Source organism: Bombyx mandarina, chromosome 18 (genome assembly GCF_030267445.1).
Source record: "Bombyx mandarina strain Sakado chromosome 18, ASM3026744v2".
In the NCBI taxonomy this organism is placed as follows: domain Eukaryota; kingdom Metazoa; phylum Arthropoda; class Insecta; order Lepidoptera; family Bombycidae; genus Bombyx; species Bombyx mandarina.
Genome location: NC_143224.1, coordinates 8360545 through 8421492, shown reverse-complemented (window position 1 = coordinate 8421492; position 60948 = coordinate 8360545). Strand labels below are relative to the sequence as shown.

At 37.6% G+C, this 60948-nt stretch overlaps 5 protein-coding genes and 1 long non-coding RNA gene across 6 annotated transcripts in view; 5 read left to right on the top strand and 1 right to left on the bottom strand.

Annotated features, from left to right (window-relative positions):
* Positions 1–20035: 20035 nt before the first annotated feature.
* Positions 20036–24351, top strand: LOC114246500 (collagenase). The gene is made up of 5 exons (XM_028179039.2): positions 20036–20437; positions 20960–21227; positions 21613–21711; positions 23037–23230; positions 24182–24351. The coding sequence occupies exons 1-5, from the start codon at positions 20216–20218 to the stop codon at positions 24281–24283; spliced, it is 885 nt and encodes a 294-aa protein (XP_028034840.2). The 5' UTR covers positions 20036–20215; the 3' UTR covers positions 24284–24351.
* A 4013-nt stretch (positions 24352–28364) lies between these two features.
* Positions 28365–34819, top strand: UGT44A1 (UDP-glycosyltransferase UGT44A1). Its single transcript, XM_028179032.2, has 4 exons — positions 28365–30005; positions 31922–32144; positions 33089–33305; positions 34230–34819. The coding sequence occupies exons 1-4, from the start codon at positions 29187–29189 to the stop codon at positions 34546–34548; spliced, it is 1578 nt and encodes a 525-aa protein (XP_028034833.2). The 5' UTR covers positions 28365–29186; the 3' UTR covers positions 34549–34819.
* A 458-nt stretch (positions 34820–35277) lies between these two features.
* On the top strand, positions 35278–39443 carry LOC149501007 (uncharacterized). Its single transcript, XM_089734876.1, has 2 exons — positions 35278–36001; positions 39233–39443. Exons 1-2 carry the CDS (start codon positions 35324–35326, stop codon positions 39245–39247), a joined length of 693 nt encoding a protein of 230 aa, XP_089591002.1. The 5' UTR covers positions 35278–35323; the 3' UTR covers positions 39248–39443.
* LOC149501008 (uncharacterized) lies at positions 35497–39235 on the bottom strand. Its single transcript, XR_016324627.1, has 2 exons — positions 37478–39235; positions 35497–37425 (listed from the first exon to the last, which is right to left on the bottom strand). It is a non-coding gene; the product is annotated as an uncharacterized LOC149501008 (long non-coding RNA).
* Positions 39444–44993: 5550 nt separating the features above from the next.
* Positions 44994–48392, top strand: UGT42A1 (UDP-glycosyltransferase UGT42A1). Its single transcript, XM_089734607.1, has 4 exons — positions 44994–46175; positions 46468–46690; positions 47384–47600; positions 48110–48392. The coding sequence occupies exons 1-4, from the start codon at positions 45360–45362 to the stop codon at positions 48390–48392; spliced, it is 1539 nt and encodes a 512-aa protein (XP_089590733.1). The 5' UTR covers positions 44994–45359.
* A 5064-nt stretch (positions 48393–53456) lies between these two features.
* UGT42A2 (UDP-glycosyltransferase UGT42A2) overlaps positions 53457–60948 on the top strand; it is an 11250-nt gene continuing 3758 nt past the window's right edge. Inside the window, 3 exon segments of the mRNA XM_028179024.2 lie at positions 53457–57239; positions 57241–57859; positions 60332–60554. Coding sequence (XP_028034825.2) covers positions 57040–57239; positions 57241–57859; positions 60332–60554 — 1042 coding nt within the window. The 5' untranslated portion in view covers positions 53457–57039.

Genomic DNA, 60948 nt, shown 5'->3' with positions numbered 1-60948 from the left:
AAATCTCATTTTAAGCAAATTGAACGGAAAACAGTGTTATTTTCTTAGACATAGGTCACTGAACGCGTCAGAACCACACGTAAAATAATCTCGCTCTCATATTTTTATTCACAATTTACCCTTGATGCTCTATACGCTTATTGAGAGTAACCGAAATACTGCCAACATTTTTTTAGGGATTTGCGGCTGGACGGTCACTTATTCAATTAATCATCCGGTCCAAAGCGTTGTTATTGGAATAAGAAAAAAGGTCTTTTTAAGACAAAATAATACTGTCCACACTAAATCGGGACAGAAGTATTATACAATATTGCTTCGTACAAGCTTAAGTAAACATATCAATGAACGTCAATTGTAAAAAAAGTTTTTAAAATTTAATGTAAGATAAATAAAAGTGAACCTAGTAATATTATGAAACATCAAAACTTGCGTGAACTGTAATACGAATAAAGTTACACAATCGTTAATTCGAAACTACATTGTAAAGTTATCCAAATACTCCAATTTAATTGACTAGCAACGTATTACATTGATTTACGGCCCTTTAAAATAAGTTTCTCCCCGAGAGGGGTTGGTCCGCTTCCGACTAATTTAAATCCTAACTTTTAGTTAAACTTCACCATATCTTTGGCAACAGAGCTTTAGATTACGAAACGATTGAAGTAGGTCTAAAAATGAGTTGTTTTTTTTTTAAATTACTTTGATGGGGGACGAGCTCACGGCCCATCTGGTGTTTAGTGGTTACTGGGGCCCATAGACACGGCCACCCCCCTTGAGATATGAGTTCTAAGTCTCAGTTTTGAATACAACGGCTACCCCATCCTTCAATCCGAAACGCCGAACTGCTACACGGCAGAAATAGGCAGGGTGATGGTACCTACCCGCGCGGACTCACAAGAGGTCTTACCACCAGTCAAACTTGAGAAAGCGTAGTAAATATAAACTTAATAAGTAAACATTAAAGCATTTTTCAATGGAGATAATTATATAAAATAGTATGTATCTACAGGGCTAAGCTATTTAACTCCGAATAATGTACTAACCGGTTGATATGTAATACAATAAATATGAAAATAAAAATGAAAAATATGTAAACATATTGTACGTATTTTTAATCTTATATAGCTGATACAACGCGTGCACGTGAGCTTCGATGAAAGGACAGGATATTACGCTTCATGGAGAAATTATAGAACTTCATGGATGCTCAGTACTTCTATCTATTTTATAGTCATCGGACTGGATTTTATCTGTAAAATCCTATGACCTTTGGCAATATTTTTCCATTTTAATTCGACTCCAATACATTCTATGTTCTTTTGAAGATAACAAAGTAAGAAGGAACATAACTCAAGGGGTTGTGTAACACTTCTCGGTCCAACATTTAATAACACCAAGTTTATATAGCGTTGAATGATCAAAACGTTTAATGTTTCCATGGTATTTACTCTATTAATGAAATTCTAGCCTCATTAACATTTAATTGAATGAAAATATTATTTGAAATTTAACTAAAAGTCTACGGCACGGCGGCTACTCAGCGTCAAGCCGGATTTATAAGGAGCCTTCGGGCCTCGGTCTCAGTGTTAACGGTAGCGGCTTGGCTCTGCCCCTGGCATTGCTGACATCCATGAGCGTCGGTAGCCACTCACCATCAGGGGAGGGGGTATATTCATCTGCCTATATGGCAATAAGAAAAAAGAAAAAACCTACTCTTGGGCATACTGTTGCTCCCCTGTAGGTGGCGGCTTCCCCCCAGTGAAGCTAAAGGGACGACCTGAGGGGGTGGAGGCCGCGCGGCGCGCTACCAGCACTCGAGAACACGCTGCCAAGGAGAAATAAAGATAGCAAAGGGTTGGCGGTGTATCGCGGCCCGACTCGGCAGGCTGGTTCTGGTCCAGCGGAGTGTTTCGGGACACCAGCGGCACCGTCTAGGCACACGTTTCATACATGGCTGACGCTTCAGACCTTCGATTCGTCTCGAAGGCTCCGTCGGCCGAGCATCCTCGAGGCGAACTGTGCTGTCTGGTTGTAATTTTGACCGCAGTAACCCCCTACCTCATCCGGTTTCTGACCTCGGAGGGGATCGGACACTTGGGCGAAGAGTGCAAGGGAGTCGTTTAGTGGGTAGGATCCTGAAAAAAACCCTTTGGTCCGCGGTTCGCAGTCGCGTACCAGTTCCACATCCCGCGCGCCATCCAGGCGCAGGGACATCGGAGGAGGTTCGGCCCCGAAAAAAATATTACACAAAATGTGTTTTGATATCATCATCATCATCACCAGCCACGTTACATTTGGTGTTGCGTTTTCATAGTAACAAATATCAACTCGACATTTGTTTATATACTTAGGACTATAATTGCTAGTCAGATCGCTGCTGCCCTGATTAACTAAAGGTAAGATAATGAAAATCCATGCTTTGCAGATTTCAAGACAGAACAACAGTTAATGTAATTCAATCGAACTCATATCTCACGGTGACGTGCAATTATAGTGTTCACGATTTCCGGTTATAAGTTATATCAGGCCTTCTCCTCATCTCATGGCAATATCATTTACTGCTAATCCATGAAAAACATACAAGAAATTACTGTTATTTGCTTACTTTAACAAGAAGAATCATTATTGGGGAAACGAATATATAAATTTCCCGTGTGATCACTTCAACGTAAGTTGCAGCAACACTTATCTGATGAGAGCGCACTTCGCTCCGAACCTGACCCAAATAAAACATGGCGCTATCTCGACGTCAGCGGCTTGGATTTGTTGGCGGTATAAAGAATTTAGTGTTCACCCCTGTCCGCCGCGACCTTACTGCGTGAACCACCGCTAAGAAACTTCGAGTGGTGCAAACGTATACTGATTGAACAGTATGTCGTTTTTTGTGATTGCAAAAATATGAATTGTATATTTTTGAAAAACCACAATCCGCCGTAACACGGTCACAGACTAAAACTAACTTATTATAAATATGTAAATAGCATTTATTTGTATATTTCTAACAAAAATCATAGGTTTCAAAATCATAGTGAATAAAGTATTTTGTTGTTATTTTTGGTATATTTTCCTTTTAAAGAAAAAATGGAAGCATTTGTAATATCTATTGCTTAAATTTCTATAGACAATAAGCTGAATTTATATGAAAAAAAAAACCGTATAAATTTCGAAAACTTTATGTTATTTTAAGTTTCGCGTTGTCAGAAAGTTTTGTCATAAGCAGGGAGTTTTTGTTTTTTACTAATCTATAATATCAGCTTAGTATACTATGTACACTTTATTTTAGTGTCTTTGTCGTATCCAAGTGAAATACGTAATAATAAAATTGAGAATAAATATTCCTCTATGGAATTTCATCTACAGTATATTTTCATAGCTCTTACTTTGCGCCGAGCCTAATCCAAACACGCCACAGTGTATGCCGCTATGTTTACAACGTCCGAGTGCGAACATTTAGCAGTCTCGCTCTAGGTACAACGTGCGACAACAACTTTTTGCCCGCTTTTGTTGGAACACCTGAAAAACGTGGAAAAAAAATTTGGAGGTAAACAAAACAGATTGATTCAGAAACCTCAATTGATTTTCTGTCAACATCAGCCCACAGTCGTCCACTGCTGGACAAAATGGACAAGAGCCTCTCTCAATCCAAACTACTGAGCCCGGTCTTCGGCTATCCTCATCCACTTCTTGCCGACCACCGTTCGGAGGTCATCGCACCACCTAACCAGGGGGCGTCCCACGTTGAGAACCCGTCTCTTCCAGCGATCGTCACTTCTACGACATGTCCGGCCCACTGGCCAGCCCGCTGCCACTTCAGCTTGCTAACTCTTTAAGCTATGTCGATGACTTTAGTTCTCTGTCGCATTTCGATTGTTTTTACCATTAACTAATCTATTCTAATAGCTTTATTATTGTTCTGTTAGTTTTATAGAGAAAAGAACGCAAAGGTGTTCGGTCCTATTTATGTTCCATCATTTTAAATTTGAGGTCGTCGTGGCCTAACGGATAAGACGTCCGGTGCATTCGTGTTGAAGCGATGCACCGGGTACCAATTTTTCTAATGAAATACGTACTCAACAAATGTTCACGATTGACTTCCACAGTGAAGGAATAACATCGTGTAATAAAAATGAAACCCGCAAAATTATAATTTGCGTAATTACTGGTGGTAGGACCTCTTGTGAGTCCGCACGGGTAAGTACCACCGCCCCGCCTATTTCTGCCGTGAAGCAGTAATGCGTTACGGTTTGAAGGGTGGGGCAGCCGTTGTGACTATACTGAGACCTTAGAACTATATCTCAAGGTGTGTGGCGCATTTACGTTGTAGATGTCTATGGGCTCCAGTAACCACTTAACATCAGGTGGGCTGTGAGCTCGTCCACACAGCTAAGCAATAAAAAAAAAATAAAAAAAAATTAAATTATCATAATTATTGTAAGTCGACTTGCACCTTCTTCTTCTTGAATAGGGGAAACAAGATGAAAACAGTAAACGGCAAAGTATTGTTGGAAGAATCACCTAAATAACGCTAGTGAATTGTGCTGGATTGAATTGTGTTTTTAAAATCTTTCCATTTGCTACTACAGCGCCACCTCAGCGGACACTTTTTAATATACTGAGATGGTTTTCCTTAATTCGACCCTCCATATGCAGTTCGAAGTTCTAATTTTATTTTATATTCTTTATTAATAAAGAGTGACTACCCTCCCGAAGTAATTAAATATACTAGACTTATCGAAGAAAGAAGGTTTGTAACCATTCCATTATGGACAGATTATACTGACGAAATTTTTTTTGAATCATCTGTATTGTTCTATTTACTGTGTCCAGGGTCCAGTAATTCACTGTCGTCATGACATGCAAGCTCCACTGCTGGCTGAGTAATCACATTTCGTGTCATCCTTTTGTTGCGACGTCGGGTACACAGGACACAAAAACTTTGTGATTTAGACACGATCATATGCGAAATATTACGTTCGGGTTGCGATACACGAAAAATAAAATGTCACATCGTTATCGAAACCGTACAAAACATTAATGTGCAAAACGGAGCCAAGTTCTTAACGTTCGCGTCGTTGATAAACAATTTAGATATAAGTTATGGCCGCTTTGGTGATTTAAATCATTCACAACGTTAATGTCATTTGTAATTGTGTTAAAATTTTGAAACTTAAATCTATGGGTATGTTTCCGATGTATGGTTACATAATTTTGTACTCAAGAGCGAATTAACCCATAGACACAGCCCACTGAGTTTCTCGCCGGATCTTCTCAGTGGGTCGCGTTTCCGATCCGGTGATAGATTCTGCGAAGCACTGCTCTTGCGAGGGCCAGTGTTAGCAACACTCCGGTTTGAACCCCGTGAGCTCACCTACACGTTAGGGTGAAGCTGAAATAGCCTCTCAAAGATATGAGGATAAGTAGAAAAAAAAAGTACTCAAGAGCAGATGCAGAATAAAAAGAAAACAATATTGGACCGGAATGAATTTAGAGGCAGGTGTGTTCACTGTAATAATCAAAAGTTTTGATATGGTGCAATAGCGGTGGAAAGAAGCGAATTAAATTTTTTAAATTTCTAAATGCGCACAGAAATGTGAACTCGATGGCGATGAGTTCCAAATTTGAAATTATATTTTTTTGTGATCAATTTTTGTAATTTCGAGAAGGAAGAAGAAACCTTCGAGAAGGATTTATTCGATCTCAAGAACATGGCGTCGGCATGTAAATTCTAAATTCAAAACTGTGTTGATAATTTGATAATAAATAAACGCGTATTAAACATGAATAGCATTAACACCACTAAGGTCTCTTTCAATATCTGGGCGACCACGTCTAATTTATTTCCAAATTTCATAAGGTAGGTGAAATCACTTAAAAAAATGCTCTTTTTATATAAAGAATATAAAGTAGATAGCTATAATTCTGACCGAAATCTGAACCGACTTTGACTGATCATCTTAGAGATCAGCTGTACAAAAAAAAACTTATCTAAATATAAAAATTTAATCAAGAGTCCCCAGCAGCGTCCGTATTACACTAAAAAATATTTACAATTTATAAGAATTACTCGCTTAAAGATATAATTTATATTTAAAAAGTTTCTAACTTAGTCATTTCTGTATGACAATTTTGTTTTTAACTTTTTTTGACAATAATAAATTGTCAAAAATCCTATTTTATGGTATGATAAATTAAAAATAAGAACTAATAAATTTCTCACTAAATTTCTCGCCGGATCTTCACAGTGGGTCGCAATTGCCATCCGGTGGTAGATTCTGTTAAGCATCGCTCTAGCTATGGCTTGTGCTAGCAAAGTCTCAAGTTGAACCTCATGAGCTCAACCAGCCAGAACGAAGCTGGAATAGCCACTTAGACTACCAGTGAATAGACAGGGTAAAAAATTCATATTATGCATCTAATATTGAAGCAAATAAACTATTGACTATTGTTCTCCTAAATACTCAAATAGTTGTTAACCGATGGCAGGTTTGGTTATGCAGTTAATCAGGCTTTAGACTCATTGACTTTGCTTTCCATTACTAAATTTCGATATATTGAATAGGTATGATGATACATTATCTTTATCTCTATATATAAAAATGAATTGCTGTTCGTTAGTCTCGCTAAAACTCGAGAACGGCTGAACCGATTTGGCTAATTTTGGTCTTGAATTATTTGTGGAAGTCCAGAGAAGGTTTAAAAGGTAGATAAATATGAAAATGCTCGGAATTAAATAAAAATAACTATTTTGTTTTTCCTTTGATGTGTCCCCCGTCGGACGGATTCCTTTTGTTTGTTTTAAGTTTATTTTAAACAAAAGTTTAGTATTTATCGATTAAGGCACTACGAAGTCTGCCGGGTCTACTAGTTACAAATAAAAAAACTCCATATGTATACGCCAAACAAATCAATTTAGAAAGTACGCATCGAGGAAATAGTTCTGATATCACAAACTTGGATTATCGCCAGTGGCCTGACATAGATTTGTTACAAGAGTGGAAAATTCAGTGTTCACTCGCGTTAAGTCTCGCTAGTGGAATAGCAACATGAATGGAGTTGTGTTACACTTTAAAATTTTAGGCAAAATATTTTACTGTCCACCCGTACCTTTATCAACTTTAATTGCCCGTGTAGGCAGACGAGCATACGGCCCACCTCATGGTAAGTGATTACCGTCGCCCATGGACGTCAGCAATGCCAGGGGCTGAGCTAAACCGCTACTTACCGTTAAGTACACTCCACAAGCCTCGTTTGACGAAGGACATGTCAAAGCTCATTCCAAAGCCAGCATAAGAACAATTATCACTTCTTGCTAGTAAGTAAGGGTGGCTTACTTAAGAGTAGCTTGCTAGTAGGCAATAGTAATATAAATTATCACATGTCTATGACATGACCGATATATTTATTTTATATAAATTATATAGAGTTTAAATTCAGGTTTATTGTTTTCTTTTTATGATTTCCGAACTTTCCAGTACTGTGATGTTCGTGGTCGCAGATGGATTAAAATTGTTATTCGTCGATGTTTGAATAATGTGCCATCTAAATCACAACATTTCTGTTATATCGAAGGCCAAGTACAATATTAGGTCACCATGCCAGATTATATACTTTTAGAAAGGTTCTCGTAGCCAATTTTAATAAGATTATGATGAATAAAAAAAACATATTATAAAAAGTAGTTTCAACTCCGCGACCTTTTCCCATGCCAATATTCAGTGAAGGGATTACGCTGGGCGGAATCCGCAAAGAAAGCAGTGTTTATGGAAATAATGTTATGTTTATTTATTATAAATAAATAAAAAACGTTAGGCAAACAAAAGCAGTTTGAATTATTTCAGTATGTTTTATCATAGGATTCTACAGTTTTATTTTGAACTATACTTTAAACAAATTGAACGCTACCTTACCATTAAACGTAGCCCACGGACCTAACCCACGGAGTTTCTCGCCGGATCCTCTCAGTGAGTCCCGATTCCGATACGGTAGCAGCGTATCAGTCATGCTAACAGTCTCTTAGGCTGAGCCCCATGAACTCGCCTACTAGTTAAGTGAAACCATAGATAGCCACATGAGGCATAGTTGTTGCAAAGTACGACTGCGCGCCGCCCTTAGTTGTGTGAGTGACCAATCTGTATACGCGTCAATGTTGTATATGTAACAAATTTTCCGGTCAGCGTTCTCGTCGAACCCGTCGCTTGCGACGAAGGTCTCGACGAGCGAATTAACCCATAGACACAGCCCAATGAGTTTCTCGCCAGATCTTCTCAGTGGGTCGCGTTTCCGATCCAGTGGTAGATTCTGCGAAGCACTGGTCTTGCTAGGGTCAGTGTTAGCAACTCTCCGGTTTGAGCCCCGTGAGCTCACCTACAAACGTTAGGATGAAGCTGAAATAGCCTCTCAAGGCTATCAGGATAAGAAGGAAAAAAAACCGCTCCATCGGGCACACACACTAACGAAAATGTGCATTTACGATTACAACTACAAATAAAGGCCACACGCGCTCGTACTTAGCAACAACTATAATTAGGTATAAAAGTATGTTAAACGTTGTTAAAGTATGTAACATTCGTATTAATGCATTGGGAATATCGAAGATTTCCTAGAAATTAGAAACTTAAATAATTTAGTAGTTATAAATACCTTAAAAATAATTAAATTGATTTACACACAAACGTTCTAGATGCAACGACTCCAAACTAGATTTTTTTTCCGATGCTATTGGTCCTGGAACATTAATTAAAAGCAATTAAAGTCAGAACTTTTGTTTTGCGTTTTGCATTGAGGACGTTAAATATGTCAAAAATACCCTTTAGATTACAACAAAAATTGTAGAATCGTGAAAAATACACTTTAAAAAATAACGATATCAATAACATATAGCATCGTCTTTGTTTGTAATTGAATTCAAAATACAACACGAACAAGATCGAAATTATATGTATATAGCTACTTTATATGAATCCAATATTAGTTTATCACGACACCCCAATTTGAATGTGTCATAATTAAAAAATAAATCTTTAAAAAAATCTCAACGGTACTTTAACGGTCGACGTGAACGCGAAAGGACATAATTTTTGCTTTAAAAAGGGGTAAAAAGCCTTTATAATACACGGAAAGGGTCATTACACGGCTGTTGAGTTCACAGCACACGTGCAAAAACAACCTCTTAATGTGTGTACAGGCCTTAAACCTAGACATTTATGTATCCACTAAGCAAGAGTTATATAAGTAACCACTGTGACTCTTGAATTTGCCTTACAAACGGTTCGCGGTATTTTTGAACACGTTTTTCAAGTACACCTTGTTGTCGGTTTGTTAATATACCTTGAATTAACTTCGCGATGAGCCGGAGATTCCAGAAGTTTATGTCATAAAACAGACAATGAAATGCAATGTTAACTAACGAATTTTACACATGTGTGTAAAATGTGTATATCTATTTTTTATATGTATAAAAAATAGATAATTTTTTATTAACACTTTTTTAAAGTAGACGATTTGTAATTATCCGGTCTTTAAGTCATAATAACTATTCATTCTAATATACGTGCTGATAGAACGAGTAACAAGGGTGAGACAGTATAAATGAGACTACAACCTCATGTCGTTATGATGTTTATTGGGTCCAATAATCGCTTAAAATCAAGTAGCAAATTAAAAGTGTGTTAGCACTAACCTCACTGACAACAAATAAATATATTTAAGTTAGAGAATGACAGGTGACTTTGAACTGATTGAGTTTGACAGACGAGCTAACGAGTCGTCGACTCTAACTAATAAAACGCTACCCGAATACACATGAGGTCTAAAGACGAAGCAACTACGTTGTCTGAAAAGCTTGGTAAACGTCTTCTAATGCAAACGAGACTTCGACTCATAGTAAAGCAGCTTTTCACAATCTAGTCCAGAAAAGCTAACAATAGAGAAGAATGGAAGCTGGAAGAAGCTAGTGGTAGGCAGACGAGCATACGGCCCACTTGATAGTAAGTGGTCACCGTCGCTCATGGACGTCAGCAATGCCAGGGGCAGAGCCAAGCCACTGCCTACCAAATTCATTTTCATTTTCATTAGTGTATGTATGTAGGGGTCCCAAACGATGGTCGGACCAAATAGCGGAGGAACTGGGGATACCTGTCAGCGACGCACTCCACCGGGCTGCAGAGCGGGATCGATGGAGAGAGTTGGTTGACGAAATCGGACGGAGTCACGATCCTCAGCAGTGAGGGACCGATCGAAGAGAGAGAGAGAGAGAGAGAGAGATGTACCCGATGGAGCGGTCAGTAGCTCCATACACCTAGCCTACATTGACGCGTATACAGATTGGTCACTCACACAACTAAAGGTGGCGCGCATACGTGCTTTGCAGCAACGATAGCTTCATTTAATCAAACTAAAGCCGCCCGAATTTGTAATAGTTGTTCTTTTTGTCTAACACTTTTTTAAAATGCCACAGTCGAAACAACTCCAAAATAAACATTCCGAACTAGCTGTACCACGTATGACTTACTGCAAATTGTATTTCTCAGTTACTTTACAGTGTAGTTTTTAAAAACGGAAACAGGAAATAAAGCTTTGTTTCGCAACGAAATTTACTTGGAACTTTGTGCGGGAGTTAAATTAATAGCCTAATAAATTTTGCGTGCTAATCTTTACCGTTTTATTCACTGAGGGGTTCAGTGGTTTTAGCAGATGTTGAATATCAGTCGTGTCGAATTGTTCCGGTTTGAATGGTATGATACTTAGGCAGTAATTATGCAATGCATCTTACTATAACCGCAAATTTTAAGATGATGCAGTGGTAACTTTCTTTTCTCGCTATATTTGACTAATGGCAGTAATGACTAAGAATTTGGTGGTCTGGCGTTATCATGACGAGAATGTTAATGAATCTCATCAGTTGTTGAATCGACGGCTATGTACCCTGCGGTAAAGCTCATAATGAACCAATACCAGCATATTGCAAGTTAATCCGGGCCTCACTATTCTCTGAGGAGCTTGACTGCCTTATTGCAGTTATCTTTTCTGCCCGTTCTTGTCGTAGGTAATAATAATAGGTAATAATACATTTTGTATCACAAGTGATCAATCTTTTCAAATAAAATTCCGTAATAAGACGCTTTAAGTTCGCTGAACAAGACGTTCAAAGATTCCTTTACATACGTATGTAGGACTTATCATAAAAGTATGTTAGACGATTGACAATTTCCACACGAGTGAGTGGCCATTGTCTTTGATCGACACACAAATTACTATACTTTTTTATTACCATTCTAACAAGCTATAAATTTACTTGAATAATTATATTGATGCTAAGCTTTGTTTGTAAGCTTTGCTCTTGATGATTTTAATGAAAATTAGTATTTGTAGTATTTTAAAAATAAAAGTGGCTCAGTGATAAATTGAATGCCACATCATTCGCTTTGTTTTCATCTTCAACACTCGAATAAGTTATATTGAAATCAAAATTTAATTAATTATTAAGTTCGGGTCTTTACCGGACCGCAGGGGTTCCGCATAGACTCATTTTGATTGCGGACGAGATAGGGCTAAGAACCGTGGGACCGGCCACACGACCTTAATCTAAGATTAAGTATCCCCAAAACACCAGTGAATGATTTTCATTAAATGTTATTACTCAAATTAACATTTGACCACGTAAATGAAAGAGAAAATGTAATTAAAGATTCTTTAACGGATTAATCTGATCTCGTCATGCTCTAAGAATTCATTTTACCAAAATTGATGTTTAAAAGGCTATAGTTTTTTCCGGATTACAGAGCCTTTCTGTGTACGAAAGGTCAAATTCGCAATTATATTAGATAGATGGTTGCCCTTCCCTTTAAATTGGAAGTCATGGGTTATTTAGAGGAAATTAACACCACGTTGCAGCAGTGGTACTAAAGTACTAACTGTACGGAGCTAATGATAGCGTTTGTCACATTTAAGATAAGGATATAAATTATGAGCGAAAAAAGTAATATCCAAAAAAGCCATGTGTGCATTTGACACACGGTAGGAAGGAAGAAAATTACTAATTATCTCGCAGACTTAACTTCTATCAATGGATTAGTTGATCTCTTTTTAATAAACTTCAAAAAATAAAGAGATTCTCACTTCAAAATAACTTTTATATTAAATGTGTATTTTTCATTCTCCGCCATATTCAAATCAATAACGATTTTTTTTTTGATTGCTCAGGTTCGGCTAGAATGTAATTCTGCTTCTATAATATTTGTGGGATATTCGTTTAAAAATCGAAATAAAAATAATCAAATCTATGACGCAAGGCGCAATATGTTTAGAAGAATTACTCTCAACTACTTTAGACTTCACATCTTATCTTCTGTTATATATTTGTAAAAAAAAACTTTTTTTTTTGTAAATTTTATAAAAAAAAAAATCCGTTAAAAAAAAATTTTTTTTTCTAGAGATGGACTGAACTCTCCGTCATTGAGAAAAAATACGACTTCAGTTTTATTCAATTCAAGAATATTGTGTAATAAAATAATTTGTGTAGAATAAAGGCTTTAAATGTTGTTTTCTTAATATTGTACAGAAAAGGCAATTAAGTATTTTATTAATGTTTAACCACTTTTAGAATATTCCATATCTACATCTCATTTAAAATACATTCACACTATCTCAAAGAAATTCCTCTTACAAAAAAATTCTACAAGAAGCAGTTCTTCTTACTGATTCTTATTGTTGTTGTTGTTTCTTATTATTATTAGCACACACAATAAAATCTCAATAAAAGTATAAATAAGGAGTATCCCCAGATTGAATATTTGCCAACACCTTTTGATAGGAGTAATTTTTTTTTGTGGAAGAATATTTATAATATGTTTACTACATGAAAATGAGGAGCCTATTTACATTTTTGAGTTTGGTTTTACTCCTTTTTTTCACAAAGACCCAGCCCAGAAATATACAATTCTCTTTATCATCAAACACACAACAAAAACACAATCTTAGTTACAATGCATAGGAAATCATTGTCATCATTGTTTTGTGAACACGTGAATAGAAATGGGAAGTATGAAGTATGAACTTAGAAGTGGGTCACGAAGGCGTCAGTGTGCTTTTTGAAGGGGAGGGTTCCGCCGCTGACTTGAGAACTGAGAAATGTGCGAGCTTGTAAACCTTGCTTTTTGTAGGTAAGTACTAAAATGAGCCATTTCAAAATACATTAGATGCCTATTTCATGCGATTTTAATACACGTTTATTAGCTTCAGGCGTATGTAAATAACGGACTCTTTGAACATGATTTTGACCCCCTTCAAAACGTCGGATTTACTCGAAATTTGGTATACTTATTAAGGACAGATTACCACGCTTTTTTAAAATAAAATCATTTTTTCTTACACTATATTTAATTCAAATTTATTAAAATTATATCCTACTAGCTGACCCGGCAGACTTCGTAGTGCCTCAATCGATAAATAAAAGACCTAAACTTTTGTATAAAATAAACTTAAAACAAACAAAAGGAATCCGTCCGGCGGGGGACACGTCAAAGAAAAAACAAACTGGTTATTTTTATTTAATTCCGAGCATTTTCATATTTATCGACCTTTTAAACCTTCTCTGGACTTCCACGAATAATTCAAGACCAAAATTAGCCAAATCGGTCCAGCCGTTCTCGAGTTTTAGCGAGACTAACGAACAGCAATTCATTTTTATATATAGACATTTTTATTTATATTTTCTATAAAAGCGTATTTTGTTAGTTTTTTTAAACTATTATTTATTTATAACAATTACTTGTAAAATAATTTTGCATCTGTAACGAAACGATAATCAATCAAATTAATTGAACATAAACTTACGGTGTTTTAAATGCCATGAAAAAAAAACACATTTACAAAAAATCTCTGACAATTTAAGATGAAAAAAATGATTCTGAGCTAGAATACATTACGAAAGCAATATCCCCGAGGAACATTTCCGGCAACAACACTATTTACCGTACACTATACCATATATGGCACTAAAAGCATCTGCACTTAGTGACCGAGATGCTTCATAACACACTCAAGTCAGTACGCATATTACTTATACACTATAATCATTAAACCAGTAATATGATTACGACATTAGTCAAACGATACTACGTTATACCATTGTTCTTTTACTGTTAAAACTGTGAAAACTTGCTCATTAACTTTGTGAGTTTTAGTTCCCCGCGATACGCCCCTCCCCCGCGAATTGCCCTCCGACAGCGTCCGACAATCTTGCTCTAGCGATAGACTTCTTTCAATCGATTAACTTTGAGCGCGTTAACGCTTTAGGTGACGCCATCCGCGCCGCCTCCACTGCACAGCACTTCATCGCCGTTGTGCAAGAATACGCCGACGTATACGCGTCGTTAAATACGTACGTCCTTCCCTCACTCCGCCGGTAATCAATGGCGTACAAAAGTAGGCTGAAACCCCTATCCGTAACGATAGGATTTTTTAACGCATACGGTCTCGCAAATCAACGTGATCAGGTTTGTGATTTTTTGCGTGACCATCAAATTGACATATTTTTAGTACAGGAGACTCTACTTAAGCCCGCGCGCCGCGACCCTAAAATCGCGAACTATAACATGGTTAGGAACGACAGGCTCTCTGCTCGTGGTGGTGGTACCGTCATCTACTACAGAAGAGCCTTGCACTGCATCCCGCTCGATCCCCCCGCGCTCGTTAACATCGAAGCATCAGTATGCCGAATCTCACTGACGGGACACGCGCCGATCGTTATCGCGTCCGTTTATCTTCCACCGGATAAGATCGTTCTAAGCAGTGATATCGAGGCGCTGCTCAGCATAGGAAGCTCTGTCATTCTGGCGGGCGACCTAAATTGTAAACACATCAGGTGGAACTCTCACACCACAACCCCTAATGGCAGGCGGCTCGACGCGTTAGTCGATGATCTCGCCTTCGACATCATCGCTCCGCTAACCCCGACTCACTACCCGTTAAATATCGCGCAGCGCCCGGATATACTCGACATAGCGTTATTAAAAAACGTAGCTCTGCACTTACACTCGATCGAAGTAGTTTCAGAGTTAGATTCAGACCACCGTCCCGTCGTTATGAAGCTCGGTCGCGCTCCCGATTCCGTTCCCGTCACGAGGACTGTGGTGGATTGGCACACGCTGGGCATCAGCCTGGCTGAATCTGATCCACCATCGCTCCCGTTTAGCCCGGACTCTACCCCGTCTCTTCAGGATACCGCTGAAGCCATAGACATCCTAACGTCACACATTACCTCGACATTAGATAGGTCATCGAAGCAAGTTGTAGCGGAGGACTTCCTTCACCGCTTCAAATTGCCCGACGATATTAGGGAACTCCTTAGAGCTAAGAACGCTTCGATCCGCGCCTACGATAGGTATCCTACCGTGGAAAATCGTACTCGAATGCGTGCCCTACAACGCGACGTAAAGTCTCGCATCGCCGAAGTCCGAGATGCCAGATGGTCTGATTTCTTAGAAGGACTCGCGCCCTCTCAAAGGTCTTACTACCGCTTAGCTCGTACTCTCAAATCGGATACGGTTGTAACTATGCCCCCCCTCGTAGGCCCCTCAGGTCGACTCGCGGCGTTTGATGATGACGAAAAAGCAGAGCTGCTGGCCGATACATTGCAAACCCAGTGCACGCCCAGCATTCAATCCGCGGACCCTGTTCATGTAGAATTAGTAGACAGTGAGGTAGAACGCAGAGCCTCCTTGCCACCCTCGGATGCGTTACCACCCGTCACCCCAATGGAAGTTAAAGACCTGATCAAAGACCTACGTCCTCGCAAGGCTCCCGGTTCCGACGGTATATCTAACCGCGTTATTAAACTTCTACCCATCCAACTCATCGTGATGTTGGCATCTATTTTCAATGCCGCTATGGCGAACTGTATCTTTCCCGCGGTGTGGAAAGAAGCGGACGTTATCGGCATACACAAACCCGGTAAACCAAAAAATCATCCGACGAGTTACCGTCCGATTAGCCTCCTCATGTCTCTGGGCAAACTGTATGAGCGTCTGCTCTACAAACGCCTCAGAGACTTCGTCTCATCAAAGGGCATTCTCATCGATGAACAATTCGGATTCCGTGAAAATCACTCATGCGTACAACAGGTGCACCGCCTCACGGAGCACATTCTTGTAGGACTTAACCGACCAAAACCGATCTACACGGGAGCCCTCTTCTTAGATGTCGCAAAAGCGTTCGACAAAGTCTGGCACAACGGTTTGATTTTCAAACTTTTCAACATGGGCGTACCGGACAGTCTCGTGCTCATCATACGGGACTTCCTGTCTAACCGCTCTTTTCGATATCGAGTAGAGGGAACCCGCTCCTCCCCGCGACCACTCACGGCTGGAGTCCCGCAAGGCTCCGTTCTCTCTCCGCTCCTATTTAGTTTATTTATTAACGATATTCCCCGGTCGCCACCGACCCAGCTAGCCTTATTCGCTGACGACACATCCGTTTACTACTCAAGTAGAAACAAGTCCCTAATCGCGAGTAAGCTCCAGAGTGCAGCGTTAGCCCTCGGACAGTGGTTCCGAAAATGGCGCATAGACATCAACCCAGCGAAAAGCACAGCAGTGTTATTTCAAAGGGGAAACTCACCGCTTATTTCCTCCCGCATTAGGAGGAGAAATATTACACCCCCGATCACCCTCTTCGGCCAACCTATACCCTGGGCTAGGAAGGTCAAGTACCTGGGAGTCACCCTGGATGCATCCATGACATTCCGCCCGCATATAAAAACAGTCCGCGATCGTGCCGCATTTATTCTCGGCAGACTCTATCCCATGATCTGTAAGCGGAGTAAAATGTCCCTTCGGAACAAGGTGACACTTTACAAAACTTGCATAAGGCCCGTCATGACTTACGCGAGTGTGGTGTTCGCTCACGCGGCCCGCACACACATAGACACCCTCCAATCCCTACAATCCCGCTTTTGCAGGTTAGCCGTCGGGGCTCCGTGGTTCGTGAGGAACGTCGACCTACACGACGACCTGGGCCTCGAATCGATCCGCAAACACATGAAGTCAGTGTCGGAACGTTACTTCGATAAGGCTATGCGTCATGATAATCGCCTTATCGTTGCCGCCGCTGACTACTCCCCGAATCCTGATCACGCAGGAGCAAGTCACCGTCGTCGCCCTAGACACGTCCTTACGGATCCATCAGATCCTATAACTCTTGCATTAGATACCTTCAGCTCTAACACTAGGAGCAGGCTGAGGAACCCCGGTAACCGTACTCGTCGAACTCGACAAAGAGGTCGACGTGCAGCCTAACCCATGCATCAGCCCGCTGAGTTTCTCGCCGGATCTTCTCAGTGGGTCGCGATTCCGATCCGGTAGTAGATTCATTCGCGAAGCAACTGCTCTTGAGTTGTTAGGTCTCCTTCGGAGGCGCTTGGGCAGTTGTTAGCAAATCCCACCTCTCCTGGCTGAGCCTTTGCTCGCCCACCTGTCCTGGTGAAGCTGGAAAGGCCTCCGGGCCACCAGTAATCTCTCAATCATAAAAAAATAAAAAAAAAAAAAAAAAGAGTTTTAGTTATGCGCCGTACAGGATTACTTTGAATAGATCACTAAAGAAATAAGACTGCCCATTGTTACACATTTGATAGTTATATTACTATTATACTAATATATTATTATTACACGAAATTCATAGTGGAAGTGCTATGAACATGTGCTATGTATCTTATTTGTCAAAAATGTCGACACATGCGTGATTTGAATTCCTGACTGGCGATGCTCGACGTTTGCGAGTCCACCAACTGACAGAAGGAGGCGGCCGAATGGCAAACGTAGAGCTCTTGTTCCCTCTAGGTGTCATGCCATCGCCACCGAGCCAGGTGCCGAAAAGAAGGCCTTCGTCCAGCTTCGGTCCCAGTTAGGGAGCAGTCTCCACCCGGTGATGATCACAAGGCGACTTGAGGAGATCGGAGTTACGCTTCGGCGGGAGTGGGATCCGCGTCACCGCATGTACTGAGGAAATGCACCCCGGCCGTAGGAGTGCCACGTTCCGACCTGTCAGGCAGGTTCTAACCTAGCGGGATACCCCGAAACATCAGCGCAAAGCCCGGACGGCCTGACGGGCTACCGTACCATTGATGCTGGTGTCGTTGGTCGTTGACGACGCCTTGATTGGGCATCCTAACGATGGGATTAGGTTAACCGAGGGAATCACCGTACTCTGCAAGGATTCTGACCTCAGACGGAGATCGCACGTCATGTGAGAGAATACAATGGGAATCATTTGGTAAGAAGGACCCTAAAAACGCCTTAGGTAAGCGGTCTGCCCCCAATATCTGCAGATCATCCAGTCTCAAAAACACGCGCGCGTCCCCTACACCTCGACACCTCGTACGAAGATTGGCCCACTGCCAGCAAAAAAGGCGTTATTTGAATACCGTACATAATTAAATAAGATTGTACCGGGCGTCTTATTTTTTAGACCATGACAACATGGAATCTAGTATGTAGAAGCGTAGTGAGTGGATGCCTTCAGATTATATTGAGGCGTAACGAAATATTAACTAACGAAAACATCATCATATTTATTATGTTAGTTTAGTAAACATATTTTCTTTTCAATTATCTTTAGGCTAGTTTAGAAGTCTCGTGTCAACTTTAAATACGTTATTTCAACGCCCTATACATTTTGTACTTATACGTATTATGTATTTTATTTATTTTTATTTTATTGCTTAGATGGGTGGACGAGCTCACAGCCCACTTGGTGTTAAGTGGTTACTGGAGCCCATGGACATCTACAACGTAAATGCGCCACCCACCTTGAGATATAAGTTCTAAGATCTCAGTATAGTTACAACGGTTGCCCCACCCTTCAAACCGAAACGCATTACTGCTTCACGGCAGAAATAGGCAGGGCGGTGGTACCTACCCGCGCGGACTCACAAAAGGTCCTACCACCAGTAAAAAACCAGTATACAGAGTAACATTTACCAAGAGTATGAAATTTTTTCTCTTCAGAAATTTCTCTACTGATGACAATAAAAAATATATCTAGCATAACTATAAAAACATATCCGGGTTTGCACAAATATTCGATAACGTTGGCACTGAAATTTGACGTTTCCTAGATACGTTCGTTCTTACATAAACGTCAATTTCTATCTATTTGGTCAAATCTAAATCATTTAAACACGTGTCTACTATAATATTTCATATCCGGGCTCGGTACTCGGCTGTAGTCGATATGTTCGATAAAGATATTTGATATTCGGAGTATAGGTGAGATTGTTCTAGTCTCGTATACTTCCGACACTTACACCAGTTATAATTGTACAATAGGCGGTCATATCGCTAATAACGATGTCTTCAAAACAACCGGTTTTTTTAGAAAAAAATCTAGAAAAGAGTAATTGTGAAGAAAAATAACATCACGTACATATATAATTATATCACGTACATACCAATATACTTACATAATTAGATTCGCATAATTAAAGTGATATATAGGATGTCCCAGAAAGAATGGATAATCCTGAAACACCTAATAATAGTAGAGCTATTCAGGACTCGAAATAAAAAATAAAAAAAAAAATCTTAGGTTGTACCCAAATTAAAAACACAGAAAAAATACCAAATTCCATGATTAAAATTTAGGTTCAGATTAACTTTTGTAAAAAATTACACTAGTTACTCATATGATTTCCTGCATATTCCTATAGTCCATGTAGAATATTGTAACACCAAAAAACATATGGATTTCATTTATTTGTAGCTGTTTTATATTCCAGAAACGCACCGCAGTATTGAAAATATCAACTTTTTTTTATTAAATACGTAATATGGTAATTTGGTACCTGGGATTTTTTTTTTATTTTGTGTCCCCAATAACTCTACTATGAAGTGTTTCAGGATTATCCATTCTTTCTGGGACACCATGTATATTGTTAAAAAAAAATAGTTTTACGATAGGTACTTAATGTATTTACTTGATCTATAATTTTTTTGTTTGGAACATATATTTGGAACATACATCTATGTTCTCAATTTTAATAACGTTAGTTACAACTAATTGAAGATTTTGATAAGTCTTACATTGGACACGTGCCTTCGATTCAGGATTATTTAGAGGTTAGCGATAACAGGATTGTTAATCTTATAGATACGCTTATCAGTTTCATTAATTACCTTATTTAAAAGCTGTTGCCAGTGGCCAACGTTTTATTTGAGAAGTCATGATGTTTATGTTGAAAGGGTTAGGTTTTTTCGTTGTAGCGCTGACTTTAACAAAAGCCTCAGAAAGAACAGCACTCTCAGAACTTGGTATTTATAACTATCATGACCGAATAGGAATCCCAGAGGCTAAAAAGATTTGGTATGGTGAAAGAGAATTAATTCGTTCCGGACAACGCATTGCAGGAGGTTCGACTACCACTATCTTCTCAGTACCCTACCAAGTAAGTGTCATTCTAAGCCTCAAAATTTCTCAGAATATCGAATATATATATTTTTTTTTTATTGCTTAGATGAGTGGACGAGCTCACAGCCCACCTGGTGTTAACTGGTAACTGGAGCCCATAGACATCCACAACGTAAATGCGCCACGCACCTTGAGATATAAGTTCTAAGATCTCAGTATAGTTACAACGGCTGCCCCACCCTTCAAACCGAAACGCATTACTGCTTCACGGCTGAAATAGGCAGGGAGGTGGTACCTACCCGTGCGGACTCACAAGAGGTCCTACCACCAGTAATTACGCAATTTATAATTTTGCGGGTTTGATTTTTATTACACGATGTTATTCCTTCACCGTGGAAGTTAATCGTGAACATTTGTTAAGTACGTATTTCATCAGAAAAATTGGTACCCGCCTGCGGGATTCGAACACCGGTGCATCGCTACATACGAATGCACCGGACTTCTTATCCTTTAGGCCACGACGACTTCAAACTTTAACTTGAAACTTTAAACATCTTAGGCAGGATTAATTCTTACTATAAGTGCCATTCGCAACTCGGTATGTGGTGGTACCGTCATTTCGGATACGCGAATCTTGACAGCTGCCCATTGCCAAAACGATGGCAACAACATTGTGGCTTCCATCACCGCAGTTCTTGGCTCCAATATGCTATTCACTGGCGGCACTAGACTCACCGCAACTGGAGTTGCTCTACACCCAGGATACAACCCGTGGATTGTAGCAAATGATATCGCTATCATACTTGTACCAAGAATTTCTTTTTCAAGTAAGTACACCTATGCTATTTTCGTTTTAGAGTCGCGTTGAGTATCTGGAGACGTCACTAACCAAAGACGGATTTGTTGTCTTAAATGTAATTATTAAATAGATTTGCATTGTATGGTATATCGATCTATCGCTAAAATAAAATTCAACAATGTTGCATGGAACACGTAGAAACAAGAATACGATATTGCTGGCATATTAGCAAGAAAACAGATACATAAATATTTTTGAACACGGGTTTGCAACCTCCGCGGGGAATGGCCATACACATGTTGTAGTTTCAATAGACCCATTACCTACAAATGTGACTAATAGCTCATTTGGCCGTCCACGCTAGTTCAATAATATGAATAAAATAACATTAGGATGTTTTGCTTATTTTCCAGCAATGATTCAAGCCGTCAATTTACCTTCAGGCAGTGAAATTAATGAAAGTTTTGAGGGACGCACAGCGGTTCTTTCTGGATTTGGAGTCACTAGTAATGGTTTGTATTTAAAACTAGCTTTTGAATGAAATTTCAGAAGCATTTCGGTAACAGCATAGCAAGGAAGAATCGGTTTGTTTTTAGACAAAACATGTACTCATATTTGTGTTTAGTTCTGTCTTACGCTTATACCGAAAACTATGATCACATTAGCTCGTATCTATCTCATTAAATCACTTACGAAAATGAGTCAGTCAAGGTATGTGGCAATCTAAAATGCTTCTACAAAATTCAACTACTTCCAATTCAATATATCCTCTGTTTCGAATACATATTTTACAGTTTAACCATACAAAATAATATCCAAATCAAATAGACAATCAGGTTTCATATGCTGTTAGTTATTTCTGTATGCAAAAACGCAATATTTGAATAACAGTGAGTAATACATTAGTTGAGCGTGTCCAACACATGATTAGGCCGTGAAAATAGATTATACAAAGGGTAATTTTTTTAGCTATTTTCTTTTTGGCAATTTTAATAGTTTTTATATTTACGACACGCGGTAACCGAAGAAAAAATAATATAACATATTAAAAACAGATCGCATAGTAAAATGTATTTTATATTATATATTGGATCAATGAATTTACAAATTAATGATTTTTGGCTCGTTATGAAGTTATTCTATAGATAAACGATAATTGAGTGCATAAAACAAAGGGAAATACATATCCGTGTATATTCTCTACGGGTTTACAGATATTAAATTCGCACTTCGTTAAATTCACACGAATTTTACTTGTTGATTTTCTGAACTACATCAAAACACGATTTTGAACGGCCGATAAGATCGTGTATTTTTAACTTGATCTCATGAATATGCACAATGTTCGTATTTCAAATAAATCGCTCTCAAAATTACTTTATTTTGGGTCAGCTATTAAAACAAATTATTCATAAATTTCTTCTAAAACGGATTTAATTAGGTTAATGGTTAATCAACCTTAAAATTCCTCTTCCGCTAGACGTTTAAATAAAAATTAAAAATATAAATTTTAGTACGTTTAAGTAAAAATATTTAAAACTCGTTTTTTTTTCTCGCGGCTGTTCAAACACTCACGAGTCGATTTCATAGTAATATCTAATTTCTGCCGCGAAGCAGACATCTACCGTGATTTGAAATGTAGGATAACCTTTATTTCAATTTTAATGAGAATTTGCCCTGATGCGGCATTCATGCTGTAATGCGAACCTGAATAACCATAAAATACTAATAATAAAATAAAAACTAAACAATAATGCAACTCATATACTAAGCTATGAGATAAAAAATTCATATTTTGATCAATACAGATGACAAATTTTCTGGTGTCTGATTCTAGGAGCTTCTGTAGGCCTTTTTCAAGCAATAAGTTCGGTCAACCTGCCCGTAATCAACAACGCAGAATGCATCAGATCTTACGGAAATGTTATTCAAGCCCATCACCTCTGTACCAGTGGCGCTAATAACAGGGGCGCCTGTCCAGGCGACACCGGTGGACCTCTGGTCGTGAATATCAACACTAGACGAGTTTTGGTGAGAAATATTTGTGACCCGCTAAACATTGTCAAGTACCACATTGTTCACTGTTCATTTAGTATTTATTCATCCATAGCGATCAATTCAAATGCATGACTTAATTATTTTGTCAATATTCACTTTAACTAAATGTAATGTGTATCTCAAATTTCTACACTATGAAAATTTCTACACTACAAGACTGCCAGAATACACAACACTGTCATAATAGTATTTATTATTGATACCATACGCATGCGCGGCTCCACACGCTTTTAATTGGTACTGTCAAAAGAATAAAAAACTGCATAAAAAAGGGTTGCTTGTATCACTGCTCCAAATATACAATTTTCACATTTAAAGTATTGGCATGAATCTAATGGTGGTTGGACTATGCATAAGGACATCAGTTGCTGCGATCCACGTGGATCTGTTACGGCCACACCAAAGCCTATACATATATCTTTATTCAAGGCCAAGTCCAGCGTAAACTCCCGTAAAACAGCGATCCCTGTCCAATTATATTCTTAACCGTTTCAGACCAGAGCATGTGCTCCAAGAATATTACTATCTTTTATTTAAGTTACTATATTTTATTGCATAAGGCGCAGTTTTTACACAGTAACGTACAAGAACTTGATCCACCTCATCACGGTAGTTGCAGACAGGATGATTTAGAAGGACCAACTATGGCATATGTTTTTCAGCTTACAGCGCTTCTTCTAGGTTCTTGTTAGAATCTTTAAGCTATTGCAACCCGAGAGTAGAGTACCCAGTTATTGACCGAACTCTGTCAGAAAAATAAGTTAATTAAGCAGATAGCAAAACAGCAATTCTGACAAAAAAATCTATATAACCCCCAAAAACTTTAACTAAAAGACGTTTCAAATTATTGTATCTAATGATTTAATACGTGAGGCATTTTATCTCCGGGTAATTTTAACTTAAGCGTCCAATCTTTTTTTCCAGATCGGCGTAAGTTCTTTCTTCGCAACATCAGGATGCACTAATGGTTTACCTTCTGGTTTTTCTAGAGTTTCGTCTTTCGTATCTTGGATCCATTCAATTTAGTAAAATTTGTTTGGAAAACGATGTATCTGAATTTTGCACATTTATCATTAAATTTTATTCAAGCGAAAGCGTCTTTTATTATTTATAAGGTCTTATTTTGTAATTCTGTGGTAATTGTCAAAATACATTACAAAATCTTTAAAAAAAAGCGGTGTTGAATTTTGAATAATAATTTAACTATTGTTAATTTAACATTAATTGAACACAACTATTGTTAATAGGATTAAGAATATTATAAAAGTGGAACGGATTAAAAATGAATTACGAGTATTATGTTAAAGACGCTATCAAAATATAGGTAACAAGAACATCTCAATATCTTTTTAATGCGTTGAAATTTTAACTAGCGTCGTCATAAACCGCAATATGCATTATATTATTTCAAAGCAATTTATATTTTAAAAAAATCATAGGCTGGAAAAGAAATAGGTTTTGATAAAATAATACATTCTTTACATTCTAATAATTCAATTCCAGTAATTGCGATAATCCAACATAATTTCGACTAAGAATTCGCGACAAAATCGCTCTTCAAAGGGTAAATCTATATTTAAGAGACCGAGAACTTCCCTTTTGTAATTACATTTTTATACGATGGTGGTGTAGGCCGCCCAATGCCTCATACAAATTGATTTATAATAAAAACATTAATAGACCGTTTGGGTCTTTCCTTCAAAATCTCTTTCGCAGTTAGTTTTTTTTTTTATTGCTTAGTTGGATGGACGAGCTAACAGCCCACCTGGTGTTAGGTGGTTACTGGAGCCCATAGACATCTACAACATAAATGCGCCACCCACCTTGAGATATAAGTTCTAAGGTCTCAGTATAGTTACAACGGCTGCCCCATCCTTCAAGCCGAATCGCATTACTGCTTCACGGCAGAAATAGGCGGGGTGGTAGTACCTACCCGTGCGGACTCACAATTCCTACCACCAGTTGAAAGAGATATCTTAATAATATATGTATGTTTAACTTTAATGTTTAAAGCAAACATTTTTGTACGTAGCAAGGAATATCCTTACGTGAACTGTCCTTTAAATAAATACTTTGTGGTAGGCAGCGGCTTGGCTCAGCTTTCGGGGATTGCTGACGTCCATGAACGTCAATAACCACTCACCATCAGGTCGTCTGGTTACAAGGGCTATTAAAAAAAATATTCAAAGTGTCAAACGAACTATACAAAATTTATAAATTTGTTTAATCTCTGGTAATAGGGCATTATGGATCCGCACAGGCTACGAACCAATTACGCTACAACGCAGTTTGCGACCTCACGTCTCAAGGTGGGCGGCATGGATCGTGACCTTATCTCCCAGTGATATACTTTGCAAAACACTCTCCATTTATCATTACTTAAGACGTAAATGTGGGCTAAATTTATATCTATACAACTATTTCGGGCACCTTAAAGCGTATCCGTCACGTTTACCCAGCGTCGGCCAATATCGCCAGTGTAAGTTTAACTTTGAAGAGTTTAGGCAAGGGTATATTCTGTCTCATCTTTTTTACATGTAAACAACTTAGTAAAACACTATAATTCGTGTTAATCCGACAGTCTGGTTTTAAATTTATAGGGTTGTTACATTTTAAATAATAAATGATTCTATTTTTTCTTGTTTTTTTTTTAAATTCAAGTATGTTATAAATTATAATTTATATTCGAGGCAATTTTATCAGCAAAACGTCGAGAATATGCAATAAATTAGGTCTCACTTATTTCCTAATAATATAATAGTTTTTCTTCTAAATTCGTTTTCATTTAAAAAACAAAGTAGATACCAGTAGAAAGTATGCATCTATATAAAACTATACAGCAGCACTTTCGTCACGTTCGTATTTAAGGCTATGCTTTTGATTTATAAAAGGATATCGTAACTTAAATAACAACCCAGTAAATAGTAGAACGTATCTACACGCATCGGCTCCGACTGAACAGGCAATTGTTGCTTAGAGCAAACCACTAACTTGAGATTCGCAGCCACAATGATTTGATCAAAGGAAGTACCGATCTTCGATCTCTGTTACTAATTAAAGATCCCATCCCTTCATCAGTCCGTAGTAGGAATGCTCTTTTACCTACCATGAATATATATAAAAAAGAAGATGTGTGGTGTCGTGGGACACCGGATAGGAAGTTCCTTATTATAAAAATATTAATTTTAAGTTCTATTCGAGGTATAAAGAAATTAATTATTCGGGTATACATTTTTTATTATGATGATGATTATTATTATTATTCACAATAATTTATAAAAAATATATAATAATAATATACAAAGAAACAGCTATTTCTATGAATAATAATAATAATAACCGTCATCACGTAGACTATACGGTTCTTGCCGGTTAGGGTACCCCTCCGCATCGTCCCATAAGGAACTTCGTTCCAAAACATAAATGCAAACCATCTGGTTTATTTTATTTTATTTTTTATTTGGCAAAGATGAGTAAAGAAAGTCACGACTCACCTGGTTTTTAGAAAATACCGGAGCATATATACATCACAACGTGAATGCAGCCATTGCAACATGAGGTTAAAGTCTCAATTACATTGTATAATGGATACCCCACTCTTCAAACCGGAGCGCTTAAGTGCTGTATGCTAGTAATAGACAGGATGGTGGTACCGACACGTGCAGACTAAATATACGGCCTATCACCAGTAAGATGTAATAAAAAAACCCTTAGTCTGTGTATTTATTTATCACGTTGACAACCCTATTTATAGAAGCCTTGCAACGGTGTGTTGTCGTGGCGGCGTCGGCAATACATTGCAAGGCGTATTGCAAAACCAATGTTTTATTACGTACACAGTATACAAAGAATATAATAATGTACCACATCAACATCTTCATTAAATAAATAAATAAAAAATTCGTTCATTAATCGTGTCTGAAATACTCGATTGAAGTCATTATTTTTGTTAAAGATACTACTTACTATTATACGGGTTTTGAAAGTTATCGTCTCGTATATATTTACGGTGATTATAACACAGGGGGAAATAACCACTCACCATCAGGTGGGCCGTGTGCTCGTCTGCCTACAAGGGCAATAAATAAAAAGAGATTATTAAATTGTGTTATTGAAGATTGAGCTAACTACCGCCACAGCTCTCTTCTGGACCTATGAGACGTTAAGACCATATTAAGACTGACAGCAGCGAAAGCCTTATTATCGGGTCTATTCTTAATGCAGAAAAACAAATAAAACAGATCGGACTGACCTAAGGGCGGATCCAGGGGGGGTCATGGGGGTCATGACCCCCTCCCTGAGCTGGTTCCAGTATCTAGGTGGACCACATATTGAATATGATGATTTTAGGACCACGGTTATGGAATTAAATAATCTGCCTCATTCCGGGCGTGATAGTGCTTCTCTGGATATCTTCAAGAGAAGATGACAATATGTACGTGTATATGTACAAGTTATTATGTGTTAAGTTTTTCAAGTGTACAATAAAGAATAAATATTTTTAAGTACAGTACTTACGTACATTAATAACATACATACTTTTTACTCGTATCTATTGTTATCAAAAATAAATTATAAGTTCTTGACTTGACCATGACTATGTGACCCCTCCTGGCACCAAAGCTGGATCCGCCCTTGGACTGACCACATGGTTCTGGGATAAAACAAAAATGTTTTCTAACCGCCGCGCCGCTAAAAAGTTACATTTATTATTTGTTTACGTAAATTGTAAGTACATGTTGTGCATTCAAATATTGTAATTATACGTAACATTCTTAGGTATTTTTTGTTTTTTTTTATACGTAGCTGGTTCACTAACTATCCGTTCAAAATGTCCTAGAGGATTGCAACAAGCACGAGTCTTACTCTTATTGAAATCATTACCTACTTTAAAATTTCTAGCTTAAGTTTGTTAACTTGTCGGGTTGAATTTAAAACTCTATCTGTCTATTAAGTATATTATGCCCCGACAATATTTACCAGAAAGAAATCATACAGAAACGCAGTCTAGGCGAAGACAGTACTGTGCCATCTCTGATAAATTATTAGAAGCATATACGCAGGGGCGTGTCTAATTTTGCGCTTTTAGTTCATAAAATAGCTCACAGATGCCGCTACTAAAGCCAATCGAAAACACAGTAAACACATTTTAGGTTAAGTAGGGCTACAAGTTCCATCACTGTTCCGGAAATCCATAATCTCAAATATATTAAGTGTATAATCTATGTCCATAATTCAGGATAAATAAATACGATTATTATCCATTTTAAAACAGTACAATGATGTTCTGACTGCTATGCATTAACCATATTTTTTGTGATATATTTGGTGTGATGTCACTGTGAATTGTATGACGTCATAATATTATTATAAAATAACATTATCAACGTAACAGTGTGATGTGTGAATGAGTGTGCAACCTGTAATAGATCGTCGTGGACAACATCATCTAAAGAACTATGATGTTTGTGTATATTTAAACATGCAAGAAATTTAATATTCGCATTTAAAACGAAAAACGCGCTCGGTCACAATCTTGGTGAATTAGGTTAATTAAAATAAGAATTTATTGTTGTATCTTTGAAATAATTGTGTTAGGTACACATATTTTATAAAAGTGTTAACATTGTTATCGCTTGAATTTTGTACGTACTTCACTATATAAATAAAACAGTTGGCTATCAGTTTTAAACAAAGAACAGCCACTGTCTGTGCCTATGCTTATTTATGTAATATGAAGTTCAATATCACTGCTATGTAGTGAGATCAAAAATATTTTTAACACTTACGAAATCGTGGCATCGTCAGTGGAATCATTACCTCACGATTTCTACCTATTATTAGGTAACTACGTCAGCGGACTCCCATTTGCATTTTACGCCCTAGTAGCCAACTAACTGTGCAGTAACTCGTACGTGTCTGCATCAATATGACAAAACGCACAATTGTTTGTATTTTCGTGACAATAATACTAACAACTGACTGTTATAAAATACTGGGAATATTTCCATCGCTGGATCGCACCAACTATCTGACTTACCGTGATTTATTTAAAGAACTAGCAAATCGAAACAACGATTTGACCCTGATCAGTCACTTTCCGATGTCAGATGCTCCGGCTTCGTACAAAGACATTTTATTAAGTGACAGACATGTGTATAAAGGTTTATCTTTTGAGTCAGTGATAGGCAGTGAAGTGTCGCGAGTGCCCTTTGAAACACTAGTGGCGACAAAAGCCGGCAACGATGATTGCAAAACTCTCATGAATAATAATCAAGTACTGCATTTGATTAGGACGCGGCCTCAATATGACGTCGTACTGGTCGAATCATTTAACAGTGACTGCGGAATAGCATTGGCGGCAAATTTGAGTGCGCCGTACATAGCATTGAACCCGAAGCCTTTACAGCCTTGGCACTACAATCGATTAGGTATCAATTTCAATGCAGCTTATGTAACCCAAAGCGGCTTATCGTACGGAAAAAATCCTTGGTTCCTAGACCGAGTAAGAGGTTACATATTGTATCATATTACAAACTGGGTGTACTATGTTGGTTCACAAATCACAGATCACGTGTACTTATATAAATATTTAGGAGACAACCTTCCGTCTCTCGAAATGCTTGCGTCAAATGCTAGTTTAGTGTTTGTAAACACACATCAATCCGTTTTTGGGGGTATCTCCAGGCCTGATAACGTGATAGATATTGGCGGCATACACGTGAGACCTCCAAAAATCATTCCAACAGTGAGTATGAAAACAACATTACACTTAATAAAATATTTCACAATAAAACTTTGCTTCCATAGTAATTTAAGTGTTTATGATACAGGCAACAATTCCATGAGAATAATTTTAGGATTAGGCGTTAAATCACGAAGTTGCCAATATAAATTAAAAAATTCAAAATCCTTCATTATTGTTATTATTTAATCAAAACGTATACCTAGGTAACGTCATTTTCGATACTTGCACCTTTGCAGTCTCAAGGGATCAGGATTCTACACAGTCTTGGAAGGCATCTTGTAGCGATTCCTGAGCACCTTTTTTCAAACAATAAACAGTCTAATTGGCGAAAAATAACGAAATATGATATTTATTCTAATCTAAAATATAAAGTTTGTCGAACAGCAAACAATGGCGCATATTTATTGACAAGTCTGTGATTAACACTATTATTATTGTACGGAATTATTCTAAATGATGTTTAAATTAAAAATCCGAAGCAAACTACTTCATCTAAAAGACTTTCTATTCACACTTCACGATTTGGCTCTTAATTCCTCCCTGTCTGTACCTACTCATTAATGACGGGCATCTCATAACATCGGTCAATTGTATTTTGTCAAGTGTATTATCTACAAACGTAGTATTATTATTGCTAGCTATCTTTGCAATCTAAAACTAATCAAAATTTTAAGGTCTCAGTGTGCACCTCTAACACTGAATTTAAAATCAACTGAGAGACGATTTTTGAACTAAGGAATGTTCTAAGGTTTGTAAAAACTTTCCAAATTAAACACTACGCCCAAAGGGCCACATCACATTTCAAATACTATTACGTCATCACTTGGCCGCAAACTTGTCTGCCATAGAAAGCGGTAAAAAAATGTTATATTTTGATGTTGCCGAATGCAAAGGGAAACTTTCACAGTTCGACCGTGTACTTGGTATGACTGATTTACGACTTGTTGATGATAAACTTTCTGATATTTATGAATTATTGGTTATCACCTGTCGCGAAACATGAGTTTCGACCGCTACCGCATTAAGTATCTGTGTTTTTATATTACTAACTGAGAGATATGACTACAGTAAATTTTACAAGAACAATAAAAACATAAAACAATATTTAAAAGCCAACTCAGAATATTAAATAAATTCTGCATGGAGATTATCAAAATCATTAATGCCCTACTTATTCACCAATTGATAGAAGATTTGAAAGTATGATGCGAAACATTATCAACACACATTGACGACACTAATCAAATTCAAGAGAGCGAATAAAATTTAACAATACTAGTATATTCCGTGGCCTTGGATACGATCCACTTCGTTTTTTTTTCTTCGTGTAATTGACACTACATATGTACCTACGTATATACTTTGTTCTCAAATACTTGACACGTGAGTACAAAAAGTGCAGTTTATTTAGTCAAAAAGTATTATTGTGAGGCCATTTATAGAACTCGATCATGTTAAATGAGAAGTCCTAACATTTCGACAAATAAAATTGAAAAGGGGGTGCCTTTGTTGTGTTATTTATTTTGAAGTAGTGGTTTGCATTACGGAATCCTTAGTGGTAATTTATCCCTTTACGACTGTCGTCCATAGATTGCCTTCCTCAAACGTTTAGGGCCTATATTTCCGAAAGAGTACAAGAAATGTCGGCTTAAAATATGTTTATTTATTCTATGTATTATATATTTATACTTCTTTTGCGTTTAGACAACCACATATGAATTAATACCCCAATATCTGAAGGGCTAAACTATACTTGAGACCTTAGAACTTATATCTCAAGGTGGGTGGCGCATTTACGCTGTGGATATCTATGGGCTCCAGAAACCACTTAACACCAGGTGGACTGTGAGCTCGTCCACCCATCTAAGCAATAAAAAAATTTGTTTTTACAGACATAAAAAATATGTTTTTTTTAGGAAATCGAGAGATTTATAAACGAGGCTCAGCATGGTGTCGTCTACGTGAACTTGGGTTCAACGGTAAAAGATTCCACCCTGCCTGCCGAAAAGCTGGCTGAACTCCTCCTCACCTTCAGAAAACTACCCCACAGGGTACTTTGGAAATGGGACGGAGCAGCCATACAAAACCTGCCAAGAAATGTTATGACAATGAAGTGGCTACCCCAATATGACATTTTAAGTAAGAATTAAATATTCATCTGTTAATTAGACCCATTTAATCTAATTCGATTGATCACCAAGCACAGCGTCGCCTCTTGATTTTCAGGTCCTCAACCAAAAGCAAATAAAACTTAAAGTCTGAACATATTTCTGATCAGTAATTAATAAAATAAAAACTAACACCATATTCATAACGAAGTAAAAATTGGTAATAGGGCATACCGTTATCAGTGAAGTAGTTGTGCGTTCCATTTCAGAAGGTAGGACCATTATATCCATACAATAGAAACTGCAGCTTAGTGTCTCAATTATGGATTTCATGTCTTAATAGTCTGGTCTGGTCGTGGTCTAACAGGCCTATGCCCGCCTGGGCAATAGCATCATCTGCTTATCTACAGTTCCAAAAATTATGAAAACTTTTTGATAGCATTCGTAGAAAAACGAGCTCAAGGCTCACCTAGTATTGATTGATTACTGCAGTTCATAAAGATCACTACATCAATGTCGCCACCCACATTGAGTCTTGGCGTCGGAATACCTAATGTAAAAGCTATCCCACCATCCAAACCGGATCGCATGACTACTTCGCGACAGAAACTGGCAAGACGATGACAATGGTCCGTGTGAACTTACAATACGCCTTGACACTTAAATGATTTTGGATTTGACTTTCTTCACGATCCTTCAACGTGGAAGTCCTTTGTTGAAAGTGAAAGCTGTACCTGCTTGCGGTATTTGAATGCTAAGACAGTTGTATCGATTGATACACGGTATATCTCATCCTATAAGGCCACGAGGACTCCCTTTAATATTTTCGGCCGTATCCCACATATGCCGCACGTCCTCTAGGCCCGGGAATCTCTTAAGAGTTTCGGCCCCCAACCCGAAAAAAGGCCACGACGTAATGTTAAACAATAAATACCTTTTAAGACTTAAACTGAAGAGTTAATTCATTGTTTACAGAGCACGACAATGTAAAAGCATTCATCACCCATGCCGGTATATTGAGCACCATTGAAGCTATCGACGCTGGTATCCCTGTGGTGGCTATTCCCTTATTTGGAGATCAATATGGCAATGCAGCAGCAATGCAAGACGCCGGCATGGCGACCATAGTGCATTACCAGGATTTAAATAAAGAACATCTACTGGGTGCAGTCAATGAAGTTTTGGATGCGAAGTAATTTTTTATATTATTAATGAATCGTTTTTTTTTCTGAGGCCATAGACACCACATCGTCTAGCAGGAATCTTAATCGGCTTAACGACTATCTCATGTTTCAGACCTGCGATTGCTTGTTGCAAAAATAAAGAACACGTTACCGATTCGCTTGTGCCCATGACCTGCTAAGCATATAACCTTTTATTGTTGCTAAGATAGATGAATACACTCATCGAGCACTACATCTATTAGTGGTTTTTAAAGGTCATAGATGTTGCAAGGTTAATACCGTCAAACACCTTAAAACATGACGTCTGGTCTCAATCTAATTTGATTTTTTTTCTATTTGTCAATTGAATTCTGTCACCGGATGTCCCACACTTAAAACTGGAACGAATGCTTACATCACGGCAGAAAAAAGTAGGAGTGTGGTAACTACTCGTGGGTCAATACGCACTAACACCAACAAATACCGGCTGGCGATCTCGGTACGCTGGTACAATACTCAGAGAATGATACTGTGCGTTCGCCACTGAGAATCTCCTGCAACGAAGGGCTGGATTTACGAGCGAATTAACCCACAGACACAGCCCACTGAGTTTCTCGTCGGATCTTCTCAGCGGGTAGCGTTTCCGATCCGGTGGCAGATTCTGCGAAGCACTGCTCTTGCTAGGGCCAGTGTTAGCAACACTCTGGTTTGTGGCCCGTGAGCTCACCTACATGTTAGGGCGAAGCTGAAATAGCCTCCCAAGGCTATCAGCATAGGTAAGGAAAAAAAAAAAAACTGACTGAAAAATTATTAAGGCGTATATTCTCAGTGGCAAGTCTAGCTTATTATCACCCCATATAAATATGATAGTAAATTAGTATAAAGAAAGTATATCATATTATGTTTGTTATCAAATTGCGATATGTACAAAAGATTTTGTATGTTTCCTTTAGGAGGCAACAACAAGCAAAACTGACGTCCAGGCTGTGGCACGACCGTTCTTTGTCGCCTTTGGAAAACGCCATCTATTGGACGGAATACGTAGCTCGATACCAAGGAGCTCCCAATCTTCAGCCTTTGTCGTCACAAGCACCACTATATCAACAATTGCAGCTAGACGTGTTATTGTTTGTGGCAATCGTTGTTTATATCCTGTTCTACGCTTTATACAAAATCCTCAGAACCCTTTGCTGTTGTTGCTGTCGAGCTGATTCCGGAAACGGCGATGACGTAGGGGATACAAGGAAAAGAAAAAGAGTAAAATTCGAATGAATAACTCAATGGAGATAGAACGTGATCTTTATCGCTATAGTAAAGATCTCTGTATTTAGAGATGCTTAGTGTTTACAATGGACATGCTAATAAGGATTGTGGGCTTGAGAATTTTAAATTTTTTTATACGATTTATCAGTTTGACTGTTAATTTATTTTTAAGCATATAGTGTACGTCAAATAACTAAGACCACTACCTGTTCTTACTCAAAGAGTCTGTCTCAAAGAGTGTATCTGTGAATTAATGTTAAATAAAAGCTTATTTACTTTATGGTCGTATTTTGTTATTGAGCACTGTACATTACTCGTGAATATTGATTTTAGATGGTAGTTTCTATACAAAAAAAATTTGGCGTTATCGAACTTATGACCAGTACCACGAGAAATATAAATTGTATTTTACTGTTGGACAGTTAAAAATTCGACTTTCAGGAATATTATATGTATATATTGTATGTATATTATTATTAGGTCTATACGTGTATATTATATTATGTGTTTATACATATACAGTCAAAACCGTTTACTGCGACATCGTTTAATACAACATGCCGGTTATAATAACCAAGAACAAAGGTCCCGGCTGAATGCCATATGACCGCCTTATTAAAAATATTGCTTTCTACGACATTGGTAATACCGACATACCTCATAAAACGACCACATTTAATTTAACTAATATTTCGGAGAATTAGATCTGTTAGAACGACCGGCTAAGCTGTATTGTAAACAATTTGAATAGGTATCCACTGTAACGGACGTGACGTCAGCTGTCATGCCCTGCCGCCAGCCAAGCCGCCAAGCCATATTAACACGCCCCCTTCCGCCACAGCCAACGCCACCGCCGCCAGCCAAAGCCAACGAAGGGGGGATAGTGTTAATAAAACAAGCCGTGCCAGCCATTTCTACCTGCTTTCTGCATTCTCGCACAAATAAAAGAACTTGTCGTTACGCTGCTGGTTTTTATTGTCACATCATTTGCAACAATCAGAAGTGGCATAAAGAAATGAAACAACGTCATATACACGCTCAGATCTCTCGGTCTTCTGACAAGTTTGAAGAAGATGAAGCTCCTATTCCACTGGCGAGGAAGGTGTTGAAAAATTGCTTCAGAAGGAGGTCCACAAGGCGATACTTGAGCTACAGGATGAAGAACCTGGAACAATCAAATCAAAGGGACTTCGACGTCGTCGGACCAAGAGCGCCTGCCGCCCTGTCCTTCCATAATTCTGGTTCACGTGGAGGGAAACTAAAAGAGCAGCAACGTGGTTACTCCACTGCGGCACTACGAGATTCACGGCTACGAGCTTCCTTCTCCCTGCCTGCGACGCTGCTGCGCGGCGAAGACAGCTACGTCAAAGTCATCAACATGAGCTCGGAGACCATCATGTGGCCGCCGGGCGAGGTCCTGCCGAGGGCCAACAGCTGCGAGGAGCCACAGCCAAACAGCCAGGTGTGTTGCATTTCTACTTGCCCTAGCCATGCCATTACAAATATTTCGAGATTTGAGGGTAGAAATAAAAAAAATTAAAAGGAGCCATTGAATAACAAGGGTCATTCAGATTTAAAAAATACAGTATAAGCATTGCTTTGCTACGAATACACATGATTTAGGTATTGCCAATTTAGTCCAAATGCAAATTAAGCTTACTAGTGATCAGCCCGTGTATCGCCACCTTTACTTTCTCATAATGAACAAACGATAGTTAAATCTAAAGCTAATTAACTTTTAGATGCCGGCATTATAAAATAATCTCAAGCTAGTCATGCTTCACCAGTGGTCTTATTAAGAAACAGAACGGCGACAGTAGGCTATGCGTTGATTATCGTGCGTTAAACGCTATGGTAAAATATAAAAGTATCCACCGAACAGTACTTCACGAGTTTAGATTTAGACCAGGGCTACCATAAATTAAGCATTGTGCCAGACACACAACTGCTTTCATTACGCCGCAAGGTCATTATTTCGAGTACAGTAGAACTCCTTTTGGTTTAGCATATGTGCCATCTGTATTCATGCGTTTCTTCTTTTTGTCCACATTATTCTTCAAGATGGGGTGGTTAAATGCGTTTAATTAATAAAATAATTGAGTCTGTGGGTAGAAAAGAAATTGAGTAAAAATAAATGTAGGTCAAATCGAGATACTAGCAATTTTAAACGATTTACCTCTACCCTCGGTTGATATAAAATCAGGTTCAATAGTTATTGAGAAAGTACTTGGGAAATTTTATGGTGGAGACTTCAAATTAAATATGAGTAAATGCTCATTCTTGGAGAAACAAGTCACTTGTTTAGGTCATAAAATATCTTCAGACGGTATACAGCCGGGTGCAACAAAAATTGACGGCCGTTTCGCAGTTTCCTGTGCCAAATAATGCTCATAGTGTGCGACAGTTTATTGGTTATATGTTACTTGCGCGTCCATTAACTGTGTTAAGAAAAAAAAAAAAAAGATAAATCATGGGTGTGGGGCCGTGAACATAACGCGAATTTCGAACAACTGAAAAACAGTTTATGTTCCAAACCTATGCTAGCTCTGTATAATCCTATGCTTCTTACAGAAATACAAACCGATGCGTGTAACTTAGGAATTTCTTGTATACTATTACAAAAACAAACTGACAACTCACTGCGGCCTGTTATGTATTTTAGCCGGGTTACTAGGAAGGAAGAGTGTGTATCATAGTTAAGAGCTCAAAACCTGGCGGTCGTACAATCGCTACGTAGGTTCCGTGTTTATGAAGTAGGTAAGCATGATATAGTAGAAACTGATTGTACTGTGGTTTGTGCTACGCTTACCAAACGCGGCATTATACCACGCATGGCGCGATGGTGAGTTTTGAAAGAAGATTATGACATTAGTGTTGAGTATAGACCTGGTGAACGTATGGAACATTTGTAGACGCGCTTAATAGGCATCCTGTTGACATGATGAACGTAAATTATCTTAAAGTTACTAATTGATTCTGTACTGTGCAATGTCAGGACGAAAAGCTTAGTTCGATTATAAAGCAATCTATACTAGCATTATAAAGCTGAAGAGTTTGTTTGAACGCGCTAATCTCAAGAACTGCTGGTCCGATTTGAAAAATTCTTTCAGTGTTAAATAACCCATTTATTGAAAGGTTATAGGCTATATAAAAGGTTATAGGCTATATAACGCTAAGACCGCTAAGACCATCATTGTGTCACGCTAAGGCCAATACAAGCGAAGTACCAGTAAATGTTTCAAAATCGGGTTATTTTCCCTTTTAAGAGCTTCCGGTGCCTGCGCTGCAGAAGCGGTTAAAGTTTCGCTAAAATAATGTGACAGAATTGTTCCCCTTTAAAAAAAAATGTCCGCGATAGCATATATCTATATGTTAAGGTTGGCTCACTATAACGTTTTTTTATGCTAACCAAATTTGTTCTAAAATAAAGCATTATTTGTGAACTATATTCCACGCGGACGAAGTCGCGCTGATGTTAAAGATAATTATGAACTAGTTCGAAATTTTTTTAAGGGAAATAGACTCGCAGTCCCTTCGGCTAAATGGAAAATTGTACAAATGCACTATGACGACATTTGTCACGTGGATCTAAATCATCGTTTAGCTTTGATTAAAAGCCAATATTGGTTTCTTAAAATGACACGCTTTATTAGGAAATACGTGGCAGCATGTCTTTATTGTACACATGAGAAGGATAACTATGTTAAAAAAAAGAAGACTGTCTATATCCGATCTCTAAACCATCTGATACTATGCGCATGGTACAAAAAGATAACATGATGCCCTTCTGTAGGACATCTAAAGGGCACCAACCAGTACATGATCGTAATGAAAGATGCGTTGTCTAAATTTGTGATAGCTGAACTAACGCGTACTGTAAATTCAATCGGGACCATTCGTGCATTGAAAAATATATTAATAGGGTTTGTCCAGATACCCGAATTACGTGGTGACAGACTACGGGAAAGCTTTTACGAGTAGGTACTTTAAAAAAAATATATCAGAAGATAAACAGTTTAGGCATACGTTAAACGGTATTGCTTGTCCGCGCGCTAATTGGCCAGGTTGAACAAACTAAACATATAATTTTATGTGTTGCGGGCAACTGATCCTAGTGAAACTTCAAATAATTTAAACTCCGTCATTTGAGGCACAAATAACACAATTAAAAGTAACAGCGGCTACAAGCCTTGTGATTTAATCTTTACGCGCTCTGGTAGGTCAATATGTGATGTTTTCTTGGTCGCGAACCAGAAACTGTTGACGCACGGCGTAAGATAGCTGCAGCTAGGATAAAACAAGCGAGTACAATAATGACACACAACATTAATATAAAAAAAGCTCATGTTTATAAGAAAAGGCATATTTGTATCGTAGAGACAGGCGCCAACTGGTTAGTAGCGCCGCTAGGATTAATACCAAATTAGACGATTTGTACTCAGGTCCGTATGTAGTAACTAAAGTAGTAGGTAACAATTGGTATCGAATTAGAAGTATATCTAAAAGGTTTACGAAGTTATAAAAACTTCACTGGCCTGGTATCAACAGATTCATTAAGGCCCTATAAAAGTATAACCCATGTGTCTGATAGCGCTAGTAGTTCCGATGAGCAGGTCGAAACTGAAGACCTTATTGATTTATTTGAGAACTAAATGTTTTTGTGTGTTCCCCATTGCGGGAGCAATTGTTGCAGGATGGCCGAATGTAACGGACGTGACGTCAGCTGTCATGCCCTGCCGCCAGCCAAGCCGCCAAGCCATATTAACACGCCCCCTTCCGCCACAGCCAACGCCACCGCCGCCAGCCAAAGCCAACGAAGGGGGGATAGTGTTAATAAAACAAGCCGTGCCAGCCATTTCTACCTGCTTTCTGCATTCTCGCACAAATAAAAGAACTTGTCGTTACGCTGCTGGTTTTTATTGTCACATCATTTGCAACACCACATTTGTCTTCAATGGCTATTAAAATCAGGAAAGAAAACAATAGGATTTAGTTTAGTGTAGGGTCTTTTCTAATTCTTAGAAACAAAACACGTGCATGCGGTAGTCAAAGCCCGCTTCTTCATATCTCTTCAGTTAGTTTGTTACTTATCTATACACAAGACGCACCAAACTTTGTGGAGTTATTCGTGAAACTTTCAAAATGTCGCAAAGAAAAAGAAAACAAATTAAAATTGAAGAAAAATCGCGTATTATGTAAATATATTTTTCCAATAATTCCCTATCGATTTGTTTGTACTTGCACGATACACATTAAGCATCACCGGTTGTTACGACTATCGGTTTTTACGACTGAATATGAGCAGTCCCTTCGATGTCGTTATAACAGATTTTGACTGTATACGTACAAATATCTTCTAAATTCAAAAAATGAAATATCCTGTTCGAATTCATTTCATAAAACGTACACAGTTACCGATTCCTAAAGTATTCTCCCAAAATTTATCCTTCGGAATTTCTTAGGGATAGTAAAGGCATGTATCATGAATATTGTATTATAAAAATAATATACGACGGCGTAACGGAATGGCAAAGGGAGCTATGACCCAGCTCCGTAAAAACTGGAAAGAAATTACCCAGAAAACTGGTGCTCACTCTAGTCTTTTCCATTTTTCTATACGGAGCGGAGACCTGGACCCTTAAGGCAGCTGATCGCAAACAGATAGGTGCGTTTGAAATGTGGTGCTGGAGGAGAATGCTCCGGATAACTTGGACAACGAAAAGAACCAGTATGCTTAGTGCGAGTTTCTTAACCTTCTCTATAGTGTAAAGTTAACCCAATTTTGTATGCAGTTGGAACAACGCCCCTAGCTTCAAACGTACGCAAACGATCCCATTCCATACAAATATTATTATGAGCTAACTTTTACGCTATCGAGAACGTTAAAAAACTCGCATTAAGCACACAGTGTGTCTATCTTAGAACAACTGCTAAATAATTAAGACAAGACTGTCCATACTCTGCCTTCGCCGCTCACTCGATTTCTTTCGTCATATTACTCGGAAAACACCCGATAGCTTAGAGAGACTATTCGTGACAGGGAAATTGAGTCGAGCGGTGGTTCAATCCGACAAGCCAGCCACGAAGCCCTTCACGCAGCCAATAATCGAAAGCGCTCGTGGGACATTACAAAAAGTACAATCCTGTAAAAACGTGATGGTCACGACCCTCTGTGGTGCGGAAACGACGCAAGGAAGATCATGAATATTAAAATTATTTATTGTGTTTTGTAGACAAATATTGCCTTGCTTGAAAAACCTTGATGTCTAAAACGCCTTATTCATCATTCATCGTAACGTGACGTATGTAGGTATATCCCGCCAAGGCCGAAGATGATACATGATACATGATGAAAAAAAAGAACAATGCTGTCGTGCAGTATGAAAATGTTTGACGTAATTCGTAATTCGGTAATAAGGAGAACAAATTATTATACTAGATGGAGCTACTAGAGGTATTTTTTTATATGCGGAAACTTCCTACTACCTGCATGCATGTTTGCTTAGAGTGAAACGTAATTTCTAAATACGTATTGTATAGGTCTCACTTTGAAAGAGGATAAGATTTATTAATTAAGAATCTTTTATAAAATTAAAATATATTTATAACGTAAGTGTTGTAATATCTATAGTTAATCATAGAGAAATCAAAAACGATATTGACTTAAATTATTATGTTTTAGAGATCTTAATATTCAGGTATAATTTTGAAACGCCTTTGCCCACAAAATCTACTTGAAGATGTATCTACTAATAATAATTTGTTATGTACCCATTAAATTTTTCCATACGATGGAACCAATTATTGAAGCATCCATTCCATTCGGAAGTTGGGGTCTCCAAAATGGCCGTTTTGTAGGCGTCGACAGCTTCTTCAGGTGATGAAAATCTCTGTCCACGCAATTTATACTTTATTTTAGGGAAAGTATAGAAATCATTAGGGCTTAGGTCGGGGCTGTACGGCGGATGGTCTAATAATTCTATGTTTTCTTGCTCTAAAAACTCTTTTGTTCTGTGCGCGGTGTGAGAACTTGCATTGTCGTGATGGAGGATGATGCGGCGGTTGCAGTTCTCTTTACGGAGTTCAGAAACGACCTGTGGCAAACAAATGCTAGCATACCATTCTGTTTTAACCGTTCTTTGTCCCTCAAGAAGAATAGTCGTAACATGGCCGGTTTTGGAGACAAACGTGGCCACCATTTTTTTTTTTTTGCAACCCTCCGTGAACGAACAATTTTTGTTGGCTTTAACTCATTTTCGAACACCCAAACTCGTGACTGGTTTTTTGTTTCGGGTTCGTACGCGTATATCCAGGATTCGTCACCTGATACAATGTTGTATACAGCATTTGAGGATCCTGCGTGGAATCTTTCGAGAGTTCTGACGCACCAAGTAACGCGAGCCGCTTTTTGCTCTTCACAGAGCGAATGCGGTATCCATCGGGAAAACAACTTTTTTACACCTAATTAATTGTTCATGCAAGATTATTTGTATTTGACTCATGCTAATGTCTAAAGTTGCCTGAATTTCGCGGTATGTCACATGTCGATCTTCCTCAATCAGCTTACGCACAGCATCAACGTTTTCTTGGGTGACTGCAGTTTTTGGACGACCTTGACGGGGATCATCACTGAGCTTGACACGTACACGTTGAAACTCAGCAAACCAGCGATAAATTGTGGTTTTGGATGGGGCTTCATCACCAAATGCAGAAATCATCCGGTCAACACACTGTTTTTGTGTTAAACCACTTCGAAAGTCATAATAAATCATCGCTCTTGAATTTTCTCTAGTCAATTCCATTTTTTCAACGACTAAACAAGTTTGACAAAACCTCGTGACAAGACCGAGAATCTTTTTTTAAATAAATAAATGGTATTCGATTTTTAAAACCAAGGAGTTTTCAATTAAAAAGATTTTAATATGACAGGAACAGTGGACATATTCCATTCCCGATACTTTTAGTGCAGCCCTCGTAACTGAGTTGGTAGCGATTCCAATGACCATATCGGGCTTATTTTCCACAAAAGGGCAACATTGAATACTAACGCGGCGTTTTAGTTATCGGCGCCTAAACAAACCAATATGAATAGATAAATTCATAGTACGTTCAGAAGGTCTCGATAACGCTAGTGAATATAGGTTTAAACCTCCGATAAGATATTTATCATTAAAGAATAGTGAAGAAAAACAAAGAAGAGTGAGAATATACTAGAATTGGAAACTGATATAATTCGAGAGATTTGTTCGTCCTTTTCTTCAAGTGGAAGGATGCGCCACAGCCCACCTGTTTTTAATAGTTACCGTAGCCCATAGATAATAGAGTAAGATCCCAGGGCCCCCAGACGTCACGTATTTTCTGACGAACGAAATGTGGCCGATTGCGTAGTGTTAGTATGTACTAAGAACGCATGCCTACCTGCTATATTGCTTAAACGGCCAATTTCCAGGTATCAAGTACTCAAGGTACATAAAATCATGACCTACTTCACGTATTTTCTGAAAGCTGATTTTTACGTATATTTTAGGCAATATCCTTAAAAATAAGTCGCCAATACTCCCAGACACTTTCCGTCTTCCGAATTGCTTTGCAGACGCTTTAAAGGGCCAATCATCACCTAAATTCAATTTAATACTTCTGTGGGTAAGAGCCCGAGGGCATTATCCACGCGCATGAGACTGAATGAGACATGTATTAGGATATATTGACTTCTCTGTCTCTCTATCTCTCTCTTACCTTTGACTCATCAATTAATTATTAATATTAAAAGTAAATCAGTTAAAAATTAAACAATCAGGTAAATAATTAATCAAATTATATATAGGAATTGGCCCTATTTTTATATATGTAATGTAATGTTTTTTTTCGATTTCGTATATATTTTTTTATTACTTTTGTAGGCAGACGAGCACACGGCCCACCTGATGGTGAGTGGTTACCGTCACCCATGGACTTCAGCAATGCCAGGGGCAGAGCCAAGCCGCTGCCTAATTATACATAATTATATATATATTTTTTACCCGGGAGGATAAAATTCAAGAATAATGGTAGTCAAATGAGCATTTTTTTACAAATTAATTTTTAATTATTTACCTGATTATTTAATTTTTAACTGGTTTTCTTTTAATATTAATAATAAATTGATAAGAGTCAACTGTAAGAGAGAGATAGAGAGACAGAGAAGTCAATATATCCTAATACATGTCTCACTCAGTCTCATGCGCGTGGATAATGCCCTCCCGCTGTTACCCACAGAGGTATTAAATTGAATTTAGGGGATGATTGGCCCTTTAACGCGTCTGCAAAGCAATTCGGCCGACGGAAAGTGTCTGGGAGTACTATTGGCGACTTATTTTTAAGGATATTGCCTAAAATATACGTAAAAATCAGCTTTGAGAAAATACGTGAAGTAGGTCATGATTTTATGTACCTTGAGTACCTACCTGATACCTGAAAATTGGCCGTCTAAGCAAGGTAGCAGGTAGGCATGCGTTCTTAGTACATACTAACACTACGCAATCGGCCACATTTCGTTCGTCAGAAAATACGTGACGTCTGGGGGCCCTGGGATCTTGGACTATAATGTGTACGAGGTAAACGCCGCCATCCGCCTTGTGATGCGAGTTCAAGGATCTTCATTTTTACCATAATAAAACTTACTGTTTTACAGTTACATCTTTATTATATCGTACCATTTTTTTTAATAATATGTAAGTATTTAGGTGTTATTTTGTTAGTTTTTTTTTTTTTTTTATTGCTTACCTGTATGGACGAGCTCACAGCCCACCTGATGTTAAGTGGTTACTGGAGCCCATAGTCATCTACAACGTAAATGCGCCACACACCTTGAGATATAAGTTCTAAGGTCTCAGTATAGTCACAACGGCTGCCCCACCCTTCAAACCGAAACGCATTACTGCTTCACGGCAGAAATAGGCGGGGCGGTGGTACCTACCCGTGCGGACTCACAAGAGGTCCTACCACCAGTAATTACGCAAATTATAATTTTGCGGGTTTCATTTTTATTACACGATGTTATTCCTTCACCGTGGAAGTCAATCGTGAACATTTGTTGAGTACGTATTTCATTAGAAAAATTGGTACCCGCCTGCGGGATTCGAACACCGGTGCATCGTTTCAATACGAATGCACCGGACGTCTTATCCGTTAGGCCACGACGACCATATACGAATGCACCGGACGTCTTATCCGTTAGGCCACGACGACCATAGTTAGTGGTCAATAATGGTTCAGGGCGTTATCGCAAGTGATATAATTAAATAGTACAACTGGCTAATCGCAGCGCTTATTCGCGACAACTTAAAAACTGAAAAGCAACGGAGCTTGCGGGCGCAGCCACGACATGTTATGACTACGAACAATTTTGTTTACTTAACAAACGGTGTCCTTACAAATACAAAGGACCTGCAACCCAATCATAACCTTAATAAAGACAAAAACATAATCGGAATGGATCCAGAAACTATTGACGCTCAAACAAACAAAAATAAATTTGATTCAAATCGTTTATCATTTATTTGTTTTATATTCATTAAATTGAGTATCATGTACCTACACAGAAACACCATATGGCAAACGACTTTCGGTACAGTCACACTTCTGTTACAGTTTTGTAAGAGATAAGATAAAATATTATAGGTATAGTATAAATATCCAAAAATTATCCAATAATTGTGGCGCACAAGTTCCGCTCTCGGCAACTCGGCAATTATTTTATCATTACATTACAATTTAAGACACCGTCGCCAAAACAATCAGTTGTGAACTTATCGCTGTTGAGTCTGGTTAGATTATTAAAAATGGCAAAACAAACGAAAATAAAACTGTTGTTGCTCACGTTCATTATGAGTGGTGTGCATACGTTAAATATCCTCGGAGTGTTTCCGTATCAAGGCAGAAGTCATTTTTTTGTGTTCCAACCGTACCTAGAAGAATTGGCCAGAAGAGGACACAGTGTGACTGTAATCTCTCATTTCCCTCAAACCAAAGCGATTAAGAATTATCGTGATATAAGCTTAGCGAACACCACAAAAATAATGGAAAACGCCTTTTCTGTCGAAAGGTCCTACAGATCTTTGATTGAAGTCAGCCTTTATTTAATGAGTACCGGCGTGGACAATTGCAAGATAATGCTTGCCAATAAGGAGGTACAGGAATTGTGGAAAAATAAAATACATTTTGACGTTGCTGTTGTTGAACAGTTTAACAGTGATTGTGCATTAGGGCTCGCTTATAAATTAGGAACACCAGTGGTCGGCACAAACTCGCACGTTCTTATGCCTTACCACTACGAAAGATTCGGCATACATTACAATCCCTCGTATATGACATTCCAATTTTTGGAAGGCGGAACGAAACCTACGCTGTTCCAACGTATTGAAAGAACAATATTCCATCACTACTATAATTTTATTTTCGAATACCTTTCTCAAAGAACCAATCAAAATACACTGGCGCAATACTTCGATGACATTCCACCTTTAAACGAATTAGCTCGTGAAATCAAAATAATGCTTTTCTATCATAACTTTGTGCTATCCGGTCCTAATATTTTACCTTCAAATGTAAAAGAAGTCGGGGGCTACCACGTTGCTCAACCCAAGGAACTCCGTCCGGTAAGTGTTGTTTTTTTTCCTACCTAATCGTTGGTAGCCTGAGAAGGGGCTATTCCAACTTCACGCGCACCGGTAGGTGAGCTCACGGGCTCAACCTGAGAGAGTTGCGAACACTAGCCCTAGCAAGAGCAGTACTTCGCTGAATCTACAACTGGATCAGAATCGCTACCCACTGAGAAGATCCTCAAGAAACTCAGTGGGTTTAAGTGTTGCATTAGTAACATTACTTTTAAATTAAAACTCATTACACACGTCATGTTAATATGCGTTTATTGCGTTGCTTTGTTTTCAGGATGTCAAAAAGTTTATCGAGGAATCTGAGCACGGCGTTATTTATATTAGTTTTGGATCGATGCTAAAAGCTGCGGCTACTTCATTAGATAAAATCGAGGCTATATTGGGTGCTGTCGCTGAATTACCTCAGAGAGTGATATGGAAATGGGAGGAAGGAACACTACCCGGCAACCCTAAGAATATTTTCATATCAAACTGGCTTCCTCAAAACGATATTTTAGGTAAGATTCAATTTACTATTGAGAAATAGTTTTGAACGAGAGAAAGAAAACACAAAGTTCAAGATCGCGTATCGTATATTTTAAAATACATTATAATGAACAAAAACACTAATGGGTTTTGGCTACTATTCATTGTAACTAAGTAAATTAAAATGAGTACAAAACCACAAGCATACTTTAAAAAAAAAGGGAACTGTTTTGACATAATTATTTGAATAAACAATATTAGTTTATTTGATGTTATCGACACATACTTTATTCGTCAAACAAGCAAAAAGCTATTGTCATGTGATCGATAATACGATAAGATATTAACCCATCTCATCATTCCTGATAAAAATACGCTGAACACTCAAGATCTTTACGAGAGAACAAAAAACGTAAAATTGATTTCATTATTTCAAATTAAAATAAAAAGAAACGCTTTGGGTGAAAATTTGTACTTTAGTTAGTTAGTGGTTTATGACTTATCGCGTTGAGAATAAAACCGTAATTTTAATAATTTCCTTTACTGCCTTAAATTAACCGGCTAGCTTTTAACTCACCTGGTCTAAAGTCTCGTTACAAAAGCCCATATATATCGACTACACACTGATTTTGACACATGAGATTGAAGTCACAAGAGAAATTTCAATTCATTATAATGCCGTAATCGTTTGCGATAGCTACTTCATTACTTATTTTTAATTTCAGCCCATCCGAAAGTACTAGCTTTCTATTCGCATTGCGGTCAGCTAGGGACCACGGAGGCTATCTATCATGGAGTTCCCGTTGTGGGAATGCCGGTCTTCGGGGACCAACCTGCAAATGCGGCGGCAGTTGAAGAGAGTGGTTTAGGTGTCCAAATACAAATCGAAGATTTGACTAAAGAGAACCTCTTAGGGAAATTAAGAACCGTTTTGAATCCAGAGTATGTCATAACCGTTTATTTAATTACATTTTTAATGAACACCAGGTGGTCTGTGAGCTCGTCCACCCATCTAAGCATTAAAATATATATATATTTTTAAATTAAAATATTTTGTACGCACTGTGGTAGACATTAAGGAGTTCAAACCACTTAACTGAAGGTCAACTAAAGCCTCTCTTACGCGAACTCTACCGGAGGGGCGTCTTAGGGGAGAGCAACGCGGCCGGTCATAGTGTTATCCGCGGAATCCTACCTATCTTTAGGAGGAGGTTCGGCCCCCGACCCGAAAAAACATGCACGTGTAGATTACACCATGCCTATTTCTGACGCGATGCTATAATGCGTTCCAGTTTGAAGGGTGGGACTACTGTTAAACTTTACAATTGAAACTTGAACTTCATAACTTGAGTGGGTGGGCAAGATTCACGTCGTCATGTCTATGGGCTCCGGTAACATATTAAAATAAAATTACATATACCAATATAATAAAATGTTCATTAACTTTTCAGGTTTAGAAAAAGGGTGAAATTTATATCCAAAGCGTGGAACGACCGTCCCGTAAAAGCAATGGATAGTGCAATTTTCTGGACAGAGTTCGCAGCCAAATATAGTAATATTACGTTTCGGAGTAGATCTGTCGATGTACCCTTGTACCAATACTTGTATCTTGACGTTATTGCTGTACTCGGCAGCATAAGCGTCATTAGCGTATTCGTTGTATTCAAATTATTAGTTCGGTTATGTACCAGCAAGAGGGAAAACGATAAAAAAAATAAACTGAAAAGAAAGTAATGTTTTCGTTTTTTTTAATTATTATTCTTATTCTTAGTAACATTTTTAATGGTATATACTAGGTACGATAATTTTCATTATTTATACCACAAAGCTACCTTAAGCTCTCTGGAAGGTGGAAGGTTTTTTCTACACTTAAGTTTTGATCAGAAATAGAGAATTTTAATTAAATATAAATTTCAACGAAATAAAATAAAAGTGTGCTCAATATAGACGAAGTCAATTAAATCTGCATTATTAAGGTTAACTATTATTACTGATTCGATCTTGATAAAATTTAAATGAAATCACGTGAGAAGCATCAGCTGTCAAATAATAAAAGAATCCTCAAAATCGATAAATGTAGAAAAAAATTATCTAGAAAAAATGTATCATTAACGTATCCTACAGTTGCTACATTGCAGGATAGCCGTCGGAACCCCGTGGTTCGTCAGGAACATCACCTTGCATGACGACCTGGACCTATAGTCCATCAGTAAGTATCTACAGTCGGCATCAGTGCGCCATTTCGAAAAAGCGGCTCGACACGAGAACCCTCTCATCGTGGCCGCCGGTAACTACATCCCCGATCCTGCGGACCGAATGGAAAGCAGTCGACATCGCCCAAAATACGTCATTTCAGATCCTCCCGATCCACTAACGGTGCTTTTAGGTACCTCAAGCACCGGTCATCGGTCTCCTCGAACCCGTCGCCTGCGACGAAGCGCTTGACGAGTAAATTAACCCACAGACACAGCCCACTGAGTTTCTCGCCGGATCTTCTCAGTGGGTCGCGTTTCCGATCCGGTGGTAGATTCTGCGAAGCACGGCTCTTGGTAGGGTTCGTGTTAGCAACGTCATGTTTGAGCCCCGTGAGCTCACCTACTAGCTTGGCGAATCTAGAATAACCCCTCCAGGTTACTGAAATAGGTAGGAAAAAAAAAAGTTGCCACAGAAGTCTACCGTTTATCGTCAGTGTCGAATTTTCCCATTCGCTGGTAGCCTCGAGGGAATTATTACAGCTTCCCCGGGCTGGGGAGCTTACGATTTCTACAGTAAAACAGGAAATTTTAAATTAAATATTTTATACGTAGGACAATATATTCTAGCAAAAAAGTACAAATTAAATTTAGACAAAAAGCAAACATCTATTAAACAGTATGAAGCAATTAATAAATCTAACCCATGCATCAGCCCGCTGAGTTTCTCGCCGGATCTTCTCAGCGGGTCGCGATTCCGATCCGGTAGTAGATTCATTCGCGAAACAATTGCTCTTGAGTTGTTAGGTCTCCTTCGGAGGCGCTCGGGCAGTTGTTAGCAAATCCCAACCCTCTTGGCTGAGCCTTTGCTCGCCCACCTGTCCTGGTGAAACTGGAAAGGCCTTCGGGCCACCAGTAAACTTTCAATCATAAAAAAAAAAAAAAAAAAAAAAAAAAAAAAAAAAAAAAAATTAATAAATACAAAATATTGTATTTATTATTATACGATATTGCGAAAACACCCAAATGTCCACAGACGCTATTCTAATTATACGCTATTAAATGTCAGTGGTTCATTTTGTTAATTAAATCAAGTTAACTTTGCGGCGGGTTGCGACTACGAGCCAAGGTTAACCTGATAAAAATAACATAACTTTAAAATCATGAATACAATTAAGAGGTAAATCGACTTGATGTGCCATTAGTTTTGTGAATATATAAACAAACATTTTAATACATAACTAATTTATTTAATAGATTTCACTATTAAGTAAAGAAAAACCTGATAAGTTCCTCAAACTCTTTAAGTTTTAGGGAACGCCTTTGTCGTTTTCTATTACATATACAAAAAAACATATTATTAAATTTCCACTATGACCTTTTTGTCATACAAATTCGAAGGCGACCTTGTCAATCAAAATTAGATCTTTCAAATTGAGATCAATTAAATACTAATGAAATCACTGAAAATAAATTATCCTAATTAAAAATACACATATTAAACTAAAAACCATGATTTAACAATCCAAAAACTTTGTGTTAACCCTTTCTGATGTTTTAGTTTAGTTATTATGTTAAAAAAAATATACCCCGGTCATAGACTAACCACTGATATATCGATCCCTTAATTTAAAATTGGGCCAGAACTATCACTTATCTATAATTAAAAATAAATCTTACTTTATAACAGTTGTGAAAATATGAGGACCCGTTTCCCAATTTTGTAGCGAAAAATCGTACCATTTTTTATGTCAAAATTAAGCTAACAGTTTTAGCTTCCTGCTGGAATTAATAATCAAACAATCTAACCCTAAAATTAAATAAAATCCTGAGTGCTTCCTGTGCGTTTTCTCATGTGCTTGTTCAACTAGAGAGATTTAAAGAGAGGCTGTCTGCGACAACCGGAGCAGCGACTCTGCTGTTTCCCAACCATAGCTAACGTTCTTAAGCGACCGTAACCACTATCATCTGGCAATTCGTATGCTAGCCTGCCTCTGAAGGAGGGTGATGGGAGAGATGTGCTCCGCACTAAACGCTTCACTTTCCCCCCTTTGCGTGAGTGTATAAGTTCTGTCTCATGCGAGGTTCGGACGTGGCTTGTTGAGCGACAAGAGCTTTTAGTCAGCTCGACTCCGACATGCCCCGCCCTCCATCCCCAGTGGAGGGCGGAAGTCCGGCGATTTCCTCCCGAACAAAAAAAAAGCGTGCTTCTGAAAGGTCTAAAAAGACAAAAAAAAAACCAGCTGACAAAAGCCATAAATCTTTGATTTAAGATCATATGCATAATAAGCTATTATTTTCAAATTTTTTTTATAGAGCAGGCACTATACACCTCATGTCTCAAGGTGGCTCGCGGCAATATTATTGTGATATCTGTAGGTTCCGGTAGCTACTTAACACCAGATGAGCCGTAAACTCGTACATCGATATATATTATAAACAAATAGAGAAAAGAAGATAAGTTTTTTTAAAATCAGTGCAATTTATTTGATAATTGTAAGTGCCTGTATGATTTTCATAACGAAATAAATCAATACGGGAGTTGATACGAATAAAATCGAATACGTCAAATTAAAGATAAATTCGTAAGTTTTTTATATAAATCATTCAGTTATGTCGTATAGGTCCTACAAATTTTATTTTATCATCAACGCTTGTATGTTTTTAAAAGAAAAAAATAATCAATCGACATTAGAATATTACAGAATACACTAAAGTTTCTCTTCATTCATTATCCTTTTTTGACAAAGGTTGAAATTTTATCACAGTGGGCTGACACTACAGAATTATTTAATAATTTCTATTATTTCTTTTGACTAAAACAATCAATACAAGCAAAACAATTTTACAAATAGGTACCTAAATACTTGTATGCCGTATAGTCAATTTACATATTGTAGTGCATTAATAACCTTACTTGACGGTTATTTAATAGCTAAAGAACTAGTTTCTCTCATTACTGATCGTATTACTTTACAAATTAACATATCCTTATGAAAAAAATGAAGTCATCTGATCTTGACTATGTGAATATTTTATTGATAAAAATACATACTATCGCTGTAAATCGAAATCGTGCTGCTAGACATTCTATTCTTATCAGAATACGTTTTAAAATCATTCTGTGAGTGGGTAGTTGTGTGTTGAAACGAAAATACTGTGTTTTTGTGGAAATTGTGTAAAATAAGAAAAAAATACGGCACCATTATTTATATGATTTATTCTAACAACTGATTGTACCTACCAGCTGGACAAGTGTTATCCTTACAATTAATTACTTCTACACACTTCACTGCTCTGTTACTATGAATCCACTTGAATCTTCACTGGCTGAGATGTCAGAGCTGTTTAATGCACGTATGGCGAAGTTCGAAGCCCAGCTCAACAAGTCTCCAGAACCATCAACCACATCATCAAGTTTGGCATTGGAATTTTCGTCATTTCGGGCATTCATTACTGAGGCACTTAATAACTTGCAACAGCAGGTGGAGATGCTCGCGCGCATGCAGGATAATACAGAGACTCGCAGCCGTAGAAAAATGTTGATCATTCACGGAGTAGCTGAGACTAAGGGTGAGCAAATTGAACAGGTATTGTCTAATTTCATAGGCAGTCATCTTGCTTTGGCCGAGTTCTCCTCAGCTGATATTAGAAGATGTCACCGTATGAATAGATTGTCAACATCCGAAGGCTCTCGTCCCATACTGATAAAATTCCAAACGTATGAAATGCGCAGTCAAGTTTGGTTTTCTAAAACAAAACTAAAGGGTACCGGCTTTACTATTTCGGAGTTTCTGACGAAAGCGCGGCACGACATTTTCATGGCTGCACGGAGTAGATTCGGCATGAAGAAGGTCTGGACCAAGGATGGCTGTGTCTACATTCTGGGAGCGGATGGCATCAAACATCGCGTCGTTACACATCGAGATCTTAATCATCTTCAAAAGAACACATCGGAGGCAGTCCCTGAGGTTGATGCTCATAAGCGTGCTGTTACAAAACCGGCTGTGGTAAAGGCAAAGCGCGCTGCTGCTAGAAAGTGATAGTGATAATCTTGCTTCTTGTTTGTTTCCTTTCTTGTGTATAACAGGATTAACAGGTGACAAAGTGAAATTAACTTTCCTTATAAACTTTTTAATTATTATTTTTTATGATTTTTTTACATTTTATCGTTAATTTTGTTTATAATTTATAATATTAATAATGTAGTATTCATTTCAAACTACCTGTTTTTTGGCTTATAAGTACCTAGCCTTTTGTCGGTAGGTACATTTAATTTTAAATTTAAATATTTGAGTGACAGTGACAGTGCATGATATTGACAATTTTTAACTGTCAACTTTCAAGTGGCAAAAGGATCTTCGTCTATACAGCTAAATTACACGTATTAAGTTTAAAGCGAAGCTTAATAAAGAAAACGTCGAGATGAATTTAAGTATACTGTAATCTTTTCACTGCTACTCATGCTTCTGATTTGTATTTCTTTAATTTTAGTTTCTTTTATTTATTTATTTTGTTTTCTTTTTTTCTTTTTCTTCTGCTTTGTATTTACTATTTAATGTTTTCATTTTCTAATAAGATTATACTACCTAATTGCTATGTATATTTTATATAGGTATTCTATTTTGCTACTTTGATTTTCTTTTATTTTGTTATTTTGTTTGTCTTTTGGCTTGTTTTGTCTCTATTATAGTTAAATTAATTTTCATAGACACTTTCCCAGTTGGTGGGTATTATTAATTTGTATATATATTCATAACCGTATTGATATTTTGATATTGTGTATAATATATATATATATATATACTTTCTCTACTTATATGCTCAACTCAACAGATACAAGTGAATCTGAAACTTTTTATTCAGCAAACAGCGACAACAGCGATATTAGTGTGCCTTCTTTAGCAGAAACATTGTCTTCACGGTTCTCTGGTGTTCCTAGGAATTTTAATGTCGTTCATATCAATGCCCAGAGTATTCCGGCTCATTTCCCTGACATGCTGGCAAGTTTTGATTCTAAGAATATCCATGCTATACTTGTGTCAGAATCTTGGCTTAAGCCATGTCTTCCGTCTACATCTTATACCATTCCTGGTTTTCAACTTTTTAGGAACGACCGTATTACTGGTGGCGGTGGTGGCGTTGCCATTTATATCCGTTCATATTTTAATTGTACAGTTGTTAATGTATCGGCACAGCCTACACCGCCATGTGCGGGCGAGCACTTATTTCTTGAAATAGAACTTCAACACACGAAGATGCTACTTGGTGTTTATTATTGTCCTTCGTCAAGTATAGATTTTTTTACTTCTTTTGAAACTTTGCTAGAAAACATAATGCCTTCATATACTCATACCATTATCATGGGTGACTTTAACACATGCCTCCTTAAAAATAATTCTCGCAGTACTTTATTTCACTCGATGATCGAATCGGTAAATTTAACTATTCTACCGTTGAACTCGACACATCATTTTCCAAACTGTGCTCCTTCACTTCTTGATCTTATTTTCGTTACTTCTCTTGATTACGTGGCTGACCATGGACAATGTTCAGCTGACGCTTTCTCATATCATGATCTCATTTTCGTCTCATACAAAGTACGACCTCCTAAGGCTAAGTCAAAAATTCTTCTGCTGCGCAGTTTTAACGGTATGGATATTGAAAGTCTTCGAGAAGATGCAGGCAGCATTGATTGGACTGCTTTGACGTGTTCTACCTCAATCAATGAGAAAGTTGATCAGTTCAATGCAAAATTAACTGGTCTATATGACAAGCACGCACCATGTCGACCAGTAAGAATAAAACATTTGCCAGCGCCGTGGCTTACTAATGAAATTAAAAGTATCTTAATCAAGAAGGCGGCTGCTAAATTAAAATATAAGAAAAAACCTACCCTCGAAAATGGCACAAATTATCACCGCATCCGTAATCACTGCAACAGGGTGTGTAGGGATGCACAACGCCAACATATCCATAGTGCTGTCGAAAATGGAGATCCAGCTAAAGTCTGGAAATTTCTTAGATCACTGGGGATTGGAAAATCACAACATAACACTCATTTATCTCATTCGAGTATTGATTTATTAAATCAACATTTCTGTGCGTCGTCCGATTTTGATGGGACAACTAAATCAAAAACATTAAATCATATTTCATCTCTTCCAGTCCCAAATTGCTCTCCATTTGTTTTTAATCACCTAACGGCTTGTGATGTTAAGCGGAGCATATTATCTATAACTTCCAATGCAGTTGGAAGTGACTGTGTCGCCCGTAATATGATCCTTCCTATCCTGGACCAAATCCTTCCCGTTATCTGTCATATCCTCAATCACTCATTATCTAGCGGCATCTTTCCAAAGGCTTGGAAAGAAGCACAAATTACACCACTGCCAAAAAAGTCGAATCCTATATCCTTTTCAGAATACCGTCCAATTTCCATTTTACCGTTCCTTTCAAAGGTTTTAGAACGCTTGATTCACAACCAGCTCAATGAGTTTCTTACAAGGAATCAGCTTTTAAACCCTTACCAATCCGGCTTTCGTCCTGGTCATAGCACAGTCACAGCCCTGGTGAATATTACGGATGCCATCAGACTTGGCATGGAGAGTGGGAAACTGACGGTGTTGGCATTGCTGGATTTCAGTAATGCATTTGGCACCGTTGATTTCGACATACTTCTAGCCATCCTTAGCTCCATTAACATATCTCCGACCGTGGTTGATTGGTTTCGAAGTTACCTGTCTGGTCGCCGACAGCGTATTCACTGTGAGAATGCCTATTCTTCATGGTGTGAAACGCACGTAGGTGTACCGCAGGGTGGCGTTTTATCCCCTTTACTTTTTTCAATTTTTATAAATTCTATTTCTATACAACTTACTTCTTCCTACCACCTGTATGCAGATGATCTACAGATCTATACACAAACTTCTTTGTCAGAACTGACCAACGCGATGAAGACGCTGAATAATGACTTATCAATATTATCCCGTTGGAGTAATTCGCATGGATTGAGGGTGAACCCGTCGAAGACACAGGTCATTGTTGTCGGCAGTTCAAGATTGTGCTCGAAAGTGAAATGGTCGCAGCTTCCGGCTATTTTATTTGATGGCGTACCAATTCCTATCAGCGATACTGTGAAAAATTTAGGAATCTTAATTGATAAAAACCTTTCATGGAACGCTCAGATAAAAGAGGTTAGCCGGAAGGTGTTTGCAACAGCTGGATCTTTGAGACGGTTACGAAATTTTCTTCCAACTGCCACTAAAACTGCGCTTGCACAATCTCTCCTTCTTCCAATTCTTGACTACGCCGATGCCAGCTATACTGATTTAACTGAAACACAACTTGATAAACTTGAGCGGCTACAAAATTTCTGCATAAGATTCATATTTGGTTTACGGAAATATGATCATGTATCTGAATTTCGCACTAAACTCAAGTGGTTACCAATTCGCCTTCGCCGCAATACTCATGTCCTTTCATTACTATACTGTACTCTCTTTAACCCCCATGCCCCCATATATCTCAAAGAACGTTTCGAGTTCCTACGTGATACGCATAATTTTTCCCTGAGATCATCGGATAGCCTGAGACTGAAAATGCCGGCGCATTCATCATCATTCTTTGATCATTCATTCACCGTCCAGGCAGTTCGATTGTGGAATGCTCTGCCGGATGCAGTGAGAAGTGCTCAAACTTTAAACTGTTTTAAAAGTATGGTGAAGGAACACTACTTATCTTCTTAGTGCTGTTTGTTTGCATCATCATTTATTATTTCCATACTGTTGATGTATTATGTGTATGTAAGTATATTAGTATGTATTGTGTGTAAGTATGTATATTGGTATATAATAATAAGTATATATTTCATATTATATGTAAACGGTATATATTTTGTTTATTGTATGTATATATTTTCTATAACGTATTATCTATAGTACACCGCAACATACCTGCTATATTTTTTTATATTTTCCAGAATTTCTATAAATTATACGGTTGTCTGGAAGAGATCGCTTTTAGCGATAAGACCGCCTATTGTACAAATTTATCTGTTTTCTGATTGTTTTTTTGAATGTAAATTGTGTTTTGGTGTGCAATAAAGTGTATTCTCTCTCTCTCTCTCTCTCTGTGAAGTCGGCGTTGCAGTTGACGATTTGAGCTAGTGCCGAATACAATCTCTCAAAATGAGATTTAGCGTTACACTTAAACTTTTGTTGGTTATCTTTTGTTTGCATAAAACTGAAGTGTGTTCATTGAATATTTTGGGCCTGTTCCCATATCCTGGGAAAAGTCACTTCTTTGTATTTCGTCCATATTTGGAAGAATTGGCCAAAAGAGGCCATAACGTGACTGTTGTATCGCATTTTCCGCAGAAAGTGCCTCACCAATTATGATGACATTAGTTTGGCGGGAAAAACGAAAATTTTAGAAGACGTCTTCCCATTGCAAAGGTCTTATTGGACTGTAATTAATATTTTGCATTTTATTCTCGAAAAAGGAAATAGTGACTGCAAAACATTATTAAATCATGAAGATGTCCAAAAACTGTGGAAAACTAAACAGCACTTTGACCTTGTGGTTACGGAACAATTTGTGAGTGACTGTAGTTTGGGTCTTGCCTATAAGTTGGGGGCTCCAGCAATCGGGATCAACTCACACGTGATTGTGCCTTGGCAGTACGAGCGGTTCGGTATCCAGTACCATCCTGCTTACGTACCATTCCTGTTCCTGGAAGGCGGATCCAAACCGTCACTGTACCAGAGATTTGAAAGGACCATTCTTCACAATTATTTTAATTACCTATACAAATATAAATATCAACCGATCGACGAAGAGACACTTGCTGAATATTTTGATGATATTCCGCCTTTGGATTATTTGGCTCGAGAAATGAAATTGTTTCTTTTATATCACAATTTTGTATTATACGGGTCTAGCTTGCTACCTTCGAACGTTATTGAAGTGGGAGGATATCATGTAGCGAAACCACAGGAATTACCTCAAGTAAGTAGTTTTGTTTAACTATGAACACGTCACCTGTATGTTAATAAATTAAATACCCAGTAATACTTGACTTACCAGTTACTAATTACGCGTTATAATAATATACATAAGTGCACACTGCATAAACTAAAACTGAAAACGTTGAAAATTTGTTTTCAATGTGCCAATGATTTTAAAAACAAAAACTAAATTTAATATTCTGTTCTAGGTTATTTCTGTTAAAATCATAACGTCTTGGATATAATTAATGCTACTTTTATGGTTGGTTTCATTTTGAATTTTTTACGACTCAGGTAAATCATCGGTGAGCTATGAAATATTCGAGATGTCGGAAATTATATAATGACAATAAAAACGCGAAATGAAACCCTTATCTCTATGTCTCACAAAATCCACAGAAAACACTATTACGTAAATTAATATTATTTTCAAAACTGTAATGTCATCTCTCCTGGATTCGTATGCAAATTTTCACATCAATCAGAAGTTTTTGGGAAAATATTATTTGAATATTAATCGCATCTGATGAGCAGCCGAGCTTACGGCCTCCTAGATTTTGAATGGATAAGCAGGCCCGTAGATATCGTTGTGAATACCACCACAGACCTTTAAACCTTACTTAGAAGTCTCAGTTGCATTATAACAACTATTTGACCCTTTAATAAAATGGCTGCTTAGCAGCACCTATTCCTGCAAGCCCACATTATGACTTTCTTACAAAATAGTAGCAAAACAATGTTGTTTACTTAGCAACGCTCTCAAATAAGTAGCATTTCGTTTATATAACTATTTTACAAAACATGTCATCAACACGCAATTTTATACTCAGAATATTCATGTTCAGAAAACTAATTCTTTTGGCAATTCGCATTCATACGTATCCAGTTCCCTTAAAGAAATGAAAGAAAAGAAAATAAATCAAACTTTATAGTTTCGAGTTCAAAATGTTTTCTTAAGCTATAACTGCGACGCGAGAAAACCCAAGAAAATTGAAATCTGATAAATAATCTTCATTTTAATTAATCCACAGAAGCATTCAATAAAAAAATCATAGCAAATTTGTAAAAAGCAGACTACGTCTGGATTAAGATAGGGAACTTAAAATATTGTACCGCATTCAAATAATGTCCAAGAATCAAATTTTAATAGTACCGTAAAATCTACAGTTAACCATTGAAAACTCTTATCAGATTGTGATAACTATAATCTCAGGTTTATCAATGTAACGGTTAAATTTTAAGATAATTTATATTAAGAAAATCAACGCTAGATATGCAAACATTTTGTGTTAGAAAATATGTTAGTAATAGTATTTTTTTAAATTATAATGAGGCACACAAAATCCTAGACAGCATGATTTCAATTTATGCATTAAAAATGTTTACTCAGTTTTTATTCGGTGATTTTTCAGACTTTTATTTATCGCTAGATACCACTTTGAATCAATATGAAAGTACTTGGTCCAATAGCTAGTTTTAAAATGTTAAATAACCCATGAAATATCTTTTTAACGTTTCTTTTATATACTCTTTGAACTTGAATTGAATATGGAAAATTCCAAAATCCAAAAAAAAACTTTATGACTTTCCGACGTGTTTCTGAAGTAGCATTCATAGCTCACAATATTGTCGAGAAAAATCAATGCGAATAACGCAGAATCTGATTCAGTTTAATAGCTTTCATACTGAAACCTTAGCTTCGACTTGGGAAAGATCAGATACTGCGTTAAACAATCATATTATTATAACAAAATTTATGCATTCCGATACCTAACAATTGACATTAGAAACATTATGCTTTAATGTTAATTTTATGGTAATTTCATTAAGTTACTGATTCATTAGCACTGAATTTATGCAAAATATTATGAAATGGGTACCAAATGACCTTGAAATACGTAGCACTTTAATGAATAAATTCAGAAACTAAGAGAGTATGAAACAAAAATGGTGACGTAAGAAGAAAAGTCATTCTTTGCGAAAATCCAGGTGACATACGAGTACCCTGTAATGCGTTTCGGTTTGAAGGGTGGGGCAACCGTTGTAAATATACATAAAACCTTAGAACTTATATCTCAAGGTGAATGGCGCATTTACGTTGTAGATGTCTATGGGCTTCAGTAACCACTTAACACCAGGTGGGCTGTGAGCTCGTCCACCGATCTAAGCAATAAAAAAAAAATCCTGCAAAGGTTACCTACGGAAAAGTTATGGTGACACATTGGTGGTCTTGTTATGCTGATTATACTGTAAAGGCAAAAACAATTAGATTCTATTGAGATGACAAAAATGCTATATAGAAATTGTGAATAATTCCTACTTACGGTAATACATAGATCTGTTCGATTCGAATGTACAAAATTTATACATATTACAAAACGGCAAATACTTTGAACTCTAGTATGAAATTAATTAAATGACTTTCGTAAAGTAACTACAATAAATGTGTAATCAATTCAATGTTTGATTTTAGGATTTGAAAAGATTTATTGAGGAATCCGAACATGGTGTAATCTATATTAGTTTTGGATCAATGTTACGTGCCAGTTCCACTCCGCGTGATAAGCTTGAGGCTATAATTGGTGCTCTGTCGGAGTTACCACAAAGGGTTATATGGAAATGGGATGAAGCATCGTTACCTGGAAACCCGAAGAATATACTGCTTTCAAAATGGCTACCGCAAAACGATATTTTAGGTAAGTCTGTAAGCTAAGCTAAAATAATAAGTAAATACAACATTTACAGACTTATAAAAATCTAAATGAAGACTAATAATTTAATTATGATGACCGAATGCATTTAATATATTTTAATCAAATTCTGAAAGGTGTGTGGTTGTTTATATATTAGGTATTTGACAAACAAAGATTTACTCAAACAAATGAATAATGCATACCATACTCGCCATATACATTACGAGATAAAGTATATATGAACTGTTCTGAACTATGTCGTGTTTTTAAAATTTTCTTAATCTTACTAATATATGATCGCTAATGAATTCGGGGAGGTACCACCACCCTGCCTATTTCTGCCGTGAAGCAGTAATGCGTTTCGGTTTGAAGGGTGGGGCAGCCGTTGTAACTATAC

Bases quoted from the DNA above. Each gene is read 5' to 3' on its own strand.
- LOC114246500 (XM_028179039.2), top strand. From the start codon at position 20,216: ATGATGTTTATGTTGAAAGGGTTAGGTTTTTTCGTTGTAGCGCTGACT. The intron at 21,228-21,612 runs GTAAGTACACCT...CTTATTTTCCAG, and splicing joins ACCAAGAATTTCTTTTTCAA to CAATGATTCAAGCCGTCAAT. The intron at 21,712-23,036 runs GTTTGTATTTAA...GTCTGATTCTAG, and splicing joins ATTTGGAGTCACTAGTAATG to GAGCTTCTGTAGGCCTTTTT.
- UGT44A1 (XM_028179032.2), top strand. From the start codon at position 29,187: ATGACAAAACGCACAATTGTTTGTATTTTCGTGACAATAATACTAACA. The intron at 30,006-31,921 runs GTGAGTATGAAA...TGTTTTTTTTAG, and splicing joins CTCCAAAAATCATTCCAACA to GAAATCGAGAGATTTATAAA. The intron at 32,145-33,088 runs GTAAGAATTAAA...CATTGTTTACAG, and splicing joins ACCCCAATATGACATTTTAA to AGCACGACAATGTAAAAGCA.
- LOC149501007 (XM_089734876.1), top strand. From the start codon at position 35,324: ATGCCCTGCCGCCAGCCAAGCCGCCAAGCCATATTAACACGCCCCCTT.
- UGT42A1 (XM_089734607.1), top strand. From the start codon at position 45,360: ATGGCAAAACAAACGAAAATAAAACTGTTGTTGCTCACGTTCATTATG. The intron at 46,691-47,383 runs GTAAGATTCAAT...TTTTAATTTCAG, and splicing joins TCCTCAAAACGATATTTTAG to CCCATCCGAAAGTACTAGCT. The intron at 47,601-48,109 runs GTATGTCATAAC...TTAACTTTTCAG, and splicing joins AGAACCGTTTTGAATCCAGA to GTTTAGAAAAAGGGTGAAAT.